Source organism: Alosa alosa, chromosome 9 (assembly GCF_017589495.1).
Source record: "Alosa alosa isolate M-15738 ecotype Scorff River chromosome 9, AALO_Geno_1.1, whole genome shotgun sequence".
NCBI classification, from domain to species: domain Eukaryota; kingdom Metazoa; phylum Chordata; class Actinopteri; order Clupeiformes; family Clupeidae; genus Alosa; species Alosa alosa.
In genome coordinates this window covers 23,382,108-23,454,196 of record NC_063197.1, presented here as the reverse complement: position 1 = coordinate 23,454,196, position 72,089 = coordinate 23,382,108, and the positions used below count along the sequence as shown (strand labels likewise).

Sequence of the window (72,089 nt, the reverse complement as noted above, 5' to 3'; positions counted from 1 at the left end):
GCCTACCAAATGTTGGGTTGTGATATTTTTCTGCATAGCAATGGCCTCTGTGGCTTGCTTAAATCAACAACCTTTCAATTGTATCCACTCTAGTAGATTTAGCTCTATAAAAAAAACACCACAGGCCCTATAACACTAGTATTGGATTCTATGTAATTATATAATTTATTTACCTTGATACCTTTGACATTGCTTTATCCACAGATTGCTAATTCCAACTGCTAATCCTATTACCCTATCGTGTACTTAATTACTTAAATAAAGAGAGAACATCCCTCGGGTTGACTTCTCCTCACAATCCTCTAAAAGGGCATATCTAAAGTTGTTCACTTTCCCACATTTCATAATAGTAAACCATTTATTTCTGCCTTTTTTAAGAACAGTCACTTTGGTGCCAAACAAGTAAAAGTCCAAAATAATGAGGAAAGTGTATTCATAAAAGTTGCATAGCATCTGGGAGTGGTTTTGAAAGACAAGGCATCGTCAAGGTCCTTGGCAGGGCTAGGGTCAATCGCAAATGCACATTCTTTCCAGCAACTCGAACAGAAACAAAACAAACAAGTGTTTGGGCACCCGCATCACTACGGGATCGCTGGGAAACACCACCATAAACAGGCGCCTCGAGGAACTCGAACGGAAAATTACCCCGTCACTGTTGGAAACTCGCAGAGAGGACTCCCTTGTTCATCTGGATGCGGCCTGCTTGCCAAGTCATTGTTAAAACCGTGACCAGAAACGCACCGTTTTAACAGGTACAATGGTTAGGATTTGGCAAGTGCCACACATAAGGGGAAAATGGGTCTTGGGAGGAAATTGACTTTGATCAAGTTCAAATGTTGTGCTAAATTAATTTTAACAGGTTAATGCTGATATGCTTATTCCTCTGCCAGAAGCTATACGGAGGTGTTTGGCTCCCCAGACCAAAAAAAAAAAACAATGCTTCTCTGACTTTTACCATAACAGCCCTGTGTGTGAAAATTCTCAGGGAGAGACAGAAAGTCTTGTCTTGTAATACCTATGCTGAAACTTCAGTGAAGGGCTTATACACGTGGCCTTTGTCATCTTCAATAAGAAGTAATAGTTTAATTGAAGATGACTTTTTTTTGTTGTGGCATCATTTTTCAGAGGCATAAATCTATTACACCTTAAACGTAATGAGTATGAGGAGAAGAATTTCATGTTCAGTAACGGTTTAAATCAAGATTGATACACAGTGAGCACAGTTAAAGATGCAGTGACGCACTCTTTTTAGTAAACAGAGAGTTGTCTTATTACTTCTACTGATGCCATATCAACATTAATTCACAACTTACATGCATTCTTTTATTATATTTACTACCATGACCATCTACAATAGTCCTGAATTAAATGACCTGTTGGACTATGATGTAGAGGTGTCATCTTTTGTATCATGGAACAGAGGGCAGATGAAACTTGAAAATAAATTCCACTGAGAATACAAATATCACATTTTTAACCTTTTTCCATGACAATATTATAGAATAAAAGAATAACACTAATAATAATGAGATGATGTAACTAGGTTATTCATATATTAGTTATCTGTATCTGATTATTATTGCTGACCGTTTTAACATTTAAGATTACTCAAACCCACTGAACCTGCACATGCTTTTTTCTGCCTTTTGGCTGGCGCTGCATTCAAATTTCTGTGATATCTAATGTATTTGTAATATGTTGTTTAATTGTGCAGATCAGAACTTCCCCCATCTTAAATATCACTATACGGCATTCGGAAATAAGACTTTAGAGGTTTATTTGACTTCATCACATAGCTGCAAGGAGCATAAGGAGGTTTAATGGCGTACATGTGTCAGTCCAGGCGTTGCTGGTTCTGAAGATAGTGCTCAGACTATTTATAGTCGCCTGCATTGTTTTAGGCCTCATTCGTACTTTCCTCCTTTGCCTCACAACGATTCGTTTTTCCATGTAAGTTTCCGACACACTTTATAGTTACCCTTTATAAGTATTTGTCCTCCAATATTAAAAACAGATTTCAATCCGATTTCAATTGGAAGGCATTGGACAATTCCAGGGAGGCTGCATCTAATCTCTTAAAACAAAAACAACACAACAACACATGGATTAGGCTACAGGTTAAAAATAAAGAGCAATGACATCACAAAAAGTTGTTGGCCGATTACAAATCACATGCAGTATAGCTCCCTTGCGGGATGGTCATAAAAAATAACATTCAACTATAATGCTAGATGTGACTGGCAAGGTCGGTTCAGCCAGGCCTTGTTTGTGTACAGTACCTGAGCAGCAACAGGAAACATCCACAGCAAAGGATAGCGAGCCACGCGATCCAGCGCTAAATCCAGATGCTGCGACTAATTAAGAAGGTGCATTCTGAAAGCCATCCATAAAAAACATCAATTAAAACCGTGATTCATTATTTCCTCAGTGCCACTGTTGCTAATTAAAGGCAAAAAGATGAAGTGCAGCGCACACTCAGCTGGCCCTACAGCAAACAGACAAAACCAGCCACAGTTAAACCTTCCTGTTAGGATAAAGAAAGACAAAACAGTGGTACCCCCCTTGGACAAAGTGCTGCGGGACAATGGTTGTAAAAGACGTAATGAGGCTTGCTAACATGGGTAGCAATTGCATGTGTTTTTATGCTACCCTGCAAGGGGAGACACACTGTACAGACTTACTGTAAATGGAACAGTGATGGGACTGTTTTCAAACTCACACCACTGTTTTTTGTATGATGATGCATATTTGTGGGATGGGAATACATTTCTGCTGCATCATTTGTACTGGGCGGGTTAGCACTTGTCCGAATCATTACTTAAAACCTTGTGAAGGCATTTATCTCCTCAAATAATTATTGTGAACATACACCAGTGGGTTCTACCACTGAAGACTTATATGTCGACAGTATATGGCACTTCCTTTTTATGACAATGCATGACACGAGCCAAACCATATATTTCTGCTGTTTCAACACTTCAGCAAGATGTCTGGTGTCAACAGGCATAAAAGTAAGTATTCAGCTGTCACTACAAGTATGAAGAAAGAGGGGCAGAAACACTCGGGTAAGAATTCCCCAAATGTTCCGTTTTATTTTGATGCAATATTCAGTTCCTTGAAAATAAACCATGGACAACTCTCCCCTGGCTTGAAATAAGACAATTGTGCAAACTGTAAACACATTTCAACCAGAAAACTGTTTGCAGAGGGGAAAAGTGGATTCCCCAGGCAAGTGAGGCTGGTAACAAATGCGACACTCACAAAAAAAGAGCAAGCAACATAAGGTTGACTGGACAGGGAAAGAATTCTAGCATTTAAGTCCACGTGTGGTAGTCCCACGGCTTTAGGACATGCCACCAGAACAAGTTCAGGCGCATGGGGGAAACAAACACAGGGAAATCGGGTTTCTGCGACCCCTTTCCACAACATTTGTTGGACGAGGGGTAGAGGGGGGTTGTTTTTTGGCACCTGAAATGGAAACCCCCATGTGAGGCCACCCCTCATGAAGCCAAAAAGTTAATTTCAAGCCTCAACAAGGGGGGAGTGGGCGTTGCACAGAGAAAAATAATGAATGGGGGTTGATGTATTCAGGGTGGTAATGTGTAGCATAACTTAAGATTTGCCGCCACAAAGAAAATGAAGACAAATATCTTCAGAGCAAGGCCACAACAACAACAGCTGCTTTAAGGAGTCAAAGCAAACAGGGGGAAATGTTTGAATGGCTCTGCCCACGGCCCTTTCTGATTCTCGCCATTGATCTTGACCAAATTTATGCAGCAGTTAAATTTCAAGCTCAAAGAGAATTGAGACGGATCACAGCAGATGTGAGAAAGGGAATAACAAAAGAGGAACGCATAGTCTATCCCCAACTTTGGCCCATATAACTTTGGCTGCCACTCTCTCAAACTGTTTCATAGAGCTGTTAAAGCTACTGTATGTAGTTGAGAAGAAGTGAAAGAGCACTGCAATGATGTATCCTTTATTTTGCCCAAAAGATGCCTGTTCACACTTGGCTGCATAATTGCCGTTATTGTAGGTATTGAACTATAACAATGATGTCATGTTTTTTTGAGGTGATTGTATTTTATATTCCTTTTCCAACTCAGTAGGCTACATCATGTCCAGACATAAGACATATTTTGTCAGATAACAAAATAATCAATTTTAGAAATTCCATAGCATACCCTACAAAAGGTTTTAAAAGAATCATATCAGGAATTTCATCCATTTTGTATGAAGAGCACTAGATGTACTGTGTAGTAGTGTGTAATACAGGGTTTCCACGGATCAAAGAATTTTTGGAATATCATGGAAATTTGATAGAGTCCATTCCAGACATGGAACGTCAGTGGTGTATATCTGGTAATTAGCTTTACGCTTGCTTGAGTGGTTGTGGTTAGCCCAACTTTGCTTATTCAATGCCCATTTAATCATCTCCCACTGTAAAAAAAAGTCAAAGATTCTTGAATACTACGTGGCTACTCTAAAATCTTTGGTTGATATATTGTACGTTTCATTCTATAGTGGGTCATGGAAATTCAGGTTTTAAGTCAGGGAAAAGTCATGGAATTTTACATCTGACTTAGAGTGAGAACCCTGGTAATATGACCACCGGATAAAGTAAGAAAATGAATTAGAGAAAGAAAGTCAAATAAGATATTTTCTACTCCAAGCCAACTCTGTTATCTTTGATAGCTAATGATTATGTTTCTGGCAACAATAGGCTAAAACGTTTATTGTTTGTCTTAGTCTGAGTGAAAATAAGGAACTATAGTTTGTGGATGTGGTAGTAAGATTGGGAGGCTAAAATTAAAAGACCAGGCAATCTGACACGGTTTAAGAACCGCCACCACAGATTCTGCCATTCTGGTCGTCTTTGAGAGGAGACCATGGACAAACAATGAGTTCACTTCCAGTAGGATAGCCACCACAGGGGAGCCTACCTGGGAATTAAGTGCAGTCAGATTGAAGACGGCGCAGAGATTTCCTTGTTTGTAGGGTGGCATGGAACAAATTACAGGGCCTTGTAATGGTTGCAGATCCAGAAGATATTCTAAGACTCTTTAGCCTGATGAGGCTCTTGGATCAAACAGACCCCCTTCCCAGACAAGCATGACGAGCTGACCGGCCTGTTGTCGTTGCCATGGATTCTCGTGCTTGCTTAGAAACCCTTCCCCTTCCCCGCTCATCCACCCAATATTGGGAGTGACTGATTTACCTTTCACGCTTGGTACGCATGGGGAAATCTTTGTGAATCAGCACTAATTTTCCTTTCAGCACTAATTCCAGGTGCCCCACCAACAGTATGTTGTCACTGATGGGTTCGGGGGTAAGTGGCTCAACATGCACTCTCAAAGGGTCTGTCTCTTAGGTCACATCCTTACAGAAATTAAATGCAGGCTTATATCTCCACACGTAGACACATTGATCTACTTAGCTTGCAGCTACCGGGTTCTTTCATGTCTGTGTGGTTGAAGTAACTTGGACAAATAAGTATTAACAGGAATGTTTTTCAGTTCAGTTTAATATTTAATGGAATAATTCAACACTTGTGACAATAAAATTGTATAGATATATTTGGAAGCTCCAGCATTTTAAAGTCTTTTGTTACAAATTGCCTAAGCCTTTTCTCGTTTCAAGATTGCATCACAGAGACAGTAATTTGCTTGAATTGCTAGGCTATTATCTATTTTCGTACAGTTTCCAACATCTGCATCTAATTCCATTTCAAAAGATTGACAAGAGCTTTTGAGATGGCCTCTTTTAAAGGCACTTAATTTCAGCCATTAGAAGCACTACACCTACCACTCACTGTCATTTAAGCTAATGATATTACCCATAAACACCTTTTTAGAGTAAAAGGTTACCAATAGGAATAGTTCAGCTAGCGCAATGATGAAACCAGTGACTGTGTGAGAATCTTCCACCATTGATGAGGTGCAATCAGGGTGATCATGAGCAGATATGCATCTCTCAGAGTCAGGGACATCATAGTGGGGGGTCTCAATGACGGGAGGGCCCTTGAAAAAGCCTCACTAAATATGAACACCTGGGTGTTTAGGGGTGTGGGGTGCAAAACGATATTCTGTCATCAGGCCCAACATTTGTCGCAGTGCCTCTAAACAGAGAAGTGTCTGCAGAAGCGTAAAGCTCATATGGAATTCCTTCATCATCAGATGCGATGTAAAGATGGAACATATTAGGTATTTTATTCAGTCTCAAGAGTATTATGATGGGCTTATGTAAACACACATACACAAAATGGTCAAAATTGAAGCACAAGAGCCATGACCACTATATACAATCTGTAGTGTTACTCCTGAAATGTCCTGTCTGGGACATTTAACACTGTCTGAATAAACACAAAGAAAAGAGTGGGGAAAACTCCCTTGAGATGTTACTCTGAACTGCGGGTGACAACTCACTGGGGCTCTGAGACAACTGCAGATAGGGTGAGTGGGTATGTAAGTAATTATCTGTGTGTTCAGAAGTGCTCAGCTTTGCTCCAAAGCCCTTTGAAGGACTTTATCAGCTAAAAAGCAGAGTTGGCCTGCATCTAATCTTTTTACGAGAAAATGGGTTGTACTGTCATGACATGCAATGATGGATGCATGCATCTACTGTACATTCGAGTGTGTCCTCAATCAGAGTTTACGGCATGAATGAATCAGTAGTTCAGATATAAGTTCAAATCTGAAGTTCAGATATAACACAGACAGTTAAGCCCATAGTTATTCATACCCTTGCCCAATTTTGATTTCTGATTTGACCAAGAAAACAAAAACAGCACAGTATATTGTTTTTTGTCATTTCAATGCAGACAAAACCTGTTGGGCAAATAAAAATGCACTAGGAATTTAAATTTTGAACAGTATGGTATGTATGGTACGGTACAGTATCAACAATTTTGTGCTGTAACTGTAACATGTATACTGTGTTGAAATTAAGAGACATGTCTATGTTATGATACGACTCAAATTTATGTTGGGCCTTTACTGGATGGCTAAATATCAGGTACCTGATCATGCAGGAGTTGTGAGGCCACATGCAAAGGGCTGTAATCTCTGAAACCTCAGAAAAACAGACAACTTAAGAAGGCTGCTTGAAGTGTGCAAACAGCAGCAGAGACACGGTAAACAATGATAGTATCAAAGCTCAGCTGATCAACGTAAATTGCCCGTGTCTCAGAAATGACGAGGTGATGGGCTTAGAGAAACTCCCACCATCTTCAGGCTTGGTAGCCCACATGTTAACAATTTTTCTAGCTGTTTCTAAAAAACAAGCCCATTAAACCTCCATATCTGACCCAAAAACAGCTTCAATGAGAAGAAGTCTTCTTGCCCCACTGGACATGCACGTTCATTTTATTTGTCAAGCATATACAGTATATATATATATCCAAGCCCACCTGATATCCTCCAACGCTCCAAAGAGCACAAAATTATGTTTGCCTTGTTGCAGAAATATTTGATTACTTCCAGACGAAAGTTCTTTTTCTGTCTTGTTTAAGTAAAAAAAGAGGCAAAATGTCAGGTTAACTGATGTGAACCAATTCTTTTTGGAATGATGCTAAATATTACTCTGTGAATGCCTTGAGTCAGACTTGGCACAGTACACAATATGAACTGGTCATTTGGCACTTGCAGCAACAATCACTTATTTCACCTACTGTGGTCTCTCAGTTGTTGCATGTATTTCAATAATATGCTCTGTCTGTCACTTCCAATGAATTCATTGAATGCTGAAAAGATGTGCACATGTTTTAGTCTGCATGTTCTAACTTCTCTAGCCTCATTCCTACTTTGGGAAAGGTAGCATATGCTGTAGACATTATGCATCACTGATCAAATTTTTAAAAATAGATTGTAACGTCATTAGACGAAATTCAAATAAGTTATTTTTTAACATTCATATTATTATTATTATTGTAGATTTGATATATAGATGTGTTAATGTTGTTGGAGATCCAACAGTAGTCCCATCCACTACTAAGCCAGTTAAAATATAGTCATAAAAATAAGGACTTATAAAGACAATTATAGAATCATTGTTGGTTAATGTCAATGGAAATAGACGAGGTGTGTCCTGAGGACTGCCCTGTGGTCCGTCTGAGGCAGTCGTCATGGGAATTTAGGAAGGGAATTGGATTAGCACTAGTCTTCCTGTTCACATAGCCAGCAGCAGGCCTTACGCTGCCGATAAGAGCAGGCCAGAAGAAACGGTCTGTTGACATTAGAGGCCACCCCTAAATCATAAAAGGGACTCAGTACCGTTGGAGAATGAAGTGGCTGTACTTTATGTGCTGCACCCACACTAATGAGGAAAAGAAATCACCATTACATAATGAAAAAATATTAGACATGTGTGACACTTGGTCTTATTAATTCTTTTCAACTGACATGATACAAGGAACTTCACATTTTGTAAATGGAATTAAGATATACCAGAATATATGGAGAATTTAAGGGGGGTATCTAAATATAAATGCTTCTAATATAAACTTGATACATGGTATTTTATTAGTGATTATAGCTGAAGCACTCTGCTTGCAAAACTGAGGAAGGATACTCATCAAAAACGCACTTATTTTCAAGGTAGCCTGTAGGCGGCTCTGCTCTGGAATTGCTCAACTTTAAAATTATTTCCTAAATACATGGCAGTTACTGCTATAATATATCTATAACTGACTATAGTCATATACTTCCATAGACATCACAGCAGCAGACTTTCCATTACCAAATCTTCAGAGCTGATAATAACAGTGATGTAACAGCAGCTTCTCTAACATCAACACTAAAACTCACCCAACATATTAAGTACTCATTAGGTATTCTCATTCTGTCATGTTCTCAGCAGCTTGATGAGAATTTTCCAAGTCTGAGCGACACAGCCCATTTTCACACGTTTTTAATTGGTTAAGAGTTTAGGCCAGGTAGTGTGAATACGCATGTTACTAACATTCTAATCACACTGAATCCATTCTGCCCAGCGATGAGAATTAGTCTTGCTTTGGGAATGAGAATGGTTGCCGCCCGCGCAATGCCAGGAAAATGTGCCCCTCAATATTACAGGACCACCAGGGTCCTCATCTACCCTGGTGTTTCCACTTGTTTCCATTTTCCATTTGTTTCCAACATGTTTCCATTTTGTTATTTAATTTTGCTGTTCTTTTTTCTCTACAAAACCTGTAAATATTCTTGCACAAGAGAAACTGGATAAATATTTACATGGCAGTTAAGTATTGCTAACCAGTGTATGATATGCATTATTATGCTGTAGGTAATTATGTCATTACTGTACCCTACTCCACCCTTGATGAGGTAACATCAACATGTAAGAAAATGGTTCCTGTACATATATAATCCATAATCAATGAAGACAGGACATCATGTTCCATGAATAGCCATGTACTTCCAATCTCAAAAATCTCCTCCTCAACATTTCCATATTTTAACAGGTGGCTGGTGAGTGATTTGTAAATAATTTCAAAAGTCCTGAAAAACAAGTTATTATTAACCATGTCACTCTAACAGTCGAGTATAGCACTGTACACATTACAGTTCCACTGGATTGATTCATAATACTCCAGAACAGTTGTTTTTGAAAATAATAAATATTACATGCATTGTGCTCTAACTGTGTGTACACACCAGGAACGGTGGGGGCATCTAAATTCTCGGCGGTTGCCCTGTTGCTGACACTTTGACCCCGAGGACACCCACTGGTATGTTCAGCCATAATGTTATGATCACACATCCCTACATTAATTAACTTCTTTTGATATTGTTAATTGCTTTGTCAAAAAGTGTTAAAATGTGAAATTGGGTTTGCCTTCATTTTGATCATTGACAGCGTTTGGCAATAATTTTGGAGAGTATAGCCTGCATATTGCTACTATCATTAACTTTGTTCTATGTCACTCCTACAGATCAAGAACAAGTATTACATCACTGCAAACACTTACTAGACATCTCATCCTCATTATTGTAAACACTGAGGGAAACAAATGTTTCATGGGAACTGAAGTTGATACAGTTTTGTTCTCTCAACTGCACGCATCTAATTTCAAATTGGTTTGGCACTGGTTGGCACATAACTGTCTTATAGCTCATTACCATAAAGTTTACCAGACCTCAGCTTCCTTTTGACGCTCATGCCACCCGAAATGCAATGCTGATGACCCCTGAGATGCTGGCTCCTCATAGAAAATGAATGACGTCCGTTCGTTTGTCAGGGCGAATTTAGATGCCCCGGTCCTGGTGTGTACGCACACAGTAACAAATGAAAATGTGATTATTGAATTATAGCTGATAGATTAAGTCACAAATACATCATACGTGATTCATTTATAAATAGGGAACATCAGTAAAGGAGCTCTGGGGTTCCTAGACACTGATTACTCTTAAACGCTCTGACTTTTGATGCTCTGTTTTGGTAAAGCACACACACTCCCTTCCTCACGAATACCCCGACGTGTCCTTCATGAGTCATCTGACTTCTCAAAGCACTGGATTAGGCATCAACAATATTACAATAGCTTCCAATGAGGAAACACGGGGCAGTCCAGGAATGGAAGGGTTGCTGTAATGACTGCATCACTTTACTATCATCTGTGGCAAACTCACTTAATCAGCACAGCAGTGAGAAAGAGCAGAACAATACCCAAGACATCTACCAATGGTGATTGGCACACAGAGTTAGCATTACTGCAGACGCAACAGTGAGGAAATGGGGCAGCGAGGTGACTCAGAGTTAGTCAGGTCCGTGGTGGAGTGCCAGAGTGTAAACTACTCCTTTGTTTGGGTAGAGAGGTGTAGTGTGAACATAATACCCCCCCCTCCCAGACAAAACACCAGTGAGGATTGAGGAAGTGTAACTTCCGGCTCATTTTTGAATACACGTGGGTTTATGGGCGTGTGTGTCTGTGTGCGTGTGTGCTTGTGATCATGTAGGTGAGTGCCTTTTATACAGGAGTGACACATTAATTAGACAGCTCTGGTTCCGACTGGGAATTTCACTTGTTTCTGTTTTGCGGATTCTACTGTGACATCAAGACATGTCCCCATGACAACGTAGGTCTCTGTCCTTGGCAGTTCTGCCCATGTAAAATCATTAGATTTGTTACTGACTGCTCTCTTGGTGACTCCCCAGGCTTGGCTGCTCAACTGGAGCACATTACAGAGACAGGACAAAGGCAGCCTCCAAGTGGTCTAAGTAAACGCAATTAACTGTCTCTTGCGCATTGTGGAAATCGTGATATCATATTGTAGCGGGAGTGTCTGTTAGCGTTGCAAGCTCCTAGAATTTCCAGATCTTCTGAATATGTGATCTTAGAGGAAATGTTTGGTCAGCCACCGGCAGTGCGTGATAATCAGCTTTATGTAAGGCACATGTAATGTAATGCCTCTCATAATCACTCGGGTAAACAGTTTTTGTTCTTTCTGTAAACAAACCTACTTTACATCAGTGCTAAGAAAAGTGTATTGGGTCATCATTTACTCCATCTTTCCATAGTAATACACCTCCGTTTGAGATCCCGACCAAAACAACATTTGCGCATGTTTCCGAGCATTCCGGCCCTGCCATGAAATGTTTGGACTTCTTGATTCTGCACTATTCAGACACAATGTGAACTCAGCCAAAGCTATTATAAATATATTACATTAGTCGTTATATATACTTACAGAAATGCAAGAAAAAGAAGCCTCAGTGGCTTTGGCACGGTGGAACATTAAGTGGCAATTCCCAGATGCGGTAAGCCACATATGTTTTAGTAAACACTTGAAAGGTCAGAAAGAGTACACCTGGGACAGACCACTGCTGAAGGAAGCAGACCACTGCCAAAGGAAGCAATAGAACTTTCCAGTTAATTCACCCGTCTGAAAAGATTCCCGTGCTCGTTCACCTCTTCTTTCCTAGAGAGCTCCGATTCACACTTGTCATGCAGTGTGTTCAGCTGCTCAGGGTTTTTTCTGACACCATAGCCAGTTCTTCATAGTTCTTCCCGAGAACAAAAAATGTGTAATATCTCTGTTTTTTTTCCCTCCATACTGTGTTTATACTTTACTAGAAATGTTTCAAGTTATTGCAAAAATGGCCACTCTCCTCATATATTGCTTTTATGCAACCCTGAGAGTATCTTTAACTTCAACTCACTAAACACCTCTGGAACCCCACACTTTTTCCGTTTGGTAAGCCGCTCTTGGGTTCCTGTTAATTTGGTAAAAAGACATAATATCAGAATTCAAACATACTCAATTAGTATAGCCTCCTGCTGCTATCGTATGGTAAACTGAAAGATCCCAGTGAGGCTCTTTCTCTGATCCCATGTATATAATAAGTCACATATAAATGCATATAATAAGTTTCCACTAGTTATGACATTCATAAAACATTCACTCAGAACATCTAACAATTGGACGTCCTCCATGGAGTATTAAAATGGTCCATAATACAATGTTTGAACCCATCAAAGCTGATACACAATGTAGTAGAGTGGGGCCAACTGTTACATGACAGTGGGTATACTAATACAATGGAATGCAATTTACAGCAGTTTTGAAATAACTGTAAAATATAATAATGGGCTTCTATTATGCACTCATTTATTGTTGAGTGTATCTGTATTTGAGTGTGCTTATGTGCTTGTATATATACATGTCATTTGTTGTGGCACATTCAGTACTAGCCTCGTCATCATCTTCTGATAAGAGGTATTTGTGTTTGGTTGTGAGTCATGTATAAGGGGGATGAACGTTCTAGAAGGGAATAATTGACCAATTCTTTAGTTTCCCATGAGACCTGTTAAATGTCCTGGTGGAATTATCTGATGATGTCCTACCACGCTGATATATAGAGATAAGCATATAAGGTGGAGTTAGAAGAAAAATTGACATCTTTTGTCTGAAATCACTGTTGTAGGATCAGAGTGGAGAGAAAGGGAGGTGTCCAAGTGCAACCAGAATGTGAATACGAAAAGTCTGATCACTTCTGATCTATGATGCTTACCTTATGAATACATAAGTTCATATTTGATTTTAAACTCATCACAAAACATGTATTTTAAACCTCGAAAAGGTGTAGGCATAGGCATCAAAGGCCTAACTAATCTAAATTGTAGAAATTTCAAACCTTCCCGCATCACATTTTTATTCAGTTGACAGTGTTTTTGACTGAGACAATCTAAAGGCAAGTGGGAGATAAGGCTATGGTATTTTTGAGCATCTAAACTGATGCTTTTGAGTTTATAGTGTCAGGATCCTACCGGGATGATTAACTACCTACTGATTAACTTTGTGCCACCCTGGTGGTCATTTTGTACATCGCCCTGTGTTTTTTTGCTTTTGCTGTTTCCCATGTGCTTTGTGTTTACCTGTCTGTCTTGTGTCTTTGTCTCTGCCCCCGTTTCTGCTCTCACCGGTTTCCCGTTATTGTCTTGTTGGTCTCGTCCAGTCCTCTGTCTTTCTGTTAATTAGTCTGTGTATTTCTACCCCCCTGTTTTCTCTGTCTTTTGTCAGTTTGTCGCTCTGTTTGTCCTGTTGGAGTCCTATATGTTTGGAAGTTTGTAAATTTATAGTTTAACAATAAAGTGTGTTTGTCTGTAATACTGCCTGGAGGAGTCTTGCGCTTGGGTCCTATCCTGCTTAACCTGGTAATTAGTGTAGTACCAGCAGTGAAAGTTACTGAAATATCTGAGTCCTTTCATGTACTAAACAATTTATTAGTCTCAGAAAGGAACACACTAGTTATCTAATTTTTTATCGCCACATTTAGGATGCACATGGATGATTACCTGAATTCTGTATATATTATTTCAGGCCTTCTGTCACTTCAGTATAAGACATGCTTGTCTCCTAAATTCAATTTACATACTTCAGTGACAAGTACGTTTTGGAAAAGGTGAAAGCCAAAAGATAGATTTAGTAGATGGAGTTAGTATCATTTTAGCATAACCTTCTTTGTAAAGTTAGAGGTTTTTGTCAAGTTAGAGGCTCTTTGAATTGTTCCACCCCAGACCTATAAACTGCACTTGTCACCAGTGAGGTAGAACGCAGTGTTGTTGTTCCTCATGAATCACTAGTTCACCAGTTTATCAGCCACAGTGACATCAGTGGATTCACATCAAACCGCATTGTGATTATGACCACTGTATGCGTTATCTGACACAACCATGACAACCAGATAAATATTTTCTCTTTTTGGGAGAACCCTTACAGAATGGCAGCAGCGCCGTTGGGAATTGTGGTCAAATAGTTCAATCGTTCAATCAGGTGCTTTTTGGCAAATTCCCGGCAAAAAATGGCTTCCGTCTGGCCACTCTACCATAAAGGCCTGATTGGTGGAATGCTACACTGATGGTTGTCCTTCTGTAAGCTTCTCTCATCTTCACAAAGGAACTCTGGATCTCACTCATAATGACCATTGGGTCCTTGATTATCTGTCTGACCAAGGCCCTTTTGAGAATGATGGAGGTTACCGTGCTCTTGGGCACTTCCAATGCTGCAGAAATGTTCTTCAGTTCTCAGGTCTCTCAGGACAATTATTTCGACCTCGTGGCTTGGTTTTCACTCTGACATACAGTACACCATCAACTGTGAGACCTTATAAAGACAGTGTGCCTCTCCTAATAATGTCCAATGAATTCAATTAGGCATAGGTGGACTCAAATCAAGTTGTAGGTGCATCTCAAGGACCACTGATAGAAGTAAGATCACCAGAGCTCAATATGTATAATAATACATATAATAATACTTATGTAAAAGGGATATTTTTAATCTTTTTTGTAAATTTACAAAACACTCCAAACACTTGTTCTTTTGTGGAGTATATGAGCATTGTGAATAGATTGATGAGAACAAAAAATAATTGTATTCATTTTAAGATGAGTCTGAAACGTAAAATGTGGAAAACTTGAAAGGGTCTGAAAACTGTCCGGTTGCAGTGTACATGAGTCATATAATTCGGGGTACATTTTTCAAGTGTAGAGAGAAACATAAAAAATGTAATATATTTGTTATCATTAAACTTTTTTTATAGTCATAGAACACATTTCAAAGTTAACATAACAAGTATTTGCTGAGCTTAAACCAAGTATTTATTTGAAAAAATAATGTAATAACAGAAAAATCTGTCAACTCTGTTAGAGACAAATTTCAAAGTTAGAACTCTGTTAGAACACACTTCAAAGTTAACATAACAAGTATTTGCTGAGCTTAAACCAAGTATTTATTTGAAAAAATAATGTAATAACAGAAAAATCTGTCAACTTTGTTAGAGACAAACTCGGTAAATTATATATATTTTGCAAATGTGACATTTTTAAATTATGCCTTCCCTAAGAGAATTTTGTCTCTACAGTCACTGTAGCTACTAAGGTAGCTTTTACATATATAATTTTGTGGTAAACCATGTGGTAAAAATATTAGTTATAACACAGCTTCTGATATATACGGAGCCCCTAAGGGGACATGAGCAAAAAAAAAAATCTAAAGTTTAGTTTCATGTGCTCACGTGAAACTTTCAGGTGTGCACGTGAAACTTTCATGTGCGCACATGAAACTTTCAAGTGAGCACATGAAAGTTTTGTGTGCGCACGCAAAACCTTTTCACATGAAACTTTCATGTGCGCACATGAAAGTTTCACATGAGCACATGAAACTAAACTTTAGATTTTTTTGCTCATGTCCCCTTAGGGGCTCCGTAGGTATACATTTGAAACATAAAACACATATTTAGTCATCATTTTAAGAGCAAAATCTTAAATTAACAGAATTGACACTCTCATTAAATGTTATTGAAAACAGAGTTGACAGCACATCACTGTCAACTCTGTTATCATTAATCTATGCAGAATTAACACAGAATTAACAGAGTTGACGATAACAGAGTTGACATTTCCCATCATTTTATGGCTTAACTCCACATCCTAACCTCAAACTAGTTACTTCATGATATGTATAAAACCAGAATTTGGCTTTTAATCATATTATTGTTTTTTAAAAATTCAAAAAAGTCCTATATGTGCTATTGGAGTTTCACTCCAATAAAGCAATAACATAGTTGGCGAATAATTAATCTACTGTTGGTGTATCCTCAACATTTTGTTCATATTAATGAGAGAAGAAGACATATCACACTGCCTTTCCAAAGTTTCCTGTCAGAGGAATTGACATCTCTCTGTGTAGTCATGCTTCATATTCAAAGTCTGTGTGGATTGGATTTTTTGCTCATGTCCCCTTAGGGGCTCCGTATATATCAGAAGCTGTGTTACAACTAAAATTTTTACCACATGGTTTACCACAAAATTATATATGTAAAAGCTACTTTTTTTCCTTTTTTTTTAGAAAATATGATAATTTAGATGTACTCTAAAAATACTACTGCAGAACTACTGGACAAGATTGTCTCTGTGAAACCATTATGTGCCATGGATTCATGCAAGTCAGTGACTTCAGTGAAACCTGCATCAACTTGAGCTTTACTTCAATCGTGACCTTTTGATGTTATGTTCCTTCGCATTTAAATTGCAATCATTTGCAGTGGAACCATGGGCCACAATTTCCATTGAAGCCAGCTTTGTGGTACTGTTCTTTGAGGGGAAAAATCCTGAAATGCATTGTACAGTGATGAAGGAAGAAGTGAGGCTCCAGGAAACCCAACATGCATTACTGGGCGAGGGGTTTAAATGAAAAACATGGAGGAAAACATGTACTGATTAACAACATTTGGGGTTTGAGCTTGAAACGGCCATGGGTCATGAGTCACAGAATGAAAATATCTTACATGCAGATCGCACATCACGAGTCTCGTGCGTATCCTGGTCAGGGTTTGCTGCAAGATACAAAGCGTTCTCCACTGATGTTCATATGTTTCGGTTATATTATAATATACTCCAGTGCTTTATTAACTACAAGCCGACATCTTAGTCTGCTTCATCGAGAAGACCCAAAAGTATTGTTTTAAGGAGAGTGTGCCCAGTTTATCAGAAAGGTTCAAAGGCTAATAAGTATCTCTGTGGGTGGCAGTGTATTTCCTTGATGAAGAGGCAGAAGTGTCAAAAACGCCATTAATCATACCTGCTGACAAACACTATAGTTATCAATTAGGAAAGTGCAGTATAAAATGATGAGTCACCTGAGAGAAAGGAAGCCGATGAACCAGAAAGGATGAGGATGTTATGAATGAGTAGGGGAAGAGAGGGGAGGGGAGGGGGCAGCAGGATTTGGGTTGGGTATCTCCTTGATTCTTCCTGTATTGTAATAAATTGGCAACTGTTCAAATTAGTCTGTTATCTTTTCTACAGGCAAACAGTGTCTTGAATAGGGCAGCTGGAGTTACGCAGACAGCTGCATTGGTGAGATTAGAGGAAAGCCTGGGCAAAACGTCATCCTTTTGAGAGGGAGGCACATAGAGAGTGCCCAGGACCCCCGCCTCCAGCCAGTGACACAGAACTAAATGTGACTACGGCAGTACACAGTTTGATATGACATACTTACGGCTTTGATTGGATTGTTCACACTTGTTGGGATTCCCCTATTTTAGGTAACCATTAGGTAATATTTTTGGGGAAGAAATTGAGGAAATAACTGCTATTTTTCCTGTTGAACATTGTCACTGCATGTGTACAAATGTTCTTGATTTCACAGCATTGTTACTCCAAATTTGGTATAAATTGCCTGCTGAATTTAAACAATGATCCATTCACGCTAAGTGACAATAATCCATTGAATAATCCATTGAGCTGAGAGTGAGCTCATAGGGAGGTGAAAAATTAACTTAGCTATTAGCTAACAAGGACAGGTCACACATGTACAAATCTACAAGCAGTCAGATGTTCTAAGAACTATCTATAACCTGCATGGCCATTTTGTGACTATGTGATGTGAACTAAAGAAATGTTTTGTCATGTCTGCTTCAGAGGTTGTTTTTTCACTTTATCTTTAACCCTTGTTGGAAATTGAATGTTCTAAAGAATATCTGGGTTCATTGAATTCAACATGGAATTTTAAAACATTGTTGTGGAACAGAATCTTCTGTTAGAATGTTCAAACTCCCCTGCTGAAGGGGTAAACTAGTTAACAGCAACTAGTGACAACACTAAAGCTGCTAGGAGCATAAACTAGATGTACCGCAGAGCGGTACAAAATATGACCGCCGCCCAGTCCAGCACATTTTTTCCACAAAAAGAAATCACGCTGAAAGGCCTATATGATTCTAACTGTCTCACTAAATTGCATTATCCACACTCAATTCTCACTGGTGTCTGCTAGACAACAAGTACCAAAACATGATTAGTTCATAGATTTCACATGTAAAATTAATTTTATACAACCCCACCTCCATCTTGCCTGTTTATAATTCTGAGAAATTCTTGATTGTTTGTGTTATGTTTATGTTATGTGTGTGTGTGTGTGTGTGTGTGAGTGTGTGTGTGTGTGTGTGTGTGTGTGTGTGTGTGTGTGTGCGTGTGCGTGCGTGCTTGTGTTTGTGCCTGTGACATTACTGTGAATGTATGTGTGTGTGTGTGTGTGTATCTGTTTGTGCACATGTGTGCACATGAAATGGGTTAACATGACCCCTGGAGGCAAACATACGTAAAAAAATGGTCATCCTAGGCCCTACAGTTCTCAAGATATTCACAGAGAACTGTGTCTGCCCTACCCTCCTTTTGGGGGGTCCAGTCCAGCGGGGGGGCTACAGATCAAAACGAAAAATGACGGTTCCATGCTATCCATGTGGGAGTACATGCCCACCAAGTTTCGTGTACCCCGGTCTTTCAGTGTCCCGGGAATCCTTGTTGGTGTGCGTCACTAAATGTACACATACATTATTTTATTGTAAGGCCCCCCATGAACGAAAGTACACAAAACTTGGCATGCATTCGGAGGGTGTCATAATGATCCTACACTTTTAATTTCGTGCAGTTTTGACCTTGTCAGCCAGAGATATTGTGATGAAAACACCACATTTTTTGCTTTTAATTTTTTTAACTAGGTGGCGCTATACATGAAATAAGTGGTAATGGGATGGGTTGACATGCCCCATAAGACCAACATACATAAAAAAAGATGGACCTCCTAGGCCCTACGGTTCTCGAGATATTCACAGAAAACTGTCTCCGGCCACCTACAGGCCAGTTGGTGTATAGTAACATAAATTAATTTATTGTGTGGCCCCCATGAACGGAATTCCACAAAACTTGGCGTGCATACAGAGGGGTGTCATAATGATCATACACTTCCAATTTCGTGCAGTTTTGACTATGTTAGGTCACAGATACCTTCAATTACAACACCTCATTTTACTTTTTGTGTTTAACTAGGTGGCGCTATACATGAAATGAGTGGTTATGGAATGGGTTGACATGGCCCCTTGAGATCAACATACAAAAAAAATGGTCCTCCTAAACCCCACGGTTTTCGAGATATTCACAGAAAACTGTGTCTGCCCTACCCTCCTTTCGGGGTCCAGTCAAGCGGGGTTACAGATCAAAACGAAAAACGATGGTTCCATGCTATCCATGTGGGGTTACATGCCCACCAAGTTTCGTGTACCCGGTCTTTCAGTGTCCTGGGACTCATTGGCGGAAATTTGGGAATCACGAAAAAGAAAAAAAAGAAAAAAAAAAAAAATCTGACTAAACCTATATGACCGCCGCTTCACTGCGCGGCGGTCATAACCACTTGCTGTTCTCTGTGTTGGCATTGTTTTTTCCATTCAAAACAAACACATTGTTTCGTGACATTTTTGTGAATATACAGTTGGTGGTGCAGTGAGACTGGTACCCTGCATCAGCTGGCACGAAATACATATCTCCAAACTAGAGCTCAGTGCTGTTCACTGTTTTATCCAACTTTTGTTAGTCAGACATCCCAACCTGCAAAAAGCCATTACAGGGAGGTACCCCCAAAAAAAAAAAAAAAATACAATAAAAAATAAATAAATATAAAACATTACTTTAGCCTTCTTAGATACGGAAATAGTGATGAATAGTTTGTTAATTAATCATCTCTACTTAGCACACCAAATATGGAAGGCCTATAGTTAGAAATTGTGATAATAAAATATGTAGATTTTGGTAGTTTGGTCTTTATGTAGCCTTGGGAAATAGCCATCTAGTAGGCCAGTCCTGAATTATGCACATGAAATGACACTTGTTAAACTCACCTCAACATGTCTTTTGCAATCATTTAACCCGCCATGGGCAATGCTAAAGTCGCTGTTACAAACAGTGCAGAATGCAAGACTATCGTTATTATGACCGCCGTGCAGCGAAGCGGCGGTCATATAGGTTTAGTCAGATTTTTATTTATTTATTTATTTATGTCCAAATTTCCGTCAAGGATTCCCGGGACACTGTAAGACCGGGGTACACGAAACTTGGTGGGCATGTAACCCCACATGGATAGCATGGAACCATCGTTTTTCGTTTTGATCTGTAGCCCCCCAGCTGGACTGGACCCCCGAAAGGAGGGTAGGGCAGACACAGTTTTCTGTGAATATCTCGAGAACCGTAGGGCCTAGGAGGTCCACCTTTTTTTTTGTATGTTGGTCTTAAGGGGCATGTCAACCCATCCCATTACCACTTATTTCATGTATAAGCCACCTAGTTAAAAATTAAAAAGCAAAAATTAGGTGTTTTCATCACAATATCTCTGGCTGACATGGTCAAAACTGCACGAAATTGAAAGTGTAGGATCATTATGACACCCTCCGAATGCATGCCAAGTTTTGTGAACTTTCATTCATGGGGGGCCTTACAATAAAATAATTTATGTGTACATTTAGTAACCATACACCAACAAGGATTCCCGGGACAATGAAAGGCCGTGGTACACAAAACTTGGTGGGCATGTAACCCCACATGGATAGCATGGAACCATCATTTTTCGTTTTGATCTGTAGCCCCCCCCCCGCTGGACTGGACCCCCCAAAAGGAGGGTAGGGCAGACACAGTTTTCTGTGAATATCTTGAGAACCGTAGGGCCTAGGATGACCAATTTTTTCCGTATGTTTGCCTCCAGGGGTCATCTTAACCCATTCCATGTGCACACATGTGCATAAACAGTTACACACGCACACACATTCACATTAATCATACGTATGACACATACTCACACACTAGACATACGCATGCATGCACATGCACAAACACAGGCACATACGCAGGCACACACACAAGCACACACACACACACACACACACACACACCCACACACATAAACATAGACATGTACACGCAGACATGCACACAAGAATTTCTCAGAATTATGAAACGGCAATATGGGGGTGGGGTTGTATAAAATGAATTTTACATGTGAAATCTATGAACTAATCATGTTTTGGTACTTGTTGTCTAGCAGATACCAGTGAGAATTGAGTGTGGATAATGCAATTTAGACAGTTAGAATCATATAGGCCTTTCAGTGTGATTTATTTTTGTGGAAAAAATGTGCTGGACTGGGCAGCGGTCATATTTTGTACCTTATATGACAAGGTAACACTTCCGTGTAGTCTGATGTGAAATGGGTCTTAAATGTTCCTTTTTGGGGGGCACTCTGCCTCTGCCATGACGCTCCTGTTCCTAGAACTGAAACAGGCCAATCAGGATCCTCTCTGTCTTGAACAGGCACCCACGCACTACTTCTCTCTCTCTCTCTCTCTCTCTCTCCATCCCCGTCGTGTGCGCGCTACACTCAGATGCACACACGATTTGAAGTTTCGGTCTCGTGTGCGCGCTCTTGCTCGCTCACTCCAGATTCCGGGAGATTTTGTCTAATTTGCGGGCATCAGGGAGCCAATATCAATATGCGGGAGACTCCCTGAACTTCCGGGAGACTTGGGATGTGTGCCATGCAACCTAGCCGTATCTCATATATAGCTGTGCGATTTACAATAAATACCAAGATGCCTATTTAAAGTGTGCAGGTTCTGACTACATCAAGGAATCACCCCCAAATCCATATCAACGCAACATTACTTCTAGAGCATGTCTAGCCTGACATAAAAACTCTTTTAGACATTCTTTTGAGTGAAGTGCCAACTGCGGCTTCAGCTCCTCCGTATAAGAAGATTCACTGATCTGTGTTGGCGTGCATGGAAGAACTGGCTGTAGGCCTGACTAAGATTCTAGCACTAGTCCTTTTCCTACCGCCTCCTCAGGCCACGCCTGTACTGTTGGCCGGAAGAAGTCATTTATCTGTTTCCCCTGGATGGTGACATTGTGACCTGCTACTCCCTGAGAGCTCTATGTTCAAAGGCCTGTTCACCCAAGACTTGTCACTCATGGACACTCATTCCAGCCATAACTAACGCGGGCCTATTGTGCCATACCATGTCACCACTTTACTAATCATTGACAGATGTTGATTTACCTGCTAAAAATGTATTTTAAGAAAGGGATTCACCTAAAATGTTACCTGTTTCAAAAGGTAAATTACAGGTAAATTTGAATTACACTGCCTTCTTGCTATACTGTGCTCTAGAAACTCATGTAATGAAGAACAGGTGGGTTTACATTGGGCATATTTACTGTAATTCGATTAGAATCAGATTCATGCCTCAATCGTAATAAAAATACTCTGACCCAAAAACACCTTGATCGGAACAAAACTACCCGATCAAGGGTGCGTTTCTAGAAAAGTTAGCAACGACGTTGCTGAACCGCCATGGTACGATGCAACTTGCGACTAATTCGTTACTTCCGGCGTTCGAACACCGTAGTTCTAACAACGTGGTTGATGATGCAGTGATAGATATCATTGGTGGAAATGGTGGCAACGTGTAATACCCCACCCCCTTGAAATTCTCTGCCACAGCCTGTCTGTGTTGACATTTTTCTAATTTAAACCACAAGTGATTAATGCTGGCACTGTCATTGTCATCAGCAAAAGTAAAACACAATTTACTTAAGCTGACCAATATTTGTAATTATTTGTGCCTATTAAATATCCAAGTGTCAAAAAAAACAACAGCAAAAAAAACTATCTACCCAAATTTCAAAACAGTTATCTGGTGTCTGTCTGATGGCTCAATGGTAACATGAAGAGACTCAGCTCACACGACCAGAACTCGCTTCCTACTTCTCCTTATCACTTTTGAGTAAGAGTAGGCCTATGAGACACAACAATGGGTTTGACCCTAAATATTTATGCATATAGTTACTCTTCATCGAGAGACCATTAGGAACATGACATCAGTCAAAAACAATTGTTTCAAATAAAGTTGCACTGCTTTATTTGGTATTTCCATGTGTCACACTAGTTCACCTGCACCTAGTAGCAACAGGACAATCTCTGGAATCGAACCTACAACATCCAGACAACAAGCTTTAGCCACTATACCATTGATCAATGTGCTGAACTCCAGACTCTGTGAAGATTAGCCTATAACACTAGCCTATCAAAACGCAAGTCAACACCAAAATTAACATAAATAGTAAAAATAAGCCCAGCAGGGGAGTCAGTGGCCTATTTCTCTTCGATATCTTTGAATGAACATTAAGCCAACTGCAGCAGTCATTGAGTCACAAGAAACACAACCACTTTGTGATTTTTGGTTACGCTTCTGTCCTATCTTTTGACACTGACGACATCACTAAGCAACTACCAAGGAACGACACAAGTGCGACTGCTCAGGGGCAATACATTACATTACATTACATTTACATTACATTACATTAGGCATTTTAAGCCTAAGCGACTAACAACATGGTAAACAGTTTAAGTTTTAAAGCAATTCTCAACAATTTTTGGACAATTTAAAAAAACGGTAGAGTACAGTAAGAATAGTGCTGTTTTTAACAGTTACGTGTCAGTTCAAGACGGCTGGTAAGTGCTAGGATCAGCAAGACTAGTTGTAAGTGGTGCTTATGAGAGGAGATGTTCTCTAAAGAGCTGGGTCTTCAGGAGTTTTTTTTTGAAAATGGAGAGGGATGTCCCTGCCCTTGAAGGAACTGGCAGTGTGTTCAACGAGGGACAACAGATGAGAAAAGTTTGGATTGGCCTGAGCGTACCGTTGGTAGAGCTAGACGTCGTTCGTCTGAGGATCGCAGCGGTCTAGAGGTAGCATATGTCTGTATGAGGGCATTCAAGTAGGCGGGAGCAGAACCGGAGACTACTTTGTAGGCAAGCGTTAGAGCCTTGAATTTGATGCGGGCCGCCATAGGTAGCCAGTGTAGCTGGATGAGCGCCGGGGTAACATGTGCCCTTTTGGGTTGGTTGTAGACCAGGCGCGCCGCCGCATCCTGGATCATCTGAAGGGGTTTCACTGCGCAAGATGGGAGACCTGTCAGGAGGGCGTTGCAGTAGTCGAGTCGTGAGATGACTATTACCTGAACCAGAAGTTGGGTAGCATCTTGAGTGAAGTAAGTCCTGATTTACCGTATGTTGTAGAGTGCGAAACGGCATGACCGGGCGACTGAGGCAACATGATCTGAGAAGGTTAGTTGGTTGTCGAGAACAACTCCTAGATTTCTTGCAGTCCTGGTAGGTGAAACAGACAGGGAGTCAAATTTGATGTTGATGTCGTGGTGTATGGTAGGTTTAGCTGGGAGAGCCAGCAGTTCAGTCTTTGAGAGGTTCAGCTGGAGGCAATCCGAGATCCATGCTGAAACCAAGGGGTCATCAGGTGGAAGGGACAGATAAAGCTGTGTGTCGTCTGCATAGCAGTGGTTTGAGAAGCCATGCGCACGGATAATCTGTCCCAAGGAGGCGGTGTAGATAGCAAAGAGAAGGGGGCCCAGCACTGAGCCCTGGGGGACCCCTGTGGTGAGATGGTGAGGTGCAGATAGCTGACCAAACCATGATACATTAAACGAGCATCCTGTAAGGTAGGATTCAAACCAAGAGAGATCAGAACCGGAGATTCCCATGTTAGCGAGTATAGAGAGAAGGATGCGGTGATTAACCGTGTCAAAGGCAGCCGATAAGTCAAGCAGAATGAGTACTGATGCCCGAGCGGTCGCCTTGGCTTCTTTTAAGGCTTCTGTTACAGACAGCAGAGCCGTTTTGGTAGAGTGGCCACTTTTGAACCTAGACTGATTTGGATCCAGAAGGTTGTTTTGTGAAAGAAGTCAGAGACCTGTTTTGAGAACGTTTGTTCAATGCCTTTGGATAGGAAAGGCAGGAGTGAGACAGGGCGGTAGTTCTCGACTTGAGCAGGGTTGAGAGAAGCTTTCTTAATATATAATAATAGTTAATAATAGTTCCAACCACCAAACTTTTTGCGACTGAGAATTCAAACTATCCTTTCTAGAAACACAAAATCCAAGAACCACGGTTCTAACTACAAAGGTTGGGATGGAAGTTAGCCAACTACGCTTTATAGAAACACACCCCTGATTTGAATTTCAATCGGATCGAAAAAGGGTGGTGTATTCCTGTTGGAATCCAATTGAACAGCCAACACTCAATCATCTTACCTTATGCAAGATATCTTAAAGGGGCCCCATGCAGTTTTGGCAATTTCTTTTTCATATTTTACAACACTCTTCGCTCAGTCAGTCTGCCGTTTCCTCTTTCTTTATTCCTCCGACAATGGTTTTATCGCTTTCTGCTTCTTTTGCGCCGGCTCTGCCATGATGAATGTCTGAGAAACTCCTACGCTACCTCGTTATAGCTAGCCAGTGCCTGGCTGGGGTGTGTATGTGTGTAGTGCCGTGAAGCAGTTTGTTACCTCGCGAAACCAGAGACTCCCGCAAGACTTTCTGACTCTGAGGCCGGCGGCTTGCCGGACCAAAGTTGCAAGGCTGGTTTTTCCACTCACAGACGCTAGGGGGAAGCGTTAGCCACCATTCAACCCGGAAAAAGTCATAACCATCCCAATGACTACGAAGCTGTTAAGTTAAGGTAAATTAAGCTAAAAAACTGCATAGTTCACCTAAAAAAACTGCATAGTTCACCTTTAAAGGATTGCTCATTACTCGTCTTGTAACTTATCTTGTAACAAACCTATATTCTGTGAAAACAATTGCTCTTATAACATCTCATCCACAGGCTAGCCAATTATGATACTACAATATTAAACAAAGTAGTGATCTTTTTCTGAGACAACTCTGCTCACCTCTCTTCATTAAAGTTAGTCTACTTCTAGTATGAGAAAACATGTGCTAGCTTGTATGTATATAAAAATGTGAGCATGTATCACGGCTATTACGATTAAATGGTTCCTGTTTATAACACCTGATCGGATTAGATTATCATGACATGTTAAAAGTTGATCCTACGTCGTCAATTGGAATGATTTTAATCTGACTGAGAAAAAACCCTGCATGTAAAAATGTCTACTGACATACAACTATAATGTTTTTGTACAGTATGGTGTAGCTTTATAAATATGTTATAAAGCATTACATCACATATGTACACACATTACTCAAAGAAAAATGTCTTGTCTTCAAGATGACTAGATTTACATCACATTATATTCCAATTAAGGTTTATATTCAGGTTATATCCGAATAAGGTGTTTACATTCACATCATCAGGAATTATCTACTGTATGTGGTGATGATGACTCACAGTGCCAGTGCTATCAATTGTATGCACAAGCAAATATGCTGGCACACAAACTTTATATGTTCACTTAAGAAGAACATATGTACTCCACGTTATACAGCTCACCTATGTGTAGCTGATAGTAAAGCAAAGACAAATAACATTAAAGGAGAAATCCGGCCGATTTTTACATGGATCTTGATCGCTAGACGTCGCCGAGTACTGTCGATTGTCACGTAAGGACTCATTCATTCTAGCATTGTAGCTGATTGGGAGTACTGGCCATTAGCTGCAGCTACTCCAATTCAGTAGAACTGATTTTGGTAGGTTTTTTTTTTTCCTATTGACAGTACTCGGCGATGTCTAGCGATCAAGAGCCATGTAAAAATCGGCCGGATTCCTCCTTTAAGGTGGCCTATAATGATGCACTTAGAATCTTGCTGAAGTGTCCAAGATGGTCAAGTGCTAGCTTTCTGTTTAAGTGCACTAAGTGACATAAAATATTCTTCCTTCTTTTGGAAACATTGGAACAAACATCAGTATGTGTTTTTATCACAGAGGACAGTCACTTGTATGTCTGTATGTATTTATGTGCGTATTCTTTATGTAATGTTTTGTGTGTTTTTATTTGAACTTTGAGTCCGTAAATAAAGTTATATGTAACTCCCAACACCTCTTACCCACATGCAGCCCCACCTGGCCTCACATCTTTGTGCTTCACAGTTGGGATGTGATCACTGGTGTACTTAAAATGCATATTTTGACAAATTGAAATCCTGACTACAAATGTTTGAAAATCAGCTTGGTCAATTTCCCTGATGATTATTTTCCATGTGATTCCATGATGCATACATGTAGATAAAAAGATAACCCTGTTCATGCAACTGGGCTTATTGAAAATCACTGGTGTACTTAAAATGCATATTTTGACAAATTGAAATCCTGACTACAAATGTTTGAAAATCACATAAAATATTATGCAAATAAAAATATGTGGGGTGGATTAACTTGCTATTTGGAGAAGCTATAATGTGACTATGGTTATGGAAATAAGTTATTTGCATCAATGTTATTTCTTCTAAGTGAATATTGCTGTACTGTGATGGAGCTGTTGTGTGGCGTGCACTCTTAAAAAATATGGGATGCAAGACGAGACTTGACATCCAGTAATCCAACATCCGATACAAGGATTCACTCTGTGAACCTAACATCTCATTACCAGTCCAAGGTTTGCTAAAAATGTATGGAGTACTCTTCCCACATATATAAAAAATACCCCCCACACACACAAACACACACACCAACACCCCCATTTAAACAAAAGAGACTAAAAGAGGTGTCTGTTGCTGGTAAGAAAACATGCTCCTGGAAAAAATAGATTAATGAATATAGGAACTGAGAGAGATAATGTTCGTCCTTGATTAGTTTATTCAGATAGAAATATGAGAGTTGGCTGAGCAATTTATACTTGTGGTGAGAATTGGAAACACTGTTTTTACATCCTTCACCTGAAGACATGAGGACAAAGCCCTGTGTGTTGTGCAAGTCCCATAGTTGTCTCAGTGGATGCTTTATGATGGATACTTGAGTAAACAGCAATGACAGGCTTAATTGATCCATTTCCCAATGATTTACTCACTGTGGTGGTTGCTCTGTCAGATCATTATATGTGGTTAAAATGGAGTCTAGAACATTTTTTGTGTCAAACAAAAAAACCCAGTCATTGTCACCACAAAATGTACCAAATTCAATTTCTCAAGTTATCTTGAATGATTGAAAATATATTTTATTTCAAATACTGTAAAGATATATAACATAACAGCTGTCCCACAATTAGCTATACAGCACATGACTCTTTTGATCATTCAGAAATCAGAGGAGGAAAGGATGAGTAAGAATTTCAAGTAAGATTCAAGTGAATATCATGTCCTACAACTACACTACAGTCTTTTTTCTCTTTCTGTTCAGAAGTCATTAACATTTTTGTCATTATTTTTATTTATTTATTTATTTATTTATTTATTTATTTATTTATTTTTTGCATAGTGGTCTGAGGCCGCACAGACAGTCCATGATTTGTAGACCTTAAAAAGGCAGGAAGCTAGTGAGAGTGACATTGCCCTTTTGCAGACCCTCCCAGGCCTTCCCTTCATTTGAACGTGGTGTGAACTCCCAGCTGGTCTTTTGTGTACAAATCAGAAGTGGGCAACTCCCTCTGGAAAAAAGGGGAGTCCTTATCTAATGTCAAGGCTCAACCTGTAGCCATTCTCGAGGGCTTTCCTGAGGTCAATCACTTGTCATTTCCCGTTTTAGCTTCTGAGTAGGATTCCTATAAATCGAGTATTTTGGGATTTAGGACTAGCAGTGAAAAGGAAAGTGAATGTTCAACAAATTGGCCCCGAAAGTGCTCTATTTTAAACACAGTCAAGGGGTAATTTTCAAGACTTGAAGGAAACATTTACTGTCAGTCTTAGACTTTATGCACTTTAATGTATAAACCCACTGACACTATTTTGTGACATAATCACACCCATTGACAGTAGCCGATGGGGGATTATAAAAGAACGTGAAATGGGGCATTAGAACAGAACTTCAATTTCACTGAAATTTCTCCCCTTTGTCCCCTCATATCAACTGCACTGCACTGCACACACACTCACAAGGTAGTCTGAAAGGTAGTCTGCAGTTCACCTTTGAACTTCCTCAAAGTCACAACATCATTACTCCTCCCAGGTAACTTATTCCACATGTGCTGGGCCTCAGAAAACTCTCAAAAGAACAATTGTGCGCTGAATTTGTCAGACACATTAACACAGGGCAGGTTCCATTTGCATTCCCAATCCTGCACACGGTTCCGCAGAAGGGGAGCCTGGCACATAATTGGGGTTGATCACAGCACTTTGTGGCACATTTTTTTTCTCTCTTTCCCTCTCTCTCTCTCGCTCTCTTTCCTTCTCTCTCTTCCTCTCTCTCCCTCTCTTTCCTTCCCCCTCTCTCTCCTTCTCTTTCCGTCTCTCTCTCTCTCTCTCTCTCTGTGGAGGGTATGCAGTGTACCCCCATCCAGCAGGAGCTGCAGCTGCATGTCAAGCAGAAAGCGGGCCCGAAAACAGGTACATGGAAAGAGAGCTGAGACAAAGCAGAGGGCCTATCCAAAACAACAAGGGAGGGAGGGGAAAAAAGGCCTTTCTTTTCTTTTAGGTGGGGACCACCGTGAAAAACAAGCCAGACGAAGGCAGCGAGGGGAAAAAGAGCGGTGCCACAGCCAACATGTTGAGCAGCTTTCCGAAACAGCGTTTTTTAAGGATGTAGTCTTTCTGTCACGCTAGTCCACGGGCACCTTTGAAACCGACAGAGACAGGCAGAGGCAGACAAGCACCACATGCTGATTTTACAGATAGTGTAAAACATGAGTGATGGTAAAAGGCTTGAGAGATATTCATCTCTTGGGAACTTCAATGCCCTTAGGTCAGTTTCAGTTAAGGTGTCAGCCGTATGGAAATGAATGAATGAGCGGAGTTGATAGGACTTTACACATTTTATGTCGGCGTCTCCAAGGAATGTTTGAATGGAGACGAGTTCTGATATAAAATTATAATCACTCAGTGGAAATAAACATGATCCATCATGACCATGCAATTTTCTTAGCTTTCAACTATTACACATGAGAGTGATATTTTGGTTGACATAAAATGATATTTTTACAGAGCTCAGAGGCATTGTAAGTTGCCTTCTCTGTTTTTCAGCCAGTAACACACACACACCCACACACACACACACACTGCATACCTGAGACTGAGTTGTTTGTTTGTTTCTGCATTTATGTTCCCTAAATGTCATGTGTGTCTATTAATCTTTAAAAGGTGTCAGTTGCACGTTTCCTCTATATGTGGTTAAGGTCAATAGCCTCAATAATAAGCACAAGGATCTCAATGAAGAGCTTGTAGCCCGTCTGCACCATAAGACCACAGGCTGCATCATAGGCTGTAGGACACCCATCACCCTTCCCGTGCACTGACTGGGTCAAGTGCTGCTGGGCAGCCCAGAGTAAACAGACACTACAACATCTTTGACTTGACCTCTGAGAAACTCTTTCCAGCATGGCTAGCAGGAGTTAAATCCTGTTATTTCTTGTCATCCAGGCTACATGAAAAGAAAGAGCATTACTAAGCAGGCCAGAGGCAGACATGACACAAGCCTTATTTCCTCGTAAGAGTGAGCAAAGCTGGGACTGGGCATGCTGAGGTTTGGGGCACCAGTCACCAGCTGTGCTCTGCGCTTCGGGCCCCAAAACCAATGGCATGTCTCTACACATATTTTGACACCCGTATAAATAATATTGCTGAGGTTTCTTGCTGCCATGATAGATTACGCTCATGGCTATTTTAGTGATGCTAGAACTGGCACATATACTGGGACACTCTGGGACCATGGATGTAAGCTGAAAGTTCAGACCATGCTTTATAAATGCCCCTTTTGAATTTTCTTTTTCTTGTCATTTTTTTATGTCTTGCTTGTTAGTTGTTTGGTTCAATAAACATGAATGGAAATGTAGCCAAGCACAATGCACAATGTCATGGAAACGAATGGAAAGGATTAGGGAATTAAGAGACAATTAAGACCTAGTAACTTGCTACAAAGAAACCACTAGGAAGGAAGTTGTCCTTTATGACTGTACAAAAGCCCTCTGCCCAAATCCACACGTACACTTCCACTAACCACCGCCGCTCTCTAAATTGGCACATATGGTAAAACTGAGTTTGTTTTGATGCATTTTCTTCTAATTGATTTCCTTGACTCACTGCATGACTCCTGGACCACGGAAACTATTTAGAGTAGCATTTCCACTCTCACCCTCTTGCAGACAGAAAACAAGTCTTGATGGCACCACAACGTCATTCATTATCAACCATGGCCACACAATGGCCACACAACTTCACGCTGAAATATTTGAAAACCTGTATGAAACAGTTTGTTCGACAACATGAGCGAAAATGCAAAACTGCAAGTGTATCGCATTGTGAAATTTCATTTTGTTGACTCGTGGTATTTCAGAATTATGCCAAATGTTAACAGACATCACCTCATCTGTCAATTTATACTCAGCTAATTGTTTTGTCCCATTACCACAAGTATAGTGCTAGGTAAGTTCCAGTAAATTCATGAGATAAATGAAACAGCAGCTGACATCAAAAACCCTAAAACACCGCAGGGTTGCCACTGTTTTTAATAGTATTGAAAAATAATACACGCTGTGGTGTGATGAAAGTTAGATAAGCACACCAATGTTCTGACAAAACCTGTTCAGTCGGCCCCATCATTGTCTAAACAAAAACCACAAAAATGACAAACTGATTTGGTAATTAAGGCAGCAGGAAACATGATTGAGGACAGAAGCACCCTGAAGCAGCTTTGACATGCTGAGTAAAAAAGTGAGTGAGTGTGTGTGGTAGAATGGTTGGGAGGTTTGAAGCAAGACAAAAAAGTGCAACTTTTTTCTCCCTTTTTTTCATTTTTTTCTTAGCTGACACAGAAAAGCATTGTTTGTATCTGGACAGATGAGCCTCCGTGAGGCGGAAAAGAGGGTTTGGCAGTACCGGGGCCACTTGACGCTGAGCAGTGATGACTGTGCAAAAGTGAGAGGCCCCTTGGGGGAAGTCAATCAGTAGCTGAAGGAAGATGCCCCAGGAGGAGGCAGGAGGCAGGAGAGAACAGGGCGAAGACAGTCAGGAGCCCGGGGACTGGGGCCGCTTGCCAAGAACGCTCCGCTCCGTCGGCCCTCATCTGATGCAGGAAGGCTTGGCGCTTCCAGGCCACACAGGATCTCTTGGGTTACGGCTCCTTTGCTTCTGTTTGAGGGAGGCTCTTCAGTAGCCACACACATGCTCACACAGCATAACAGCACAGTGCATGCAGATAGAATCTCACTGGAAGGTATACAGAATACAGAATGGATTGTTCATGTGAGGTAGTTGACTAATTGTTAATTGTTACTGTAACTGAAGGCTATATTTGACTAATTTTTAAGAGGAGGTATAGCAAAATAATCCTCAAGAAACACCAAATTAATGCGCAATGATTTATTTATTAATTACTTAATTGATTAATTAATTAATTCCCTTATTGTATTTGGTATATAATATGCCTTGAAGTTCTTGTGAGTTTGCCAATCAGTGATTCATTTATGATGATAACATATCAGTTGTCTAATTTTATATATATCAAGATCATTCCACCGTATAGCAGCACTCTGTGGATTACTTTCTTTCTTTTAACAACATTTGTGCTTAAGGTGACTTAAACATAGATGCACAACAATATTTTGACATACAGTTCTAATTGTGTGTAGATTCAAAGAGTTATCAAGGCTCAATTTGTTATCCTTCAAAAACATGAATGTAATTTCACTTAAAATCTTTTAACAGTACTTAGATCTGTTTATAGTTGTGCAATAAAATCCTTCATTAGCACTGCATACCAAGGTCTTTAAAGCCAAACATGTTAACTGAGTTGACCCTTAAGTAAGGAAGCACTGTATTGTAAACATAATCATGTACATAAATTACGCAGTCAAACTGAGTAAATGACATTGACATGAGCACTAAATTAGCTGCCAAAAACACATCCTGAGTTGTTTTTTATTATTATTATTGTAGCCTGAGGTGAAATAACCTTTACATAACATATCCTCTTTCATTTATTCATTCTCACATTTTTTCTAAGGCTTAATTGGGACATAAAGTGCTTGGAGGCAGAAGCAAAGACAGTGGATTGCCTCTGCAGCATGTTGTTCTTAAGGCTAGGATCAGGCTTGCATGAAACACCCACTGAGTCACACAACAGGACCACTGACATACATGTTAGAGCGAATGGAATGAGCGTAGAAAACTGCATTTTTTTAAGCACCACAGAAATTAGACTAAAATTTGCATTAAACATGTTCATTTAAGGCGCCATGTGAGAGAAGAATGCTAAATACATAATACTGACTTAAGTAATATACTATATGCAATTTTATACCCAAATCATAATGTTCCTTTCTGGCTCATATTAAGTTTTGTGATATTGATCATTCTAAAAAGCTTGCAATGGTTCCTGGGCACCTGCCATTTTGATGGTGAGTCTGGATCAGTATTTTGTCTACAGTGACTACAGTTCTCTTGAGTGATGAGCTGTTGCAGTGATGCCAGCCTACATCTTTTTAGCAGAGTAGTAGTAGTAGTCTTGAAGCTCTACATTGACAATGTATTGGTCTTATAGACTTTCCACCTCTTGTTAAGTCTTGTAAACCTCAGCTGAAAGTGCAGCAGTCAAAAGTGCTATGGCTCTATCCAAAGTTAAAGAATAGTTTACTTAATGGCCTTGCTTAGATTAACAACATTAGTTTAAATCTTGTGAGCTAGTACTTGCTATGCACAAGCCCTCTCCATTTCTTTTTTTGTGTGTCATTTTGATTGACACGCATTGCCGATAGCCCTACCCAAAGCAAAATCCAATCGAGGGTGTCCAGACTACAGCGACCACAATAAAATGTGTGGGCTGGTGACATCACCAGGCTAGCCAAAGCAAGCTCCTCTTTGCGTCTACTCGGTAGTGAAAGGCCTAGAATGGATCCTCCAAAGGCCCAGTAAATGGCTTATTTTAGAATGAGGTAAGGACAGCTAAAATTGGGTCCTGAGTGACAGAGCACTGAAGCCTGGGGCCCGGGGCTGCAGTTCGGTTTTTGGGTCTAAGAGCAAGCGCTAGACCACACCAGTCCCCGAGGGCTGGTCTACTGTTTTAAAAATCAATCGTTGAAGCCTCCAAGGAAAGCAACCGTACACCAATGTGATGACAAATGATGGCCATAATTTGGGAAAGCCCCTCCCTAAAATAATGGCAGCCCCCTTGTCTTGTAAAACGAAGAGCTCCAAAGTTTATTGCTACCCGCTTGCCCGGTCATTGAAAGGTTTCCCTTCCGCTCTATGAGTAGTTTTTTTTTGGCAAACTAAACCCTTCTTTTTCTTTTCTCCAAAATGTGGCAGTTAGACCCTGAGCGGACCAGCATTCTCAGGACACACTAGTGGTGAATCATGGAATATATGAAAATAATAATGACCCCAAAAAACAGACTAGGCCACTTTGAGTCATCTCAGATTAATTATATCCCATCAATGGAAAGTCATATATTGGAAATTGTGAGAATTTTGATGAATTGTGATAAGATGAATATTGAAGTAAGTTTATATTTGCAATGCCCGTCTGTGAAACCGCTTAACGGTCTCCTTTAAAAACATTCATGCCCTGTCAGGAATGAATCATCAAGCATTTTGGTGAAGTTGTTAGATGCTGAAATCAGCCCTTTCAAATGAAATTCCTCGATCATCTACATTACTGGTTCTTTGAAGCATTTACACAAAGAAGCTACTAAATCAATTTATGTTGGCACCGACAACCTGTTCTCAGTCATTATTGAGCAATGATAAATTAAAAAGATAATCTCTTCAAAAATCCCAACTGAGATTTTGATGTATCTAAAGGAGGGAAGATGACTATCTCTTTTTGCTTTGCCAGAAGAAGCCACAATGCCTTGAGGTCTTCTCTTAAGACTGGCTTTTCACCGGTCTGGTAGGTTTTTCAAGAGAGTTTATAAAATACAAATTTTATGTTCAAATGATCCCAAAAGTGGAAATGAGGAAATGAGGAAAAATGTGAAGATTTTAGACGAGTAAGGAGAAAAATCCCTTTGATAGTTTCTGTTTACATTTTCACTCATGCAAGACACAGAGACACTGATAAGGAACATGAAATAAGTGGTAGCAACCACAGTCATTAAGCGGGAAAAAAGTGAGTGTGATGAAAATTTTTCAATGTCAGATGAGAAGACTTTGATGTGGTAAATCATCATGCCCATCCTACATTTTACATTTCAACACCTAAATGTCTCTTACCCACAAAAAGCGTCTTCTTGTTGAGGGCTTAGACTAAATAAAGCATTAGCGTGGCCCATGTTTAACCACATTGCTTGTTTATACACTGACATTTGAAAGGACAAGTAATGAATATGCATTTGATTGGATATATATGACTTCTTTGCTGATTTTCTCTGAAGTCGCTATTTTACTCTCTAATCCCTAGATCAATTGTTAATTACTAAAAGCTGAAAATGCTTGAGATGGGATAGGCGGAAATAACGATGGAAAAAATCAAACAGGCCCACGCCCTTGTGCATAATGCTTCAAACACAGACTTTATAGGCATTACAAGACATTAATTTGATTCCCCTGCACAATCCGGAACAATCAGCTTGAATACGTCTTGGAGGACAACTGGCAAAGCTCTCAAAGTGGAAAACTTAGTTTACATGGCAACTGCAGGTCTGGGGCGTAACAACAACAAGTGCCGCTGCCACCAAGTCTACAGTTGAGCTGAAAGAACCTGGGGAAATCATCGAAACGGCAACAACACCTGCACAAGTGACCGTCCACCGTCACTGTCAGGAGGCAAAGGTCACGTTCACGTCCAAAAACGAAACCCCTGACTCACAATGGTAGAATGATCTGAAGGCCACAGACGCGTTGAGGAGGACAAGACCTGATGGAAACTTGTTCCTCATCATGAGTCGCCATGGTGACTTTAACTGCTTTTCCATGGGAACGCTCCGATAGTCCAGCAACGGCGCACGAGCCAAGAGATGCCGGTTTTGAACCACCGCCCGGACCAACCAACATTAAATGGGTGATCCCAGCACAGTGGTTAGCCTTCAGATGCTTCAGTCCTTCCTACTGTAAAATTTGGGTTAAAGCAGCAAAGCCTCGACACTGCTTCACTCATTCAGACTCTGAAATAAAGTACAAACTGCATGTCCTATGAAATGCATAGTCTAACCTGTGCTCACTCAGCACAAAGCAAAGAAACCCTGACCAGTGGACTAAACATAACCACAATATAACTCCTTTTGAAACCTCTGGAAAAAAATTTGGTGGTGCACAGCAACAGTGCTGTGTGGAATTATTTTGTCATTTTAACAATCAAGCAAAGCCCTCTAATTATCAACGTCAAGGAATGTTACTGTAATGAAGTTGGAGGATTGAGCAATGTGCTGCAGATTAAAATAGAATAGGCCATGAACATTCAAGGCTCATCTTGAAGGGTCATGCATCAAACAACATGTGGAATATCAAGATACATAAAATATTAGACAGTCTGAAAGCAGCTATAACACACATATATTAAATTAGTTGTACCTAGTTACATGGTGGAACATTTTTGTTCATTATATTCCTTTTACAAAAGGATGACACCTGCAATGGTAATGCCACAGTAAATGGCCTTGCATGTGCTGTTGACTTCTTTGAGGTTTTTTGTATACTCTGGTTAAGAAACCAGAAGCAGACCACACTCCACACTTCACTGGCACCAAAGTCACTGGCTCCAGATTCTCAAATTGCAAAATTGAATATTTGCTAAATATTTGTACAAACACAACAGCTGCGTGTTTCTTGCGCTCTAATGTCATTCAAGCCTTGTGTGGGCCACTGCTGAACATGTCAACAGCAAAACACAATTCTTCTCCACTTGACGTAAAAGACTTGCTGTGGATATCAGGCATATGTCATAAAAATGAGACGTTTCTTTGAAAGCTGAACAGATCTGCCAGTCTGAGAGTAAACCCCAACCTGCTCCCTATGCCACTTCTCAGATCTCATGACTGGACTGAGACCTGCTGTTGCGTGCAAGCTTCTTCTGTAGTGCGATTTCAGACTAAACTGTGTCACTGATGTAATCTATCGCTTTTCGCATCAAACATAAAATGGCTCTTGGGTCTATTTCTTCTACCTTATTCATGCATGTTTAATTTTTGCTGGACAAGCAAAGCTGAGGTTACACAGATGGACAGTGTCATTACAGAAAATTGCAGAGGTACATATTTCTGCGGTCATGCCTCTGGAAATGCCACAAGAGGTGTTTTGTTTCAACAATGTATCACCATTCCAAACTGTATAATAAAATAATAACATAAGAATAAAAATATTTAGTTTTTGTTGCTGTTAGAAACTTACAGATTTCTTAATTCTTATTTCTTTTATTTCTTATTTTAAGTAATAGGAATGACCTCATTCATTCTACTGAACAACTCTCCAAATGATGCTGATCGTAAAATGCTCAAAATTACATATAGCAGGTACATTTATCTCCTGAATGAAGACTATGGGTCAGTCAGTGTGCTTGTTGAATAAGGGATGTGCATTACAGCACGTGCGCTATTGGAATTCTGAGAAATATCAGAACTTTACATATTTTAATTGCTTAAAGGAGAGTTCTACTGGCGTGTTTCAGCACATTTCTTAATTGCTCTATTAAACGCTACTCCATTCTATTCACAACAGAACACGGACACGAACAACAATTTTTTTCATCATCACTTCAGTCAAAAGACTTCCTCTTGGCGCAACATACGTGACCTACAAGTTTATAGAAACTTCTTTCTCTCACTCGACTTCCATAATCCCTTTCCCAGGATCACACCAATGTCGTAGAAAAGAGAACATCTTATGTCATGCAAATCAAAATCAGATGCCACCGAAATAATTTACTAAAATTACTAGGCCCACCAAGTAAATTCAAGGGGTAAATTACTGGCTTTACACAAACAGCTGACACCATGAGCTGTGGTCTGGCAGCCAATGTGTCATTTTATCCTGACAACACAAACAGACCATGTTCCATAGCAATAAAGATGTTTGTTTAAGTCACAGGAGAAATAATCACTGCACTGATAAATGATATCCTTTTTAACAGTTTCAGCTGCTAAATAAAATCATGGTGACGCATGTAACGACCTGTTGGAAGGATGCAAGGCTGCTCCTACAATTACACTATGATCCGTCTGGTCTCCATTTGTTGAGAACTGGATACCACGTTCTCATCCTGGGACTGTGTGATGTGGAAGGTGTGTATGTGCCATTGCTAACATCACATCTGCCTCTGAAGTCATCCCTGTCAAGACCAAGGGACCAGAGAATGGGACCGTGTGATGTCAAAGGTGTGTATGTGTCAGTGCTAACACCACAGCTGTGTCTGAAGTCATCCCTGACAAGACTGAGTGACTAGAGAACCTAGCAGCCTCTAAACGGGTCACAGGAACTGTGTTCATACTATGATTTGTGATATATATATTTCATATCATGAAAGCAAGACAAGCCATTTCCTGTATAAGAACCAGAGTATATACAAAATAGACTGTCAGTTGATGAATATGACCCGGCGATGGCTAATTGATTACTATGGCCTAACTCATATTCACTGATTAGATCAAACTAGAGGAGTCCTGTTCATTTTACAACAGCTGCCACTGCACTAATGACATTGACCTGAAATGCCTATGCAGAGGCGTTGACAGAACTCAATCAGATTAATCTATACTCATTTAATGGAGGCTTGTGCACAGACATCAAAGTCCTTTTGCCACGCAGCAAGTAATGTATCAGCACTATACCTTCATCCAGTGACTTAAACAGAACTCTTTCTATCAGAACCTTTTTGGATTGTCAGACAATATGTCAAACAGAGCCGCTCAGTTGCTTTGAGTATTTGCTAAAAAAGTATGGCATGTGTGTCTCGCTTTGATGCAACCACGATGTGCCACTCCACATGAAGGAGGAAGCTAATGGAGACCTATTTCCCTTAGAGCTGCAAACTGTGCCTCACTGTCAGCATTCAGAGGGCAAGATGAAACAATGCAAGAAATAATGCCTACCCTCTTGCCACAGTCACAAGATAACAGTATGGCCTGTAGTTCCTAACAAAAGAAGACAAGGCCATTGCACATTTTTATTTTCAAAACCAGACACACTATACAGATAGATTTTATTTCAGGCTTCCTATTCTTTTGGGATTTCAGATGTGTGTCTTTGTTCTGTACTTGTCGTGCATGTTGCTGTGGGAAAAGAACAGGACCCTGCTTCTCAAGAACGTCTGGCTGCTAGCTGCTGATTTCGAGGAACTGCTGGCTTCTTATGTCACTCTTTAAAAGTAGCCTGAGCTTAGGCATTGCAGCAAACATTTGTATTGGTCCATTGACAGTGTGAATGAAAGCATGTGCAAGAGTGAGTGTGAAGATAATCAGTCTGTTATACAACACATCGTTTGGAAGATTTAATTGAGAATATTAGAAGAAATCGAATAACTAGAGATGATTATACAAAGGTTTCACTGCCAAATGTTGCAGAGACATGCAATAATCAACTATTCTTGTAGGCTGCTACTATGAAATAATTTAGAATAAACCTCAAAATTAAAAACAGACTTTTCCCATTTCCAGTTCAGAAAAGTAAATTAATATTTTATTCGGAATAGTAACTTGACCTCTAACTCTAAAGGGGAATTGAAACTTGAATAGTTATACCTCTGGTGTAATGTGGTGTGTTTCAGACAGTCAGACCAATACCTCGTTAAAAAACGTATAACTTACATCTCAAGTCATAATATAATAACTTACAATGGTTAAAAACTGTACATACTGTATATATGTATATGTATGTATACTGGTACATAAATATTTGTATGTCAACGTTTGAGAATTTTATAATTAAGCACAAAAATGGGATCAGTGAGCTATGTAACATTGCAACATGCTCTTTGGTTTGGTTGAGTTATTCAGGCATCTTACCCGTCATTGTCAAGATCACAGATAGTACAACACTTAAGCAAGTGTAGAACACAAGCAGCACAACAACATGTTTGCCAGTTCACAAGCTCTCATTCCTTCCATTAGAATCTTAACAAATACCACGGGGTTATATGGTTATGGAAACACAATAAGACACGCAGAACTGCATGTTTTTGAAAAAGGACGAGCTCTTTCTCATCTGTGCATCTCCAGGCACAGAACTATGTTTAGAAATGTTCCAGCTCTGGCTTTTCCATCTTCCATATTTTGTTGGGTTTTTATAATGTAGCTGTCCTAAAAGACCATGTACAGTACTGTATGGTGGGCAGGGTGACTTCATGATCCCTTCTAGCAGAGGCAATAGGGTGAAAACATTGCCTCCCAATATCACGTCTAACGAGGAGTGGGTGAGAGGATGGGCCTTGATGAGACGGCAGTGTTTATTAGGCCAGAGAGCAGGATCTCCACACCCTAGCCAGCGTCACGCTGGAGGAAGTCTGATGACCTCTTACATCAATATCCCCTCCTCATCCCACAAGACCCAGGGCCCATGGCACCCTCACCAGTCCCCACATGTGAAAGCCTTCAGTGCTGCACTTTGCAAAATGCATTAAAACAAACCCAACATAATAAAACTGTTATTTATAGGACTGTAACAGGCTTGTAGTTTGTCTTGAGCTAACCCCAGTGGAGAAACAGAGACACTCAATCCTGGCTGAGACTCGCACCAAGGGGGAAGTGCATTACACTGTGCAGGCATGGAGCTCCACCACTGGCCACATTCGCACAACTTCCCTAATGTTAACCAGTAGGTTTCTATATTTTTTTCCGCCACATGAAAGCTGAAAAACGTATTAAAAATTAGGCATATAACATTTTGTGGCCAGGGCTTAAAAAATGCTTTAAATATTCGTCATGAAGTCACTGGGAAAAAAATTGGTAACATCGTTAAACGTACGACAAGACCAGGAAAAAAAAATGTAACACCACACTTGTGGCAATGCAAAAAGTGTCCCCTGCTTGTTAAAAATTAAAATGAAAAAATTAAGGGGAAAAAAATTCTTATACTGAAAAGTATGACGTGAGGTGTGTTGAACAAGCTCAGAAAGCTATATCTACCACTGAGTCAGTCCAAAGGAAACTGACAGAGTGGTCTCTTTCCTGAGAACCAGTGTCCCTACCCCGCTCTCACATTGTGCTGCAAGGGTGAGAGGAAATTTCCATCTCAGGACACAGGAACTAGGTAGCAGCAGTGGTTGAAGTGATTCCTTACAAAATGCAATCTAGTGGTGACAAACTACATGACTAAAGATGTAGTCAGTAAATAAATGTCTCAAGCAAAAAGATCATTTACGATCTTATGGATAGCGTCCTGTACCACGTAGCAATGAAAGTACTTTCATTATTAGCTGTAACTGTACTGCTAGATATATGAAAGCATTTGAGTGTCACTGTGTAATACTGTTAGTACTGGTAATATCATCATTCAGAATTGTTCAGTGTAATACTTGGACTGCAACATGGATGCATTCCTTAATTCGTTTTTTAAAAACATGTTACAAAATATAATTTGTTTGTGGTAACAATACCACTGCCTTCTCTATTCTAGCCAAACTTTCCTCACACTGATTCATGTGAAACTTTTTTGCGAACAGCATGTGTATACCTTACAATGATTTTTCAGTTATTTTGCAAAATATAAGAGGTATGAATGACATCATGAGTATGAGGTGGGTTTAAAGGGTGTTAAGGTTCGTTGTATTCTTACATTAAATTTAGTTCTCAAGCATCTCTCTCAGCTGCATCACTGTGTCCACAACTAAGAAGGTTTCCATCCAGCTCATTTGGGTAACACTTTGTTACAGGGTCCTTGTTCCAGTGTATCTTCATGATGAAGTACAGTGTAACAACCTATGTATATGTAATATCAGGTATGTTGTCCATACATAATGTATTAGGGTTAACCCTAACCTAAAGGCAAAGTATTGTAACCTTCACTTCGTATTACACGTGTACTAATGATCTGTAGGTATACAAAAATACATTATGTATGGACAACATAAGTATGTGATATTACATATTGTTACATAGGTTGTTACACTGTACTTCATTATGTTTATACACTGGAACAAGGACCCCGTAAAATAAAGTGTTACCCTCATTTGCATACTTTCATGGTATTCATGAAAATTCAGCAAAAGACAATGCGAGTCTGTGCACGTTTTCATACACCATGTTGTGCAACAAGAATGGACACTCTACTAATCTAGGGAGGAGTTGTCAACAGCTGTGGGATCAAAATGGGTTTTCAGGGCAAAGGTAAACAACTAATAAAACTGAAACAAATGAGAATGATTGGGAATAGACCTGTTCCAACGTTAGTCACATTATACTCCTTGTTAATCAACTCCCCTCTATCTTGTCATCTGTCTAATTTTTGACTTTAGATTAGATTTTATGCAAATGTCAATGTTTCCACTCAAAATTTAACAAACTAAAAAGTTGGATTGAAACAGACACACCGGTCAAGTGCAATGCTGGCACAAAAAATAGTAAAAAAGTGGAGCACCACACGTTAAACAAGAAATCAGATAAATAACATGACCAAAACAGCCTAGGCTGAGATGGAAGAGCATTGCTTGATTTTTTATGGGATTTAATTACATTAAAGACATCTAGTTGCCACAAACCCCTTTGGAAAGTGTTTTTTGCATTTCCTGGGAAAAAAACATAACTGTGATGAGATCAGTGGCTTTATTCAAAGGTCAAACATTCCATAAGACATACTTACACAGTTGTGAGCAAACAGTAGTTTGTTTTTTTTTCATTTAAGAACATTCCCTGCCTAGCAATTTACTATTTCCCTTTTGCTGTGAACCGTTAAACCCTCTGTGGTCAGTGATTTTATAAAAAGTGATTTTTAGAAACTCATATTCGGCATGTTTGGCATAGAGTGCAATGCGGTTCTATGAAACAACAATTATTAAGACTGTGGCAAATAAATTCACACACATTTTAATTTATGAACAGTTCTGTTAAAGACACACCTCTCTCAGGAAAATAATAATCATTCTATTTCAGAACAGCCCCTATTGTCTGACGAGTTGTCCCGACAAGTATTCATTATGCATTTTTTCCCGGCATGGTTTATAAAGAGCTCTTTAAAAACACATACATTCAGACCGTAAGAAGGGGCAATCCCTGATAGTCTAATACACTTTTTGTGAAATTTAGTTAATTTCTCTTCTACCTGTCTGTTCTCTGTGTGCAGTCGAAAACAACTCAGGTGTTTCGACAGTCCCGGGAAATAAACAGTGTCTCACATGAGCAATACACTTCCAGCCAATCAACAATGTTGCCTCAGGAACACTTCATTTGACAGACCTTTGACTTCATATGTAAATTTTGCCATCATCAAAAACACCACCACCACCATTACAGGTTCATTGAGAGTACCTGGTGTTCTCCGATGAACACCACATGTAATATGTCCGTTCTCTTTTGTTGGACAACATCAACCACATTAGCCCAAGCTCTGGCCTCTGGACAACAGTGCAGACAAAGCAGACCATGAAATCCACCACACATCCAGATTTATTGTGCCATGTTGTGAACACTCTACCAGTTTCTCCCCTCTAAGTTATTATCTGACAGCATTATGGGCATTCTGGCATCAGAGCTCATTGCCAAGAGGCACCCTCCACCATCTCCATCACCACCATGTGCCTACTTAAGAGGGGGCCTGCAGCACTGTCGGAAACTATCAACATCCACACTCTGAATGGCATAGATTGGTTTTCATCCAAACAGCCACATATTGTTTGGGTCAGTTTTTTTGTAATTGGCAGCAGCTTTTACTCTTGCAGTGTCGGGGTATAAGATGTCAGATGTACTCCATCAATGCTAAATTCACAGCAGGATAAGGTCAGGAATGTAGCATCACCTTAAAGGAATTAGTCAAAAGAACATAACCTATGGATGTGACACATATACTGATTATTTTTTATATGAATTCAACAAACCACCTTGATCAATATACAATATACAAGGAGTTAAGTTGATTTTAGTCATGGTGGCTACTAGAGACTGCCTAGATAACACATCTGGAAGTAAACTAAGGAAATCAATTACCGATATGTTGATCATTTACATTTCCTTGAAGTTCAAACTTATCAAACAAGGGAAAGTCAAAGTCCAATTAGATTTTGACCACTGTGTTACCTACTAAAGTTCAACGGGTCCTTAGCTTTTCAGCATAGCTTACACTGCCACTCTGTGTCTCAAAACAGAAGGTGCTTCTTACACAGGCGTCTGCATTTACTTTTGGGGGCAGAATTTACCAATAGGAACTATTGGCACTGTAATGCAATCCAGACTCATGATATCCACTATGACAGTATGTGGCGCACTGGTAATAAAGTAGAGAAGCGTTTGATTTTGAGTAATGGCACAGAAACAGTCACCTGCGATCATTGCAGTGGCAGACAATTAAGACGTGCTAGGTTGTCACACTTGAAATGTTCTCTTCAAAAAATTAGCAGATTGAAGCTTAATGGCAGCTTAAGTCATATCCTATGTTGAATTTTTATTTTGCAATCGCTAGCATGAAAACAAATCTATATAGGCTTACCGATTGACAAACCTGCGTAATAATCACCGCTAACCAACTATGTCATAGTACTCTATTAACAACTGCCATCAACAAAAAGTCAACAAACGATGTCTACATGTTTGACTGCACGTCCGTCAGTGATGTCAGTCAAGTGTGTTTTGTTTAACTCCCATCAAATTGAGTAGCCGAGTTGCTTATGGTCAGGTGCACATGGAAAACTACATAGCCTATAGCCTATGTAGAAACACTATCAATGCATCAACACAGTGAAAGACGCATTAGGCTACCATTTACAATTTAAATTCCCTACTTTTATCCGTACTAATTAAGCAATTACCTCAGAGAAAGAATAAAGTTAGTTAATTCGTCAATTTCAATAACAGGGGCTTTTTTGTGGGCTACTCTCTCTAAAATGCGCTTCTGTGGTAATAAATATATATTTCTCATTATTAATGAACAAGTATCATGGCTGTTGCTTCTGTTTATTTTGTAATATGTCAATGAGAAGGATTATATTAGGACAAATGTTACTGGACTAAAAACGCAACATTCTTCGATATTAAAGTGGGCTTCTATTAACGTTTACATAGTCTACACATATCAAGCTGTTTCTGAGGCAAGGGGTCAACATTTAAACACTAAAAAAATCAAGGGTCGCTCCTCACTTGTCCTTATTACAATGGGAATAAAGATATAATGGTTGGTGTCATTGATTTCAATAAATAGAAATCATAAGGGATGACGCGACTGGCCTTGTACGCAGGTACTTTGAAAAAATTGGCAAGCTTCGGAAGGGAGGAGGAGGTGTGACATCACAGGACGTGACTATAAAAACTCTGAGCTCTATCGTTTAGAGTTAGAGAAGCACTTGAGAATCTTGGGAGTAAAGGCACTGAAAGAAGAAGCAAAAACCCAGTTGCTTGCGCACCTTCTTTACAACGGGACCATCTTACAAACTATCAGAATGAACATCTCGCATCTTTTTGCTTGTGGACTATTGATGACTCTGCTTTCAATCAGCACAGAGGCCAAACCTTTAACGCCGGCACAACAGAAGGTGAGACAACTTACTGTTGCTTAATGCGACGCGGTACTTGTCCAGGATACTCTGAGCGTTCAGTGAAAAGGGTTCCGTGCCAATCAGAGGGGCTCCACTGATGCTCTCTCTTGAGTATCAGATTTGCATTTGAGTTTTCTAAATGTCAGTGGAGCATTTCTTGGATTGCATGGTTGTTGGTGATACCTAATTGGGCATATCCACATGCGCAATCTGCGTGGAACGCATAGGCTATTGTGCTTGTAACTGTGCCCAAACTGCTGTCAGAAAGTGCAGGCAAAAATAGAATGAATGTACAGAATTTGCGCGTCATTGTAATTCACTAAATATACAGGCTTTATAAAGATAAACGGTTGCCTCTGGCTAATTAACATTTATTCAAAACATACACCACGAATATGGGCGTGATTGAGAGCTGAACACACTTGTAACCGTGCAGTGTTTGCGAAGGTGAACGAGGGCAGCATTCGCGAGGCAAGGTATGGAGAGGGCGCAATGCCCAAATAGGTACGAATAGGTACGGATGCACATTAAAGCGGGATGACGCTCTATACAAAATTCTCGACAAAAAAAAGTCTCAACCGAAAGCAATTCTCTTAAGACATTAATGCTCTCCGCTGACCAGTGTATTGCCTCTCTAAACTCAATACGAATACATGCGATTGGCATGCCATGCTTGTTTAACCATAACCATTTCCTCGTCCCACGAATGGGTTATGTTATTGCCTTCATTATGATTGTGTTTTTTATGTTCATAATGATAAGTTGGTTAATTACTTTTATTGGAATAAATATTTCTAGCCGGTTCCAGCAGCACCTGTCCATCCCCAGCACATCCGTCAGTTCGTCAGTTTTCGATTGTCAAAACATCTTTTAAGAATTTTCAATCTTTTCTATGATGTTTTGTCTACATTTCGGAATTTTGCTGATCACAACTTTGTTTAGCAGGAAAATAAGTAAATACATATAATATTTATTGTGGTGGTACAGACCAAGAATAAAGGATAAAACGCGAGCCACACAGTAAATGCTAAAGAGACAGAACTAACTCAGAGTTTCAACTGCATTAGAATTTAACCTTGTTTTTAATGTGTCTTATTGCAGTCTCTCCGTTCTTTGCTGGGAGAAGAGCTGTCGGAGTTCCTTGCGTCTGGCGAGAAGGAGCGCAGATTGGAGAACATACGCGCCAGAATCCGGCTACTGCGAGACCTCCGTCTGGACACCCGTGCCAAAAACATGCGCATCATGAATGACCAACCCAGCGCACGAAAGCACAAACCAGTAACCAGTAAGAAAGCAGGATCCACATCAAAAAGCGGTTGCTTTGGACACAAGATGGACAGAATAGGAACCATGAGTGGCATGGGCTGTTAGAAGAATCAGAATGGGAATCTATTGGTAAGAATATATCTTGTTTTATTATGAAAGACAGGAAATACACAGTTTGTGTATGTGTAACTGGAGGAATCAGACAAGTCTAACAGTATTCTGATTAAAGCATTTTCTGTGGGTTGAATTACATTGAACAACATTCTACTAGGAGTAACCAATCCCACCCCACCCCACCCCAATTTCAATTACAATTCTGATTAAATGTTATAGGCTATCTGTGGGGCAACGTTTACCACATGCAATTTAAGTTAAAAGCAAGTGAGATTGAAATCAAGCAAAACAGAGGACTTCCTTGGTGAAAATGCAAAACTTTAGCCCAACCATTGAATCTATGTTAGACTGGAACAAGCGCCACTGCAGCAGGTGTCACATTTATAGTGGTGTAGGCCTACTAGAAGGGGCTCTACTGCTTCCCCTGGTGGACATTCTAGAACTGTCAGCCAGCCAGTCAAAAGGGGAGGGGGTGGTGTACCAGGCAATCCCCAATAAACACTCCAAAGAAACGGAAATGGAACCAGGTTGCAGTCTCGCTTGTGGTAATACGCTCTTAGCAGTGCACACAATGAGATCAGAGTTAAGACTGTTTTGGCAGTGGTGTGTGTGGTGTGATTCATCAAGTACATTTAGATGGGAGCCCTCAACTTTCCCTCCCAACACTGTAACACACCACTGTGGACTGGTGTGTGTTAACTCCCTGCCACCACATCAGTAGCCTACTCGCCTTCAGTTTACACAAGGGAGACAAGTTTGTCATCAAACATGAAGGATAATGTCTAATGTCTGTTTTGTGTCTCATCCTTACAGAATCCTCAGAAGACGATAGGTCTGGACGACTTTGTGACGGTTGGACCTCACCTGAGGCAGAACCTTAAAAGAAGCATTGTTTTTGGTACGAAAGACACCTTGACCAGCACAAATGAGGACTATGACCAACATGATAAAAACAACCAACCTATGTATAACATAAAAAAGACATCAAACACTACAAAACAGCGGACATTGGTGTAAAAACTAAAACCCGCAAAGCTGTATATTGTCGCTGCTGCTGTAAATTCATGTACTTTATTCCTGCATAAATGTATTTATGTTTTAAAAACTATTTATATGTTTATAAAAAGAGAATATTTATAAATATGAGTTTTATTTATGTAACATTTTGGAAATGCAACTGCAGGTCAATTCTGTTTGTAACTTTTGTTTTAAATAGTTGTAAATGTTTGAAAAATGATTAAAAAAAACGTTCCACATGCAGTACTTCTTTGTTAAACTTGGTTTGTAAGTTTTATCTAACAGGATGTATGACGCGTGTAATACTAATCGTGAAAGAGCTCTTGTAGTTTTATATGATTTTAGGCAGTGTCATGTAAAATGAACAAAGAAAACAGAGTAACTACATGCAATTAAACCACTGATAGCTTATTCCAACAGTAAGAGACATTAAAACCACCTCTGACCATTTTGCTTCTTTCCATAACCTTGAAGTAACTTGCACCCTTCCCTTCAGTACCAGGTTTTTGGGCACAGGGAAAGCTCTTAAGCTCAGTTGCTATAATAAATAGTGAATACTCAAGGTGAATTCCTAACTGAAGTGTGGTTTGTTGCATGTCGAGGACACTTTGAGTATAATATATTCAGAGAGTTACAAACCACAAAACACAGAAAGATTCTTCTCACTACCAGTTTTTTTCAGGAAGTGGGAAGGAATATGGAAAAAAAGCCCAATCATACCTTTAATGTAGACCTTCCTTTCACGGAATCTTATCCTAGTCCATCCAATTCAAGCACCATAGAGTTCTGCTTTACTGACATAGCCACCAGATGTCAGCCTTTTCAGCTGCAATCTCTGATGTACAATTATGTAAGCAAGTGTACTGCTGATTAAAGACAGCTGATACAGGACTTTGGTAGCCTCTCATTTCACATAGCGAGCATGGTTCACTGCCTGATGTGTAGTTATATGAAACAAAATAATGTTTCCTTTTACAATAATTATGTAAAATACTAGTGACAATACAATGACTGTATCTTTGTTTTTGTGTGAATTTCTAATATTTTGATGCACTTGATCTATTTGCAGTCCTTTTTTGTACCCTGAAAAAGCAGAGTGACACAATACTGAAAAATGTGTAAAAGAGCGAGGACTAAAATTACCTGCAAGCAAACTTAAACAACTTGCCAACTTTATCAAACAACATAGGTCAGGAATTCCACATTAGGGGTAGTTCCCGAGGAGAAATGCACCTGTGGCATGACGAAACATTGGGATTTAGTTGATCAGTTCATCTTGTGGTGCTTATGTATGAGGCTGGAAAATAGTTTTATGTAGGGATAGTTTATCAGTGTTTTATGTCTACCATTAATGTGACTACCATTGGTTTCTTTATCAAAGTGGCAAATTGTCGTGGCATTTAGAAACTACTCCATTTATGCATCATAACAACTGGAAATAGAGCGATAAAGCAAATTCCAGGGTACCCATAAGCCTGAAATCTTTGCTAAGCCATGCAGACATTCATAGATATTTTCTGCCATAAAGATGCTTATGCTGACAAAGCAAAATGCCATTAACCAGACTAAATTATTTCACACTACCTGAATTTAAACAAATGGTCCATCTGAGTATTTGATCTATGGGCAATGACTATACAAGCTTTTCACTGTCATGGAAAATAATACGGTCAAATCCACACCAGGCCGTAATCTATACATAGTGATTTCATGTCATCTTGCTCGACCAAAACTTGGATTGAATCATTCTCGAATGCCTAAAACATTATAAAACATTTTAAATTGGAATTAGCCAGTTCCTCTCTACACCGAAGAATTTATGATGTAGGGTGGGTGGGTAGACTCGTCCTGGGACATTTGCCAGCCCAGAGAAATTTAGAGAACTCTAAATAAGCATCTTCAAAATACTTTGAAGGTGAATGAATCTGCAGTATGAAGACTGACTCCACTTTAAAAACACATGGGTAAATTAAACGCTCATCATAAGGATATGCATAGCACATTGCACCTGGACAATTAATATGAGGTGGAATTCTGTCTGAAATTCCCACTTCCCAATTCCTTAAGTCAAATTCCATTCAAATTTAACAACTAAACCAAGAATCTGAAAAACACTGTCATCAGTTAAAATTGATAAATGTGACTTACATACTGATGCCAAAGATGGATGCACAGGCGTCTCCTTTATGCTGGCTTATTTTGTGTTCCAATACTGCCTCCATATGGCTACAATATTTACTGCAACAGGGTTAAGGAAACAATAATCAAAGGAAGCTACTTTTTTCAGAAATTTAACATCTTAACTTATCCCCTCAATTCAAGAATCCTTTCCAATTCATGCACTGCAGAGAACTCTATCCAATGCATGCCTTGGTTTGAAGATGACTCTCTTGTCTTTACTGGTTTGGTCTTGGGCTTTCGTTTCCTCCCCCTATTCTCTTAAATGGTGTGGTCACAGATTATCCACAGCAACCTAAATGGTGGAGGATTTTAAAAAAAGTTTTGAAACGGCATAACTGCTACATAATATCTATAGCTCAAATTTGAAGTGTCAGTAAACGTGCAGATTAGATTTCTTCTATCTGGTACTACATTATCACACAATACCACTATGATTATGGAGGGATTACAAGCATCAACAGGTACTGAAACATAAATTAATTTAAAGAAAAGATCAGTATAGCATGCATAATTTAGCATTTGATCAGTATAGAGGATAATCCTTACTATAAAATCTGCTCAGATACAGCAGATCCAAATGCATATTGCAGGTGAACTTGAATGTAAGCTTGGCCATCACCTAAATTAATGTCTATTGCTTGCTAAATGGTCATTTCAAAATTGGACTTGAATGAGCACTGCTCAATTCCCTCCCATCCCCCAATAGTCACAGGAAAAGATAAGCTGATGACCCTGGAAAGGAGTCTAGACATTAGCTGCATATCATAAAATGAATCAGTTTGTTGTACACCACCACAATTTCCCCATCAAACTTTAAGTGGAGTTCAGCATCAGTAACGTTTATTCATTTGGCAAACACTTTTATCCAAAGTGGTACGCAGTAGAGCAAGTCTTCACCGACATGGACAAATAATCATTTCTATCAGCTACTGATGCCATAAAGGCTTTAATCTTTATCAGGTAAATGAGCCAGGACTCCAAACTTAAGTCCAAGACTAAAACAGCAATGGAAAGCAGTATTGTTTTAAGTTGCAGCCATGTTTGAAATCTTCAGTCAGTAAGGTAAATGTCCCCAGGCTCCATAATTGTAAGGCCACATCTATGTCCCCTTCATCCACTGATTACAATGGCACCGTCCTACAAGGTTGTAACTACGGAGTCACAACCTAGATCACTTCCAACAGCGACAAGTAGATTTAAATGAGTGTCAAGCAGCCTATCTGTGTAGGACCCATTTCATCTTTCTCCAATCATTGGGATTCTGGGGCAGCCCACAGAATTGTAAAACATTAAATTCCTTCACACCGACTAGGTAGGAAAATCAACGAGACACCAATTCTTTTCACCAGGTCTCGCACCATCACCCATTCACAAACTGCAAACTTCAAAGATGAGTGACACGTGTTGACAAAGGATAAAGTTTGAAGAGAAACCGAGACAGGACTAGATAAAAATCATAACTTTAGTTTTATTTAAGTTTTACATTTTTGAAAAGCTTTTAGTTTAAAGATTAGCCCATAGGCTACACAAACTACTATCAAAATATCTTCCCACAAATGCTTTGGAGGAAACAACTGTACCACCTCATAATTACTTTAAAACACAAAACATGACATTACACATAGTTCCAGATTCTAAATGCCCAGAACAAACAGGGCTAATTTAATTTTCAATATGTTTCACATTTACAAGTAAAACAATAACTAATGGGAAAAACAAAATAAAAAATGAACTTTAAACAAAGAAGGGAAAAAACAGAAGATATTGTACAGCAAGACAACGCACATGGTGGAGGGTTTTTTCTGAATTCATTCTCTGCTCAGAAAGGGTAGCGGTAGGGATGGGTGTCTAGGTGGATATTAGGCCATTGCAGCAACTAGGCCCATTACAGTTCAAATGATGACACTTCTTGGAATGTCCAAAAGGCTCCGTCAGCATAAACATGGTGATGAAAACAGAGTCCATTCAAAATCGACAAACATAAAAAAAGGACTTTGATGCTTAATCATCAAATTTAATCTTCTTTCCCTGTGGCTTTCCGAATCCTCCACCGCCGCCTCTTCCTCCACCTACACAAACAAACAAAAAACAGAACTTAATACACTGATGTTTGGGTGGTTAATACTGTGGTGCATTAAAAAACAAACTGATAATTGTCTGAGGGTTTCTAGCAGCAAAGGATGAGTGAGCCCCTCATTCACTTGATCACACATTCACAGTGGAGCCTGGCTAAGCAACAGTTGGTGGTGTATGCACTTCATTAGCCATATTGGATATACTGACTATAGACCCATACCCAGTGACAACCTTGGATGTACAGTCTTGTATAACTACTTTCCCAAAATGTACATTTAGCCTGAACATGCTGATCTGTAAAAGGAGTCTGCAGCCCAGGATAAGGTATTTGGGCTTCATGCCCAAAATTAACCCAAGATCACCATTGGTTACAATAAATTTGTAACAGTGTTGCCAGCCCAACTCGACTGAAATACTTTGACTGACGGGACTGATCTACATGACACCAATACCGACCACCACATTTAAGGGCATAGAGAACCCACCTCCTCTGCCTCCTCGTCCGCCTCCTCGGTTGCCTCCTCTTCCTCCAAAACCGCCACGGCCACCAAAACCACCCCCACGGCCACCAAATCCTCCTCTGCCGCCGCCCCGCCCACCGAAACCTCCTCGACCACCTCCACGGCCACCAAAGCCTCCCTCGCCTTTGGGCCTGGCGTAGTCCAGCGTCACCTTGGTGCCATCGATTTCACCATGGTCCATGGCATCCTTGGCAGCTTTGCAATCATCTTCAGATTCAAAATCCACAAAGCCAAAGCTATGAAAGAAAAGATTTTGTTTGTTTAATTTATGGCCATTTTCGCAACTAAGGCTATTTAATGGCCAGAGCATTGTGTTATAGAAACTTAAATATGTTTTTTTTTTTTTTTTTTTTTATCTATGCTAGCAACATATTCTAAAAAACCATCAAAGGTGGGATCTTACTAAAAACATCAGCTATAGAATTTTGATAAAATTGTTGTCTTTTGGTTTTTAAGACAGGGCGTTTAGGTTTGTATGTAGCCTCAAATCCCAAGACTTTTCAAAATCAATACAGTAACAATCTATGTGTTTCACATCTAGACTTAGGCAACTCCCTCTTTTAGCATGGGGGGACCCGTTCATCTGTGAGTTCTTTCTACTTCTCGTGCGAATCCATACACCGTCATTGACTAGACAGAGAGGAGCTCATGAGAAGAACATGGCGCAATGTTTTACGCCACTGCACAAATTAGAATGGAGTGCAAGTCTTACCCTTTTGATGCTCCCGTGTCGCGGTCTGTGACAACTCTGGCTGTGACTGCTCCCTCAAAGGACTCCCTCAACGACTCTTCCGTCGTGTCCTCCGACAAGCCTTTCACAATAAGGGTTTTTGTGGGACCTGCATGACAGAGAGAGCATTAAAACTGCCATTCATGCGCTCACGGGCAAGCCAAGGGACCGCAAAATAGATCAACCTGAAATACTTGCCAAATCAGATGATAGCCGCAGTCCAATGAACGTTTTAACATTCACTCTAATAACTTGTAATTGAAAAAAAAAAAAAAAACACATGCATTAGAAAAACTTACCAGAGCCTCCTTTGCCAAAATCTGGTTTTTGTCTGCTCTGCTGACTGAATTCTAATCTAATGTTCCTTCCTTCTACTTCTGTGTTGTTCAGTGAGTCCATTGCCTCTTTTGCTTCATCGACAGTCTCAAATTCCACAAAAGCAAATCTGTTGAGCAAAAAAGCATGATTAAGTAACAGTGCCACATTACCCAACTGTTCCTAGTTGTTTAAACAGGTTCAAAAAATTACAATTTGGAGTCATTTCTATCACCTACCCTTTAGCTCTTCCATTGTTCTGTGGTACCCTTATAGAAACGGCCTTTTCAAATACACTCTGCAGAGTATCTTCTGTTGCACTGTAGGCCAAGTTATTTACAACAAGAGTTTTGCTTGAAGATGCAGAACCACCTAACAAAAACAAAACAAACACTCAGAAACTGCAGATATTGTCTAAAATACAGACACATGGTAAACGGACCAAATCAGGACTTGACTATCTGAGGAAATCCTGCACTGTACATAGGAAGTGAGGTGATCATCATATTTGGCCCATGTCTGGGAAAGAACAGGTTAAGAGTTGTACGGAGTATGTACCTTGTTGTGATTTGCCACCTTGCCTACTCTTGTCGCCAATGAAATCGAGCATAATGGAACGGCCTTGGATTTCTGAACCTTGGGCTTCCTCCATCATCTTTTCAGCAATATCCTCCGACTTGAACTCGATGAAAGCAATGCTATTGAGTGGAAAAGGTCAGACATCAATTGTAAGAATACATATTAATTTAATAAAAGAGCATGGAAAATAAACATCTCGAGTTTGTGGTTTATTGTGCCGCCTTACCCTCTGTTTTGTCCATTCTGGCCTTGTGGTATCCTAATATCAACTGCCTGATCAAAAACCTCCTTCAAGTCATCTTGTGTGATGTGATATGAAAGGTTCTTTACAAACAGTGTTCTCGAATCTCTCTCTGTCAAGACAAAGAAGAGTTGTTTAGGCAGAGTTTAAAGCCACCCGATGTCTGGCACAGAGGGATAAAATGGTGGACCAAAGAGCACCAACCTTTCTTGTCACCCTGGGAGTTCTCCTTGCTTTTAGCCCGGTCCAGCTTCACTTCCAGGCCCAGGAGTTTTTTGCCATTGAGCTCCATGGCTTTCTGCAGGTCTTCTTCAGAAGCAAAATCAACATAGCCAAATTTCCTGGAGATCAAAGAACATTAATTAGCCTAAATTCAGAACACTGCCCATATGAAGCTTTGAAACAACATTATTTGACACTGGTCTACTGTCCATTTAACTCACCTTGATCCACCAAGTCGCACATCCTGAATCTCAAGACCTGCTTTAGAGAAGAACTTCGCCATGGCATCCTTGAGTTCATCAAAGTCTTTATTGGAGTTCAAATTGCCAACGAACAGTTTAAAAGCTGAAAATCAATTTGACACCATGTTAGTAATGTTACTGAGGATGCTACATAAGAATTATAATCGCAAACCTAATCAGAAAGTTCTAAGGTGACATCACATATTTCAGTATTAAGTCCCTTAGTGTTCATCATACTGATGGTAAGAACACATCACATAGATAATGTGATACAGTGGAATTCCTACCTTCCCCATCTGATTTGGCCTTTTTAGCTGGAGGGGTATCCTTCTTGGCATCTGCTTTCCTCTTGCCAGGTGTGACTGGAGCTGGTAAAAAAAAAAAAAAACAGGTTTGCAAACTCATTTTAAGCAATTATTTAAATACATGAAAATCGCCAACAACTACTACACAGAGTTCAACATACCATCATCCCTCGTCGTCTTCCTCGTCATCATCATCATCATCATCATCATCATCCTCCTCCTCAGATTCCTCCTTAGCCTTCACCATACCAGCTTTCTTTGCTGGTGCTGCAGGGGTTGTGTCCATTTCTTCCTCCTCATCCGAATCTGTAAAAGTAAAATTTTAGGCTCTTGGAACGGCATGCAGTAACTACACAGACTAAATTATGCCAATGCAGTCCCATGCACTACTACCTTTATAATCAATCTTTTCTGGATATAATGCACAGAATCAGACTGCATTTACATGCACTTCAATATCCTGGTTATGATGCTTATCCTGATTTTGATCATATTGATGACATGGTGTTTGCATGAACACAGAGAGAGCTGGTTATTAATATCCCTGTATGCATGAATACTAGTATCCCAGTTACCAACAAAGTTCTATTAGCACAGTCACCAACGTTCACACAGGAAACCTCGATAAGGTGTGTACATGGAACAGTATACCGGTTTCATTTCTTTTGGAGTACTGCAGCTTGCATAACCAAATGGTTTCATAACCAACGTGCACAAACACAGTCAATGTGTAATCCTTTCAAATTATGATATTTATTTAACACAATGAAACTCTACATAACCTAAAAACAAATTACTACATACCATCGTCATCGTCATCAGACTCTTCTTTTGCAGGGGCTGCCTTTGCTGGAGCTGCCTTGGCAGCAGGCTTGGCTGGAGTTGCCTTTTTGGCTGGTGGGGCTTCCTCCTCCGACTCATCTGGAATTGTTGAAAAAAATAAGTCACTCTACAGTTTCATAATTAAGGCCATTAACACAAAACTGCTGTAAATATGGAATACTGTACCATCATCATCATCATCATCATCGTCGGAGGAGGACTCCTCTGCCTTTTTAGCCGCTGGCTTCACTGGAGTTTTCTTGGGGGGTGGTGCTACTTCTTCCTCTTCATCTGTTGACATCATTGTGTGCAAATAATTAGTGAATACTCACTAACATTTATCTACTCCAGGACATGAACTATCAATTTATTCTCAATTATTTCTTTGGACCTAGGAAGCCAAGATTCTGAATTATGGATAAAACATTCTTGCAGTTCTTCTACAATTTGAACTACCTCTTTGATGGATACCTGAATCGTCGTCGTCCTCGTCCTCGTCTGATTCCTCTGCTTTAGCTGCTGGCTTGGCAGGTGCTTTAGCAGGGGTCTTTTTCGGGGGCGGGGCTTCTTCATCTGTAGGATTTTTTTTTTTTTTTTTTTTTTAAACAAACTTACATTAGTTTCGAATCATTTTGATAAAAAAATAAAAAATAAACACTGCCTCCAGTACATATTAAACATATACCGCTCTTCAGACAAATTACTTTCACTTCTATCAATCTAATGTGTGGAATAAGTCATTAACCTACATAACAGGACCAAATGAGCACTTGACTATCTTATGAAACCCTCATAGGGAATCAGATAGACAAAGTGCCATCCCATTTGGTCGAGTGTGTTTTGATGTTGAAGAATTAGCAGTAGTCAATTCTTAAAGGTTCTAAAGAGGTTTGAACTGATCAAGTTTTGCTCATACCAGAATCGTCATCATCGTCTTCGTCGTCATCAGACTCCGCCACCTTAGCTGGAGGTGCTGGTTTTTTAGCTGGTGTGGCTACTTTCTTAGGAGGCTCCTCCTCTTCTGTATATGAAAGGTTTTTTCACATGTAAGTAATATCATTAGCCAAGTGTACTACACTGATAGACAATAACTTTGGCCAAATTTTGAGTGGAGTAACACAATATTATTAATGATGCTGTAAAAATAATCATAGCAAACCTCATCAGAACATTTGAAAGTGACATCACATATTTCAGTATTAAGTCCCTTAGTGTTCATCATGTTGATAGAGAGGCTACAGTCCATAGGTAATGCAATACTGTACTGTTATTCAATCTATAACATTGGGCAAGTCTGCCATGTTGACACACATTTGAACAAAATTGACCTTGATGGGACTTTTACCTGAATCATCGTCATCGCTGCTACTTTCCTCCTTAGCAGCCTTGCCATTTTTTACTGCCTTCACTGGAGCAGTCTTTTTTGCTACTTTAGGTGGTGGTACCTGGGGGGATATGGATACAATACACATTATGACATGATGCATTATATCGACGACATGATCTAAGTAACGTTACAGCTGACATACTTTTCATAAACATATCCATGTTAACATAATAGACAACTCACCTCTTCTTCATCACTGTCTTCATCACTAGACTCCTCAACTTCTTTGGGAGGTGGCGGAGCCTTCTTCTTCGGCGGGGCTGCCTGCTTTTTAGCTGCCTAAATGGTAAGAAAAAATAATATGGTAAAAATGTGTAGGCGTTGAAGGCGACATAAAGCAACATTAACGTTCCAGCACTACAAAAGAAGAACACCCATGTGGTATGGCCACCATAACCATTTGTTTATCTGAATGGTGAAATTAAAAATAAAAAAATATTTACATACAATTCATACATTAAATTCTAGCATATAATGTCAAGCTAACAAATGCTACGGAACGCCTAGCATACTTCCACATAGGTAAAGGAGATAGCTAACGTTAACCAGCTAACTCCATGCGACACCCCACGTGGTAGACATATCAAGGTAGCTAGCTAGAAGGATTGCTAGCCAACTAGCAATAACTAATTTAGCAGCTACCTTGTTTTATTAACCTAGTGACCAACGTGCGGAGAAAAAAAAGAATAGACTTAACGAATAGTACTTCTGTTTAATTCCGGAATAAAATTACCACTTAATTGTGTCAGTAACTTAAAAAGACAATATTAGTTACAAAATATTCCGTTACTTGTCTAAACATCTACTGAACTACCACCGAACGTGATCTGTTCCCTACGGAGATCTTTTATAAGTCTATGCTATCTAGCGGGCTAGCTCGAACGCTACGAAATCCAACGACGAATGTCATTTTGCTTTTCGCTATCGTTCTTTTACTGACGTGACGACATAGTTGTATAAAATCATTCATTCGACACCACTAATATGCTTTTCATTTAAGGACCATACTATTTCACAATCAAATCGTGCATATAAAATGCAATAGGGAAGAACAAACATGGCCATTTTGTGACGAACTGTGCAACCATGCGTCGCTATGCTCCGACGGCACGTTGTAGGCCTAGCAGAGTGCAATGGAGAAAAACATGGCTGATCAAGCCTCGTTGGACTAAAGGCCACAGGCTGCACTGCTAAAATCTCATGAATACATCAATGACAATTGCGAAGATGTACATTTTCCAAATAATGCGTGGAATTCGTCTTAGCCCATGCACAAGGCATAGTCCTTAAATTGCATACTTATCTTAAACAACCGAGTATTATCGTTAGAAAGATAGCAGAATTAGCAACATAGCTAGGTTAGCTACCTACGCATGAACTTCGTTCCATTCTAAACTGTACTAATAACAGCCAATAATCCCAATTTAAATTTGAGAGCAAAAATGATGCTTACCTTTACTAGTTTCACCATAATTATGGTGTTTCTGAAAATCTCAAACGGTCACTGTGCAATTAATTAAAATGTCCTACTCTACACGTGGTCGTGCCTACAAACCGAGAACATTAAGAAAGACAGAAGTACAGAAACGGCATGGGTTGGTTTTCTTCTCTGGACTTTACTTGCCATCCCCCCGCTAACCGGTTTCATCCAATCACAAGCCATCTATCTACTATGTAAACACTTCCCGCCTCTTCAAACTCCCTCTCATCCAATCAAACGCCAATCATTTGCATAGCAGCTTCTGTCGCAGGACATGGAAATGGGGTTGTTAAAATGGTAAAATGAGAGTAACAACTATATGTTCTGAAAAAGTAGGTTAGGCCATGTAATTTAAAGACCCTTTAACATTGTGCTTTAACGAAACCTTGCAGGAAATCGTATTGAAAGAGACAAAAAGCACGTGGATAATTTAAACAACCGTTTTCCCCAAAAACCTCTTCGTGTGAAAATGGGTAACTTTGCTGAAATTATTTGGGCTATTGTTAAACACAACAATTGAAACATAACAGTCTGATTAAACATTATTAACATTACACGTGAAAAATAATCGAATGAACTGTAATGACTCGTAGGCTATTATAATGGTTTACCTGGGCTTAGCCAACCCACCAGCTGTTTTTGGAGTTCCACGTGGTCTGCCTCATGAGTTAATCTACATGAGGCTTCTGATAATGGATAGGAATGCTGAAATTAGGGTAGATGGTTGTGTGTGTTCCTCTGACCTAGATCACAGTCTTACAATAAAGCTAAATCTGTTAAATTTGGAGGACCTATCTCGTACATTCTTTGAAGGAGTTTAGTGTTCCGATGTTCCTCTTTTTCATTCTACATTGTCAACATAGGGTAGTGTAACATTGTAGCCTAACACTAGGCCTATAAAGTTACTATATCCTTTCTCAGTTGATGTGGATACAAATTCCAAGCACATGTTTGTTAGTTTCCAGACAAACTTGTTCTGACAATCTGATTTAGGGAGAAACTTGTATGCAATAGCCTAGACTAGTTTTATGCCATGTGGCAAGATGGCATTTCTTCGTAATTTAAGGCTGGTTGATTTGAGTCTAATTTAGAAATACTATTATTTTTTCAGTGTATTGTAGGTTACATGAAAATTACCCGAACAATTCCAATAGAAACATTTTTTAATGAATTTTACAACTAAAACTATGGCAGATGAAAATGTGCACCGTCCTCTATTTCTTGCCATTGCTGTTTGCACCTTTACCCAGAAGGTGGTGTACTCTGCAAAGTTACTTAGGCCTATTTTGAAGGTAGGCTATGGCAATGGAAGACATGCCACACTAGCCAATAGGAAATTCTCAGTTTAACTTGTCTTGCAGTTTTGCCCTTTTTGACACAACTGACGGATTTCAAGTGCATTACAACTCTTTGCAACACTTGCCACCATCTTTGCATCCAACTCATCTATCATTTTTTCATAGCAGTCTACATGTATGTGCTTTTACCTGTCAGCATATGGCAATAAACATGTATATAAAGCATGTATATAAAGCCTGTTGTGTGTGTGTAGTCACAAAGCTGCTGAGTCAAACAAAGTCAACCCATTTTTATGGTCCCACAAAATGCATTAAGGAAGTATTGCTTGTTATATTTCTCGCACAGATTAATGCTGCACGTATAGCTTTTAATTTGAGCACATTTTCAGTGAAAAAATGAGGTGGCTTTTGCTGATAGGTCATCACAGCATGAGTGTCTTGGTCTGAGTTGTAGTTGTAACTTCAGCTATGGGCTTCTGTTGACATCATGTCAAGACAAGCACGGCTGCTCTGTGATCTGTGGAGCAGGGTATAAACAGCCAGCATTATGGGGGAGGCTTGTGTGGTGAAAGTTGCTGGGTGGGGAGGTGTGGTTGGTGGCCAGGCAGAGGTTGACAGGAATTCATATTTGACAGACATGCACAACTGCAGTCATGCCTCTGAAGACATCTTGTGGATGTACAGCACCTCTGTCTGTGTCAGCGGTCAGTGACGTGTCCAAAATGACCTGGCCATTTAAACGGAACGGTGATAATACTCTTAGACAGCCCCTGTTTTCTTCCTGCATCCAACTTCCCTTGAGTGAGCTGCTATATGGCATTCAACCACTGGTTTAAAAAAGACAGTCCACCATTCTCTGGTTCTGAAACCTACTATGACTTTTTGAGTCCAGCATCCATTACACTAACAGGGCTTTTTTCAGCGGGAGTTTACTGTTGGACAGAGTTGGATTACAATGACTCTTTGTTGTGAAACATGGTGTTCCATAGCATATAAGGGTCATAAAAGTGAGCTTGTGGTGCTCATTCCCACATTGTAGGGCCATTCTCTTGCCCACTTGTTGTGTATATGACATTTTCATCTTGAGTGAACAATGAAGGGTTGTCAGAGAGTCTGTCAAAATCTGTTGGCTGCACAAGCATCTAATTTCATCTGTTGTCTCACAACAAATATCACCTTGTATAGGTTGGACCACTCCAACAAAGAGGTTTTATAATTTGTTGATTTCAGTTCAGGTTTTAGGGCAATTTCTTTTCTTATTCTTTCACTGTTCTTTTAACATTTTGTTTATTGGTCATTCTCTCTCTCACTCCAATTTTAAATTTGCGCTCCAATACGCACTCCAATTTGTGCATATTAATAATTTCTCCCTCTCTCTCTGTCTATGTGTGTGTATGTATGACATAATTTAACTTAATTTGTCATACATACATTCATATATAATCAGTATGTATGACATTTAATTTAACTTAATTTAACTTATATAGTGTATTTAGTATTTAGTATTTAGTTTTCTTATCTTTCTTATCTTCTACTGTCTTTATTGTACAGTGGAGTTTAGTTATATGTTTATACTTATACTTATGTTTACCATTTCTGTTGTAAGTGCATGTTTTGTGTTATGTCTGTATGCTACTGAGACCCTTGAATTTCCCCTTGAGGATCAATAAAGTATCTATCTATCTATCTATCTATCTATCTATCTATCTATCTATCTATCTAGTTTGACTAAATTAATGACAAGAGTAATTAGCCAACATGAAAGGAAATGGGCTAGACTGTAGAGGACAGCAGAGTATTGCTTTTAGTAACAACTTCCCTCTATAGGGCTATAGGTGCAAAGTCAGCCCTTGCAATAACCAAGAACTTTCTCACAGTGATGCAATGTTAATCACATCACTGCAGTAAAGACTCACAGCTGACTTGTAGCTGAATAATTGATAGGTGCTGAGTTGACCGCATGCCAGTGTAATCATAGCACGGTAAAAGCACTCATTGTCTCTCATTTTCAAGGCATTCTGCTGTAATCAGAGACAATTAAGTGTGTTTGATTTCCTGAACCTACCTACCTTTCCTTTCATCATCCAAGTGGACATTAACAGAATAAATTCTTTACCCTGGCTCCCATCCCTTCTCCATTAGATGGGCAATCCAGGTATGTCAGATACTATGGGGAGAGGAGATTTTCCCAACTTGTCAGACCAGTTTGTTTTGTCCATTTAATTTGTGTTCCTTTTGTCTCTTTGTCTTCAGTCATGTTTAAATAAGCCTACCCACTGGGACATCCCATTCTTAATGATTCTATAGATTTACATAACTTGGGTTGCTGATGTGGACATACCTTAGTTGTATTTTTAAAGGGATAGTCATGTTGTATTTTTAAAGGGATAGTCATAATCAATGTCTACTGTTGTTAATATCTTCAGCATACTTTCATTTATTCCTAGGATAGATAGATACACTTTCAATTAGTTAGAGGTTTGCTGTGAAGAGCCATCATAGGCTTGCCAATTCATAAGTCTGCAGATGATGAGGCTAAATAAATGAGTCCTCTGTCAAAACTGTCAACATTGTCTGAGCAGAAATATAATGCAGAAAACAAATACAATTGGATTGTGTTTCACATATTGATAAATTGCGTTCATTGTCTCCAATTACATGCGTCCCGAAGAATAACGTTGATTTAACTCTGACCTGAAAACAAACCTACTGATATCTGTCAGCATTAATCAATGACATCAATACCTCATGCAAAGCTCTGAACTTCGTATAATTTGCACTACTTATTTAAATGCATGCATTTAATGGCAAATGCATACAATGGCACTGAATTGATGGTATAGTGTATGATGACATGAATGTACTGAATGAATGAGATGATGAGAATGTATTATTTTACTGACTATTTATTATACCTTGTTTAATGAGTCCAGTACGTAAGTGCACTGAATGTCGTTGTATTACTGTGCAATGACAATATATCTCTATTCTATTCTATTCTATTCTATTCTATTCTATATAAGTCCAAATGTCTTGAATGTATTGTGTCTGATTGGTGTGCCTTGGAGAACTTCTAAATGCATGCCCAATACATTGTCAATAGGATACAACTCCAAAGTCTCAGAGACCGAATAGCTTTCGGGCAAGAGGGTCATCCATTACAAATCAACCACCACTGATAGGTGCAATGAGTTGTTGTACAGGGCTTGCAGATTGTAATATTTGATATCCTTCATACTAAACAGTATGCTATATTCATAGAATAATTTGTGTATGAATATATTGTCAATGGTGAGGATATCACAGAAATTATGTCATGCTATATATTTTTTTCCTGAAAGATATATTAGCCTATGCAATACCAGGAGAGGTATTTGAAAGAAATTGATTTGGAAATGTAGATAAGATTATTTTGGCCTCCATAACCCTCCCAAAGCAGATTTAGACAACCGGCTTTTCAAAACTTATTACCAGTAAGACATATTCAGTCTTTGGGGACTTGTGTAAGCCTATTTCCGAAGTTGGTTCATGAAATAGTTTTGAAATAGGCCTTGTAATATGGTGTGTGAGACCATCCATACCATTCTTTATGGAATATCAGATAATTTACGGATCCTGGGGTCTCTTATGCAACTAAAATTGTTCTCCATACATATCTCAGGAGAATATGGAACTCCTGCTTGGAGTGTGCATGTCCTTAGTTGCAAATTGAGACCCAAATCTGCGTGACTTTGATCTATATACATCTACAGTCTTTGTCTTGCAGAACAGTTATCTTGAAAGGTGCAGTGCATCAGTAGATCTGACATTGCCATCCAGTATACAAATAACATCAAAAACAAACACAAGCAAACACTTTTAAACACTTTCAATTGTAAGAATATTATTTGTAAAAAAGTTTGATGCCTTTGTCTTTATGACCCTGTGTATCTCTTTGCTTGATCAAAGTATTTGTTTCCATAGACCAAATTCATTGGCTGTAAAGCTATTTTAGCCAAATAATGGCCTTTATGTGACTGGAACTGTACACTTCCTATCCAGTTTCTACTCAGATGGCTATCTACATGTCCCCAGAACTTATTAACAATAACAATAATGTAACTGTTGGGTTTTGACATTCCCCATGGTCTCTTTAACTTGAACAGGAGAATGCATTTCCCCCCATCCTCGGTAAGATGTTCAGGAGGTCCAAAACACTATGGAACAGTGAACCAGACAAAATAAACAATGAGTAATGATATTCAATGAAAGTATTAAAACCTAAAACTCTAAATCATGAAAAGGGTCAAACAATATAAAGGAAGATGCTCTGTAAGCATAGCATTTTTGTTGTGTATGTTTTTTATTGTTTAAATATGCCTGTTTCTTCATTCCGATCTTCCTCAACATGTCAGGATGTAGAAAAATCATGATGACCATACTACAAGCATTTTTTGTTTTTTCTAACATCATTGTCATTACCTCAAACACTGGCAATATCAACAGTGTGGTTATCAATATGAAGTCTATCAGAAAAGCCATAAGTGATCAGATTGATAATCACACTCACTCAAAGCAATGCTGCAAACTGGCAACATGAAACATCATACTGATAATTTTAACAACCCCAAATCACAGGAAAATACACATGGTAAAATTAAACTTTGCTTTTATTAAATCAACCGATCAATCATTTGATGTTTCAGATACATTTTCTTAAATTAAGAAATAAGAACTAACAGAAACATGGACAGTTCGTGACATTTATTTACAAACATCATTCTGTTGTATGTACATACCTTTACAGATATTTCAGAATGAAAATCTCAGTTATATACATAATTTGTATTTATAGAGGTGACATTTTCTGTCAAATCTAAACATTACAACCAACCCCAAACCCCCTAATTTGCAATAAGGAACTTTAAAAATAACAGATCACCAGTACCAGCAGTTGATTTTCTTTGTTCACAGTTTAAATCATACCCTCAGTCCAATTCATCTCAAGTATATCAGCATTTATGTGCACATTTCTATTGTTGAAGAAACTATGTTAGAATCATGATTATATGAAACTGTAAACCCTTCAAAAGGTCTGACAGAAACGGCATCATGGCCTTATGAATGGCATCAAAATGGCATTACGAGTGCGATCTCATTTGGAGTGTTTCGGAAATCAACATAACCCTTGTGAGCTATACTGCCCTACAAAGCCAAAATGCAGTACCTGCAAATTTCCAAACTGAGAAAACCAGCTTTTTTGTTTGTCACAGCGCATTTTAGCAGATACTGTAAAATGAAAACCCCTATATCTCTAGGAAATGTTGCAGTAGATCAATGAGATTTTAATAGATTGATTGGCGGATATGGCGTTTTATATTGGTGCAAAAAAGATACGGCACTGGCTTTGTAGGGCAGCCTACTGATAAAGAAAGCAGGTGTGTGTTTTATACAAATGACCAACAAAACAGAGTTTCAGAAAATGTTGGTGAGGTAGAAATTTTTGTAGGATCTTCCTTTCTTTGTGGTTCTTCACACCACAAACAGTTTTGTAGCAAGCGGTCCTTTAATAATCTGTAGCTCAAACTGCCATCAAAATCCCTCTGAATAAATGTCACCAAAATAGTTAAGTAAGATTTCGTGTGCATATAAATACATTCACATTATAAAATCTTATAATTTACTCGGCCACTGACATTTCTCTTATGACGCAGTACATAAATTAATATTATTATGCATGTTACACCTCCAAAAACAGAGTACTTCAACTTGAGCAAACTCAAAATTGACATCCGTCTCCAATTACATGCGTCCCGAAGAATAAAGAAATGGAAAGGCTATAAGAGTTGTACTTTCTGTGAGCACACAAGGTTGCTGTTGACGAGTTTCCACATAGCCATGAGCTCTGGGGGAAGCAGTTTGTGTACTACGATCATGCCTCTGAAAAAACATGGTTCTCTATTCAGTTTGCTCTTCTTGTTTCTCATAAGTCCAAATGTCTTGAACGCATTGTGTCTGATTGGTGTGACTTGGAGAACTTCTAAACACATGCCTAGGAATACATCGTCAATAGGATACAACTCCAAAGTCTCAGAGGCCGAATACAGCTTTCGGGCAAGAGGGCCATCCATTAAAAATCCACCACCACCAGCATAAGGTGGATAATGAGTCTTGTTGTACAGGGCTTGTGGAATATAATATTTGTTATCCTTCTTACGGATAGGCTTTGCCTTGAAGATGACATCACCAGCAAATAGATTTTTAACATCGGAACTAATCTCCAGATACTCAATTATGTTTGGCACACTGACAAACACGTCATCATCACCCTTGAAGATGTAGCGCACTCCTGGACAGTAGGTGGAGAACCACTTGAGGAAGTGTGTCTCCTTGAGGGTGAGGTTGAAGAAGCTATCCATGAAATCCCACTGCAGGATGTCTCCATAGATGTAGTCCTCATACTCTAGCAGCTTCTGGTGGTTGGCCTTCTCCGCCTCATTGGATGAAGCTCCAAGCAGGAAGAGGGTCTTGATCTTCCTTCCATCGATCACCTGCTCCTTGCCCCACGTTTTGCGTATAACCTCCCTGCGGTCGTGTTGTGTGATGATGGACTTCACCACCATCAGTAGGTAGATGTCCCCAGAGCACTTCTCCGGGTGATTTATGGTCATGGGAAAGAAACGGCAGTGGCGGTAAAGCAGGAACTGCTTAAAGGTGGGCTCCAGCCCCGCGAACCACTCGGTGCTGGTGAAATTGAGGTTGGCACTGCAGTTGGCACTGGTGATGTCCCAGCTTTTGGTGATGAGCTCCTGGGTGACGTGGTGAGGCTCCTCCACGGTGGAGGTCTCCTGCTTGGGCTTCTTTGCCTTCATGGGCTTCCAGAAGCGATTGGCTAGGGTGTAGGGGCCCCTCTTTTGCACGTCGGTCTCGTCAGAAGGCTCCTTCCGGGTCTGCCTATCCAGCTGAAACTGTGGACCTGTGCTGATGTTGCCCCTCTGAACAATCGTCAGGGTGACCCCAGCCAGGAAGAACATCAGACACACTCTTTTGCAAACTCTCCATCGGTCCCTAGAAGTCATCCTACGAAGAAAAGAAAGAGGACAATTAGTGTTTGGGAAGCAGTGGGAGTAAACTTTGTTCGTAGTCTGCTTTAAGCAAGAAATTATGAGTATTCTGATCCATTTATTGTGCTTGAGTGCTTTAGACTTTCAATAACAAGGTCACTGCAGATGCAGAAGAACAACATAACGGAGAGCTCATGCTGATTGACTGTTCATGAGTCAATGGACTTCTAGGTATGTGGATTATTTTTCATAAGCCTACCACAAACATGTTAGTCAAATCAAATGTGTGTTCATTAAAAGGAATTAACTAGTGATATTTTCATGTTGTAGGCCTACCCTATTTATGAATCAATCTATTCATTAAACCATAAACAAATTTCAAGAAAAAAGTAGCAGCAACTGGAATCCATGCATTTCCACTGAATTATTTTTGGAATCTGATCCCTTATCATACCTGTTCATTCTTACTCGTTGCTCGACTTATCGTGACTAAATTCAAGATGGCTGCAAACGCTAAACTTCGTGGAAGATACTGTCTGTATAAATCGCCTTGTAAGTAAACTACCAGTGCTTTTTCAAAGTTCTCAATGTCTCGTTTTAAATGTCAGGGCCCTCGAAGTCTACCAATGAAGTGTGGAGATACATTGAGCCTCGTAAATGGGTGTAAAACAGTGATTTATTTGCATGGCTAGCCCGATGCGAAGCACCACTATTGAAAAAAAGATGTTGTTGTAGCATCGGCTAACTAGCGCCAGATTTTGGAGTGCAGGGGACAAGCCGAGATGGGCTATGAGACATACGTTCACACTCGGTATCATGTTTCGATACACTTTAGGTCAATATCACACCGGAATTCTCCTTTAACATCTCCAAGAGTAAAAATAGGAGTAGACAACAGAAGTAAACACAACTCGTAATATTTTATAATAAGTCTAGACTGAATGAAAAGGGTAACTTATTGAATTGGAAATGTACTCCAAGGCAGAGTTATTTTACCCACAGTAGTTCAGAATAGAACATTTTCTTTCACGCGCCAGCACGCATACGGTCCGGTCGAATCCAAAAACCCAGACAAATTAAGCGTGAATTCAATCTTGAATTAGGATAACAATTCTCAGACATACTCACATTTTCCACAAAATATAGCAAAAAGCCTGCCGCCGGAGAGATGGTGGGGAATGGTTCACTGAAGAAACAAATCCGCTGTTACAGCTGACACGGGTCTATGGGTGGTCGGCAACTGCTGAAATATCAAATATTGATAGCCTACCAAATATCCCCCCACGGACTCACTCTCAGCGCTGGACAGTAGACAGAGGTCTGGTCAGTGCGCTCAAGCTTTTCAAGACGTGAGTGAAGTTACGTAGATGAAAATGCAAACTTGAGCAATCACTTACTCCACCCCTTCACGGACGAGAGACCGCAGTGTGTGGGCAATCACGCACCTGAGCAAGATTAGTGAGTTAAACCAACTAAGTTACTTCATGAACACATCTAAACTAATCATCGCAGTGAACAATGCAATCGGTTTTTGAATTATTTATGTAATTTCTTCAACTTCATCTTAGTACTACAAGAGCAATTGTCTACCGGTGTTAAAAAGGGGGCTTTGACTAATATGAAAATTTAGTTAACCATACTAAACCTTTTTCGTTTAAACTTTCAAAATAATCCATCATGAAACTATATTTAATGTAGACGTTGGTATTTGGGTCAATGACGTGACGCTCATTTTTTTGTGTACATATGGGTTACATACATTTAAAATTGTTAAAATTTGAAAATAATTTGACAAATTATTTTCAAATATAATTTTCATCAAACCCTAATCTTAAAGTTTTGGATTTATTTAATTTTGAAAGAGTATTAACTGAATTTGGGTAAAATTGTCAACACGGTGCAACCACAAAAACATGAACCAAATAATTACACTTGCTGAAAAAAATGTGAAATTCTCTCCAAACTCCCTTCTAAAATAATCTGGCATGATCTTGCACAAGAACCTTTCTATATTTAATACAAGTAATGAAACCCCATTGTTCTGAATGTTTGAATTAATATGGGGAATCGTGTCTGTCACATCAACCACTTAAAATGTCAAGTGGTGTAACCACCATTTAAGGAGCAATTTTGTATGTATTATGTCAGAGAATCATGTGACAGGAAATTATGTCATAGAGAAGGACCCTTCAAGACCCCAACTGCTATGAGTCAAGGTTAGCAACTCTCTTAAAGTAACATAATAGTGTTTTTAGGCCATGGCCAGGCAAGCTTAGGTTACATGTCAAATGGTATGACCTTTTAAAAATGTTGATAAATCAAAATAATCATACGATATTCAATTTAATGTAAAAACTGTGTTTGAATATTCACATAAAGGTGAAGTGTGTACATAGTTGTCCATAATAATGCCTGCAAATTTTGCTTTTAAATAGAAACTCTTTTCTGTTTGAGACCAGTTTGATCAGATTCAGGGCCAAGAGTATGTAATTTTAGGTGCTAATTATATTATTTTTATAATTTAAATTAACTAACTAACTGTTTAGCATGAACAATAGCTTTAAAAGGGTTTAATTAGATTGCAATTTAAGCGATTTTTGAAATGTCAAAGCTTTTCATTTTAAATTTAAACTTCCATAATTATTTTTTAATATTTTATTATGATGTATGTAAACAGTATGTTCAAATTATAAATAAATAATATAAATACATTTATTATATATAAAATGTGCCTCTTGTCCCCCAATGGATGCCACTTCCAAGCAAGAAATACTTGTCTCTCCACAGAGTGCATGTGAACGCAGATCCTGCTGTTGGTTGGTTATTAAGAAATTATCATACCCACTCTTTCACTCACTCTTATTCTCTCTCACACACACTTTGGGCCCTAATTTAGCAATATAAAATGCATGGTCACTAGCAAATAGCGTAAATACATTTAGGGGTTTGTCCAGTCCACATTCGGGGTGGGTTTGTTATCAAACGTCAGGTGCCCTGCGCAAAAAGGTGGCTCTTATGTTTCTTAATCAGTCATGGGTGTGTTTTGGGCTTAACATCCTTTAAACCAATGAGGAGGACATCTGTCATTCCCTTTAACAGCATGCAGGGCAACTTCAAACAGCGCATCAGTATTTTGATAGTCAGCGGTGTATTTGAAGGAATCTGCTTGTACGCAAGACCGTATGGAACAGGTATTCCACTAAGAAATTCTTTACTAAAACCGAGTAGAGTATAGGCTACACACATCTGCACTTGTCTATTAATTGAAAATATAGGCAAAGTGAAACTAACTTCACTGTGGTGTCATAGTCAACGACAAAACAGTTATACACAGTTAATTACTTTCAATATTGACTAACAATGGGTTACCAGCAAAACATAGCCTGAAAAAAGCAAAACTTCCCCCTATAATGTTCGAATGACTGAATAAATAACCTAAGGACATTTATTCTGCAGAGGAATTGCTGCTTACTGTACATCTCGTGACAGTGACGTGTTTCATATGCGCCTTTTGCTATAGACCAGGCTTTTCTTGGTCAGTGGCGTAATGCTTTTTAGACGGTATAAGATAGCGATTTTTAGATCATGTGCCAGACCACACCTTATGTCGGTAATTGCCACACCCCTGGGCGCATTATTTAATAAAAGTGAAGTGTAAGATAGGAAAAAACTTTGCGTCAGAATAATAATACGCTTTGCGCTAGTGTTAATTTTGTCACCTATTTTTAATTTAGTCTTAGTCTTAGTCTTGTGACGAAATGTCCTTTTTAGTCTTTGTCATATTTAGTCATTCAAATATAATTTTTGTTAGTCAAGTTTTAGTCAACTAAAAGTCTCGTAATTTTAGTCTAGTTTTAGTCAAAAGAAAACTAAAGCTATCTTAGTCAGTTTTAGTCAAAATATTTCAGTCTTTTTTTATAACAAATTATTTCAGTCAGTCAGTATGTTTACATGCACAGGTAAGTCGAGCTACAGTTATAGCTCGGCTGGGATTTGACCACAGACAGTAAAAGATTTGATTGGACCACTGTCATGATCTTCGTAGACCAGTGTTTCACAAAGTGTGGTCCGCAAGCTATCCCAAGTGGTCCACGAGCAGACGTGGTAAAATATAATATAGATGAGTTGTTTGCAATATTGAACCAACTTTCATGTAAATTCAAACAGTTCTACAACACTGTCTGTGTCAGATATGCCAGTTTAAATAATATGAATCCTCTGACACAATTAAGCCAAGTGCAAAGACAATAAGCAAGGTGGTTCAGTGAGTATTGTTTAGGCTAATATACTGCTAGGTCTATTTTTAATTGTTTTTAGCTAGGTAGTCCGTATGCTTTTTATTGATTAGTTAAGTGGTCCTTCATCTGAAAAAAAGTTTGAGAAACACTGTCTTAGACTCAAGTATGAATGTTTACTCCGCCACGCTTAGATGGCA

The 72,089-nt window shown here is 39.4% G+C and overlaps 3 protein-coding genes and 2 non-coding genes across 5 annotated transcripts; 1 reads left to right on the top strand and 4 right to left on the bottom strand.

Moving 5' to 3' along the window:
- The first annotated feature begins 45,628 nt into the window (after positions 1-45,628).
- nppc (natriuretic peptide C) lies at positions 45,629-48,458 on the top strand. Its single transcript, XM_048253058.1, has 3 exons — positions 45,629-45,812; positions 46,917-47,210; positions 48,009-48,458. The coding sequence occupies exons 1-2, from the start codon at positions 45,720-45,722 to the stop codon at positions 47,184-47,186; spliced, it is 363 nt and encodes a 120-aa protein (XP_048109015.1). The 5' UTR covers positions 45,629-45,719; the 3' UTR covers positions 47,187-47,210; positions 48,009-48,458.
- Positions 48,459-51,837: 3,379 nt separating this feature from the next.
- On the bottom strand, positions 51,838-59,445 carry ncl (nucleolin). The gene is made up of 18 exons (XM_048253336.1): positions 59,287-59,445; positions 58,017-58,112; positions 57,792-57,891; positions 57,363-57,467; positions 56,918-57,019; positions 56,633-56,737; positions 56,429-56,545; positions 55,798-55,930; positions 55,607-55,689; positions 55,299-55,422; positions 55,060-55,196; positions 54,841-54,967; positions 54,594-54,733; positions 54,275-54,407; positions 54,020-54,165; positions 53,703-53,829; positions 52,955-53,226; positions 51,838-52,462 (listed from the first exon to the last, which is right to left on the bottom strand). The coding sequence occupies exons 1-18, from the start codon at positions 59,302-59,304 to the stop codon at positions 52,395-52,397; spliced, it is 2,133 nt and encodes a 710-aa protein (XP_048109293.1). The 5' UTR covers positions 59,305-59,445; the 3' UTR covers positions 51,838-52,394.
- LOC125301317 lies at positions 53,515-53,648 on the bottom strand. Its single transcript, XR_007194724.1, has one exon. It is a non-coding gene; the product is annotated as a small nucleolar RNA SNORA75 (small nucleolar RNA).
- On the bottom strand, positions 57,607-57,674 carry LOC125301319. The gene has a single exon (XR_007194726.1). It is a non-coding gene; the product is annotated as a small nucleolar RNA SNORD82 (small nucleolar RNA).
- Positions 59,446-65,339: 5,894 nt separating the features above from the next.
- On the bottom strand, positions 65,340-69,028 carry b3gnt7 (UDP-GlcNAc:betaGal beta-1,3-N-acetylglucosaminyltransferase 7). The gene is made up of 2 exons (XM_048252584.1): positions 68,783-69,028; positions 65,340-67,670 (listed from the first exon to the last, which is right to left on the bottom strand). Coding segments are annotated over exons 1-2 (1,245 nt in total). The 5' UTR covers positions 68,785-69,028; the 3' UTR covers positions 65,340-66,427.
- Between the last annotated feature and the right edge of the window lie 3,061 nt (positions 69,029-72,089).

Bases quoted from the DNA above. Each gene is read 5' to 3' on its own strand.
- nppc (XM_048253058.1), top strand. From the start codon at position 45,720: ATGAACATCTCGCATCTTTTTGCTTGTGGACTATTGATGACTCTGCTT. The intron at 45,813-46,916 runs GTGAGACAACTT...GTCTTATTGCAG, and splicing joins TAACGCCGGCACAACAGAAG to TCTCTCCGTTCTTTGCTGGG.
- ncl (XM_048253336.1), bottom strand. The intron at 57,892-58,016 runs GTGAGTTGTCTA...ATATCCCCCCAG, and splicing joins AAGACAGTGATGAAGAAGAG to GTACCACCACCTAAAGTAGC. The intron at 54,968-55,059 runs GTTGGTGCTCTT...TTGTCTTGACAG, and splicing joins CTCCCAGGGTGACAAGAAAG to AGAGAGATTCGAGAACACTG.